The sequence below is a fragment of the Cinclus cinclus genome, chromosome Z, assembly GCF_963662255.1.
Source record: "Cinclus cinclus chromosome Z, bCinCin1.1, whole genome shotgun sequence".
Taxonomy (NCBI): domain Eukaryota; kingdom Metazoa; phylum Chordata; class Aves; order Passeriformes; family Cinclidae; genus Cinclus; species Cinclus cinclus.
In genome coordinates, this window is record NC_085084.1 from 19335271 (window position 1) to 19397466 (window position 62196).

At 43.7% G+C, this 62196-nt stretch overlaps 1 protein-coding gene across 1 annotated transcript; it reads right to left on the bottom strand.

The window, feature by feature from the left end:
* Nucleotides 1-27676: 27676 nt before the first annotated feature.
* MACIR (macrophage immunometabolism regulator) lies at nt 27677-38931 on the bottom strand. Its single transcript, XM_062513397.1, has 2 exons — nt 38846-38931; nt 27677-28950 (listed from the first exon to the last, which is right to left on the bottom strand). The coding sequence occupies exon 2, from the start codon at nt 28927-28929 to the stop codon at nt 28306-28308; it is 624 nt and encodes a 207-aa protein (XP_062369381.1). The 5' UTR covers nt 28930-28950; nt 38846-38931; the 3' UTR covers nt 27677-28305.
* Nucleotides 38932-62196: the final 23265 nt, after the last annotated feature.

A 62196-nucleotide genomic window follows, 5' to 3' on the forward strand; every position in this document is an offset into this window, starting at 1 on the left:
GTTAAGATACCTGTTGACTAGGCCCAGGTGGCAAGGGAGAGGGGAGAAAAAGAGGGAAACCCCATGAGATTCAAACAGCCAGAAGAGGAAACAGAAGGCTCTGGCACTCCCCATTTCCCCCGCGGAGTTTGGACTAGAACGACGATTGCCGCCTGTGGTCCCATCTGTGCCATCCCAATGTCGGGAGCCATCCTCACTACGGTCGGACCCTGCAATGCTGCCTTCTTGCTTTAACCTGCCATCATCCAGCACTCTGCTGAGCATCAGGACCAACACTGTGAGTGGAGGGCTCTCTCCATCTCTCTCTCCCCCTGGGACAGCGCTGCCATCACCCCCAGCCCTCCTGCAGCTCTGCGGGACTTGCCTGCCCCCAGTGCGAGGAACTGCAGCCAGAAAGGACTGGGACTGAGTTACTGTTCTATTTGTAGATAATTTCATAGCTGTTGTTGTTCTTGTTTCTCTTGTTAGTTCTACTAGTAAAGAACTGTTATTCCTACCCCCATATCTTTGCCTGAGAGCTCCCTTAATTTCAAAATCATAAAAATCTGTAGGAAGGAAGGGTCATATTTTTCAGTCCAAAGGGAAGCTTCTGCTTTCCTTAGCAAACACCTGTCTTTCAAACCAGGACAGATTTTGGCAACCAATGTGGGGCTCAAGGGCACTGAGAGGAAAGGGTGAAAAAGGAATAACAGTTCTTGAGTTACCTCAGTTTTGTGTTAGGTGCCATCATGTTGTCCAGCTTACCATGGTTTGGGCTCCATGTGGCCACAGCTTCATCTCTCCCATTTGCAATCCCTTACTTGAACATGGGTCCTATAACTCAGGCTGCTGTAACTATTATCCAGTTCATTTTGTGGGTTGATAAATTGAGAAATTCATGGATTTTTAACTTCCTCTGGAAGGTGAGTACATGGATTCAGGGCTACCACACTCTAACTGTATGTTTTTGGGGTTACTTTAATAATGGTACATACTGTGAGGATATGACACCACGAAAAATTTTGTCCCAACCCCTTACACAATTTTTTGGGTCTGCTCCACCAGTTTTTAAAAGGTTCAAATCTCGTCTAAGTGGTAATGATATCATACAGTGGCTGACATTGCTAATAGGCCTTGTAAACCTGTTCTATTTAACATTCCGAGATGAGGGGAGATTGACTTGGATGACAACCCTGATACATCCCCCAAGAAGTACGGATCCTGCCCCAGAGCCTGACCCTGCCCCAGAGGTTAAAGGGTAATGGGCCAGTTGATAAAGGAGTACCTTTCCCCAGCTCTTGAGAAACACTCCCCCTGCCTAAAAGAGAGAGAACCTGATGGTGCAGCAGTGGAACCCACAAATGTTACATCTCTCCAGGTTCCAGCTGAACTGCAAGGGCACTCACAACCAGCAGCAGTTGCCCCCGTGGAAACTAGAAAGTCTAAGATGAAAACAAAGCACCTAGATAATAAGGATCAGAAAGCAGGGCCCTCACAACCAGTAGTGCAGCCAGAGGTTGAGATCATCACTGAGTCCCTGTTGTACGAGAGTCTCCATAATCTGCGTAAAGATGTTGTACGAAGGGGCCGTGAGGCTTTCACAACTTGGTTACTGTGGGTCTGGGACCTTATGGGTAAAGGTGTGCAGCTGGATAGTACTGAGGAAAGCAATTTGGGACCCCTGACCCAGGACTCAGGCGTGGATCAGGTATTCATAAGGGAGCCAGGTGCTTTTCCCTATGGGAGCGGCTTTTAATGAGTGTAAGAGAGAGGTTTGTCTGTACAGAAAGAATGCAGGAGCACCACCATAGAATGCACTGGAAGACCCTTGAGGAGGGGATCCAACAGCTGAGAGAAGTGGCAGTACTGGAGGTACTCTTTGGGAGGGGTGGACAACATGACAATGACCCCGACAAGGTCAGGTGCACAGGGCAGATGTTGTGGAATCTGGCACACCTGGGGCCATCTCAATACACCACATTCATTGCAGCCATTAATGCTGACAACAACCACGAGACAGTGGGTTCTGTTGCCAAAAAGCTCACAAATTTTGAGAGTATAATGAACCAATGCAGGCTCAGGTCTCTGCTGGGATTAGGGAACTCAAAGAGGAGATGAGAGAGATGAGAGAGGAGATGAGGAAGGTCAGTGCAGCACCAGTGCGAGTCACAGATCCCAGAGTTAGAGCCCAACATCCCCCAGCTAGGGTGAGAGGATACACCCCACGAGCTGACCTGTGGGTCTTTCTGCGTGACCATGGGGAAGACATGAGAAGGTGGGATGGGAAACCCAATTCTACCCTGGCAGCACGGGTGCGTCAACTCAGGGAGGGAAACACTAACCAAGGGAGCTCCACTAAAGTGAAGGTAGCCTCAACTTCCCATAACCAAGATGCAGGGTATTACAAAAGGGCGGATGATTTGTTAAATCCCCTTGAGGGAACCTCCAATATGTATGCCCCGGAAGGAAATAATAACCAGTGCTAGAGGGGCCCTGCCTCTAGCCAGGGAGAGGCATGGAAAAACTGGATCTTTTGGATGGTGTGGATCAGATGGCCTGACACATCAGAGCCAGAAAAACATAGGGCATTAGTTGATACTGCTTCACAGTGCACCCTAATACCATCACAACCTGTGGGGGAAGAGCCTGTTTCTATTGCTGGAGTGACAGGGGGATCACAGGAATTGACTTTGCTGGAGGCTGAGGTGAGCCTGACTGGGAAGGAGGCAGAAGCATCCAATTGTGACTGGCCCAGAGGCACCGTGTATTCTAGGCATAGACTTCCTCAAGAATGGCTGTTACAAAGACCCAAAGGGACTCAGGTGGGCTTTTGGAATAGCTGCTGTAGAGGCAGAAAACATTAAGCAATTGAACACCTTGCTTGGACTGTCAGAGAACCCATCTGCAGTGGGACTCCTGAAGGTGAAGGAGCAGCAGGTGTCATTTGCAACCTCCACAGTGCACCACCGGCAGTACAGGACAAATTGAGATGCCGTGATCCCCATCCACAAGATGATCCGTGAGCTGGACGGACAAGGGGTGGTCAGCAAAACCCACTCACCCTTCAACAGCCCCATCTGGCCTGTGTGCAAGTCTGGTGGAGAATTGAGATTGACTGTGGACTATCGTGCATTGAAAGTAGTGACTCCATTGCTGAGCGCTGCTGTGCCAGACATGCTGGAATTCCAGTACGAGCTGGAGTCCAAGGCAGCAAAGTGGTACGCCACCACCTACATTGCCAATGCATTTTTCTCCATTCCTCTGGCAGCAGAGTGCAGGCCTCAGTTTGCTTTCACGTGGAGCGGCATGCAATACACCTGGAACCAACTGCCCCAGGGGTGGAAACACAGCCCCACCATCTGCAATGGACTGATCTAGGCTGCACTGGAAAAGGGTGAAGCTCCAGAACATCTGCAACACATCGATGACATCATTGTGTGGGGGAACACGGCAATGGAAGTATTTGAGAAAGGAGAGAAGATCATCCAGATTCTGCTGGGAGCCGATTTTGCCATCAAGAGGAGCAAAGTCAAAGGTCCTGCCCGAGAGATCCAGTTCCTGGCAGTAAAGTGGCAAGACAGGCCGTGCCAAATCCCCACTGAGGTCATCAATAAGATCACCGCGATGTCTCCACCAACCAACAAGAAGGAAACACAAGCTTTCCTAGGTGCCATAGGCTATTGGAGAATGCACATTCCTGAGTACAGCCAGATCGTCAGCCCTCTCTACCTGGTCACCCGGAAGAAGAACGAATTCCACTGGGGCCCTGAGCAGCAGCAAGCCTTTGCCCAGATCAAGCAGGAGATCGCTCATGCGGTAGCCCTCGGCCCAGTCAGGATGGGACCAGAGGTGAAGAATGTGCTCTACTCTGCAGCCGGCAACAAGGGCTTGTCCTGGAGCTTTTGGAAGAAGGTACCTGGTGAGACCCGAGGCCGACCTCTGGGATTCTGGAGCCGAAGTTACAGAGGGTCTGAAGCCAACTACACCCCAACAGAGTGATTGGCACAGAAGCACAGCTCCTCCTGGCACCCCGACTACCAGTGCTGGGGTGGATGTTTAAAGGGAAGGTCCCCTCTACCCACCACACCACCGATGCCACATGGAGCAAGTGGATCGCCCTCATCACACAGCGCGTCCGTATCGGAAACCCAAATCGCCCTGGGATTTTGGAAATAATTACAAACTGGCCAGAAGGTGAAAATTTTGGTCTTGCCGATGAAGAGGAGCAAGAACAAGTGACCCAGGCTGATGAAGCCCCACCATACAACCAACTGCCAGCAGATGAAACTCGCTACACTCTTTTCACTGACAGTTCCTGTCGCATCATGGGGATGAACCGGAAGTGGAAAGCAGTCGTATGGAGCCCCACATGAAAGGTTGCACAAGCTACTGAAGGAGAAGGTGGATCAAGTCAACTTGCTGAACTCAAAGCCGTTCAGCTGGCCCTGGATATTGCTGAAAGAGAGAAGTCAAAGCTTTACCTTTACACTGATTCATGGATGGTAGCCAATGCTCTGTGGGGCTGGCTGGAAAGATGGAAAAATGTTAACTGGCAACGTAGGGGAAAACCAGTCTGGGCTGCTGATGAGTGGAAAGACATTGCCAGTCGGGTAGAGAAGCTACCCGTAAAAGTCCGTCATGTAGATGGCCATGTCCCCAAGAGTCGGGCTAATGAGGAGCACCAACACAATGAGCAAGTAGATCAGGCTGCAAGGATAGAGGTGTCACAGATAGACTTAGACTGGCAACACAAGGGAGAGTTGTTTCTGGCTCGATGGGCCCACGATGCCTCAGGTCACCAAGGCAGAGATGCTACCTATAAGTGGGCACGAGACCGAGGGGTGGATCTAACCATGGACAGTATTTCCCAGGTTATCCGTGATTGTGAGACGTGTGCTGCCATCAAGCAAGCCAAGCGAGCGAAGCCCCTCTGGTATGGGGGGCGGTGGTCCAAATATAAGTATGAGGAGTCCTGGCAAATTAACTACATCACACTGCCTCAGCACGTCACGTGCTGACCATGGTGAAAGTCACCACTGGATGGTTGGAGACCTACCCTGTGCCTCATGCCACCACTTGCAACACCATCCTGGGCCTGGAAAAACAAGTCCTTTGGAGACATAGTACCCCTGAGAGAATTGAGTCAGACAATGGGACTCATTTCAAGAACAGCCTCATAAACACCTGGGCCAGAGAACACGGCATCGAGTGGGTGTACCACATTCCTTATCATGCACCAGCGGCTGGGAAAGTGGAACGGTGCAATGGGCTGCTTAAAACCACCTTGAAGGCACTGGGTGGGGGGACTTTCAAAAACTGGGAGATTAATCTACCAAAGGCCACATGGTTAGTGAACACCCGAGGTTCCACTAATCGAGCAGGCCCTGCCCAGTCTGAGCCCTTGAAAACACCAGATGGAGATAAAGTTCCAGTGGTGCACATTGGAGGTATGCTAGGAAAAACTGTTTGGGTGAACTCTGCCTCCAGCAAAGACAATCCAATCTGTGGGGTGGTTTTCGCTCAAGGGCCAGGTTGTACCTAGTGCTTGATGCAAAGGGATGGAAAGACCCGATGCATACCCCAAGGAGACCTTGTTTTAGGGTGAACTACCTATGATACTGTGCCTGTATCTGTAACTACATGTATGTCTGATGTAGCATGATGGGGAAATTCTGGGTGGATAATGTTGGGGGTTGATTCTTTGCCTTTTCCCTCTGTGGAATTTTCCCCATTGTCATGTTAAGATACCTGTTGACTAGGCCCAGGTGGCAAGGGGGAGGAGAGAAAAAGAGGGAAACCCCGTGAGATTCAAACAGCCAGAAGAGGAAACAGAAGGCTCTGGCACTCCCCATTTCCCCGTGGAGTTTGGAGAAGGACGATCGCCGCCTATGGTCCTATCTGTGCCATCCCAGTGTCGAGAGCCATCCTCACTGCTGTCAGACCCTGCACTGCTGTCTTCTCGCCTTAACCTGCCACCATCCAGCACTCTGCTGAGCATTGGGACCCACACCGTGAGTGGAGGGCTCTCTCTCCATCTCTCTCTCCCCCTGGGACAGCACTGCCATCACCCCCAGCCCTCCTGGAGCTCTGCAGGACCTGCCCACCCCCAGCACCGGGAACTGCAGCTCAGGGAAAAGGTGCCTGCTGCCAAAAAACACTGGGACTGAGTTACTGTTCTGTTTGTAGGTAATTTCATAGCTGTTTGTTGTTCTTGTTTGTCTTGTTAGATATACTAGTGAAGAACTGTTATTCCTATCCCCATATCTTTGCCTGAGATCTCCCTTGATTTCAAAATCATAATAATCTGTAGGAAGGAAGGATCATATTTTTCAGTTCAGAGGGAGGCTTCTGCTTTCCTTAGCAAACACCTGTCTTTCGAACTAGGACAGGCTCTGAGTAACTTGGTCTAATGAAATGTGTCCCTGCCCATGGCAGCAGGTTGGAACAAGATGATCTTTAAGCTCCCTTCCAACACATGCCATTCCATGGTTCTATGTTTCTAATGTTCTAAGTACTGTTATTATAATCTCTAAAGGTCACAATATCTACAAGCCTGCAATGAAAGAGATGTTGTACAAAGATATCCAAAGACATATACTCTTTAACCAAAACAGAAGTTGCAACTTAAATTATAAAGAACAAAAAGTTAAAAACAAAAAGGAGCAACAAAGACAGGCATTATGCTGGTAGTTGACAAGAGAAGTGAATTGACTCTGCCCACTTTTGCATGGACTAGATTTGCAAGAAACACTTAACTATGTGTGATCTCACTCACACCCAGAGTGACAGCCTAGCTGTATTGAGTGGCTGTTTTAGGAAGACATGTTATTTCAAGCCCTGAGCTGCAATACTGCAATTAGGTTGTCCCCACACTTAGTGTAGATAATGTAGCAGTCTCTCCACCATGCTTCTATTTCACTACTCTTCTGCAAAGTTTTATAATTTCTGCAAGGCTATATAGGTGACAAGGTCACAGATACAAAAAACATGCAACTTTGCAGTATGCCTCCTAAAATCATTCCTAGTTATTGCTAAAATTCCAAACAGACCCATTCATGTTCAGATCACAATTTTGGGGAACTATTAAAGAAAACTTACAATTACCCTTCTTCATTGGAAGCTTCCTTTTTGTTGTGCTGGCAATGAATCTCTAAGCCCCATTTTAAAAAATTGCTCATCTGCCTCTCACTGAGTAAGGATACATAAAGGGAACATCAGTTAAAAGTAACAGACTTTTTTGTGTGCCTTACTTAATAAGCCTAACAAAAGCTGTTAAATATCTAGACACAGAAAATGGAGCTTTCACAAGATGCATTTTAGCCTGTATTGTTGCAGATGACAGGGAGTGATGATAGCATCTAAAAGAGAAGCAAGGCTCTTACCATTTCCCTTTTTCTTAAAAGAGTGAAGTTATCCAACAATGTTCCAATTAGCAAAGCTTGCATCAACTAAGAGTTTTTGTAGTTATCTCTAGGCATTATTTGACCTTAATATCAAATTACTTTACAAAGTTATTGAAGCAACTTGCATTTTCTAGTTTGTGAATTCAAAAGCGAGGAAAGGAAATGGCATCATAACTCTATGTCTTCTCATAAACTCTACTATACAAAAAGCCCAAGGCACCTTTTATATACATTTCAATTCTGTTTGGTGCTATGACTCCAGGCTTTTTTTTTATTTACAAGATTACCAGTGCCACTTAAATATAGCATTGAGAATCAGGTTCAGCCATGAAGAGTTTGAAATTCAGAGTCTGATCTTGTAAGATAACCTGTGCTTACAAACCCATCAGGAACTTTTTACTGGGTGTAAATAGAAAACTCATCACTCAGTTTTTGTAAGATATCACTTTCAGCAATATCTTTATGGTGACCAGAGACAGGACCCAAGGGGATGGTCTGTAGTTGTATAAGGGGAGATTTAGGTTCAATATTAGAAAAAGGTTCTTCCCCCAGAAAGTGGTAGATCACTGGAACAGGCTCCTCAGGGAAGTACTCACAGCACCAAGTCTAAGTTCAAGAAGTGTTTGGACAATGTCTCAGACACATAGAATTTGATTCTACAATTCATTAAAAACTCCTTAGAAAATTCAGAATGAGCTTGTAAATAGTTTGGAGAATGGCTAAAGGAAATTACCACTTTTTTCAGACTGCAAAAGTTATTTTTTATTGCATTCTAACAAGCATCTACTACCATGCCTAAAAGCAATAGAAAGTATACGTCCAGTGAGTGGGTTTGGGATAATCCTTTCAGCTTAAGTCAATTACCATTTACAGATATGAATTCCTAAAATCCCCAATTTTGCACCAATGCTTTGTATTCAGACCTACCTGTTTCAGTAAGAGAGCAAACATTCATAACTACAATAAAAGATCATCACATTCAAAAGTAATAGTGAAATTCACATATATTTCAAGTGTTGGTACTTAGTTTCACACAGCTGTGTTTCTCCATTAGGATATAGGGAATTTGACTGAAAGCAAAGCAATTTTTCAAATTATTTAAAGAAATCACTGTGACAATTTTCATACAAGTAGTATAAATTGCAATATCTTCTGAAACCAAGTAGGGTTGGTTGCTAAGGTTGCACTAAAAATAGTAGGCTTTTTCAACTTTCCTCCAAGTTTATTTCTATTTAAAAACCACCAAAAAAAAGATGTTTTGGCAATAAAATAATACCAAATGTACTAATTTTTACCAGTTTCAAATAAAAAACCACATTGCTGTTGGGGTTGTTTTTAAAAAATAAAGGCTTTAGAGAGCATATTTTTATGAAAAGGATTGGAAATAGAGGTTTCATTTTAAGTAGAATACACTGGCAAATGTATTTAGAATTAATAGAAACAAGATATCAAATGGAAGAAAAAAATTAAAAATTAATTTATTGCATTGTCTCTCTCCTTTTTGCTGTGAGTAGGCAATATACTGTATTCTTGCCTTAACTGCTAGTGTAAAAAAGAGAAATCCATTAAATGTTTATGTTTTTGTCATGGATTGACACTGGCTAAAAGCCAAGCACCCACAATAAAAACAAACAAACAAACAAACAAACCGTCATTTACTCATTCTTCTCTGATACAGCTGAGCAGAGGAGGCAGAAAGAAAAATTGAAGGGCTTGTGAGTTGAGATAAGGATTAGGAGGAAAATACTAAAGGCAAAACAGGGTCAAACTTAAAAGGTATAAAGAAAAAACATTATTAACAGAATTAAAAGAGGGCAATGAAAGCTAAAATAAATTTTTAGAACACCTTTTCTCCCTTCCAGTCCCTCCCTCCTTTCCACCGACAGTGCAAGGACACAGTGTGTGGGTGTTATGGTCAGTTTTTCACTTTTTTGGTCAGTTTTTCTTAGGGAGAGGAATTTCTTCTGCTATGCTGTGGGGTTCTTCCCACAGGAGACAGGTCCTCCGAGAACTTCTCTGACATGGTTCTAATTTTCAAGAGTAGCAGTCCTGCCCAACCTGCTGTAATGTGGGTCCCTGCTACAGACAAAATAGTCTTCTCAAATTACATGGCATGGGCTATTTTAGTTCATGGGGTGTAGTGGAAGCAAGGATCCTCTATCTCTAGAAGCAAGAGTCTTCTTTCTCTCTTCAAGCTTCCCACTAGATTACAGCTTTTCAGCATCCACGCACTCCAGCATGAACACTTTTTCTCATGGGCTGCAAGTGGACCTCTGCACACCCCCATTCACTTGATGAATTACAGGGAAGCAGTTTGTTGTGCTATAATCCTCACCAAGGCTTGTAGAACCATCTCAGCTCCAACGACCAAAGCACCTCCTGCCCTCCCTCCTTTCACCAGTCTTGGTGTTACTGTGTTGCTCTCCTCACGTCTTCACCTTTTCTCTGACTTGCAGAAGAATTGATGTCCGTAGGTTTGTTTTTTCTCAAGTTCTGTCAAATCAAAAGTTCTCATAGGGTTTATCTGCACGGAAAGGTTGATCCCATCCAGGCTCTGCACTGAAGAATCGCTCATCCTGCCCCTTGCTGTTAGCCATGCAGTCCCTGCCAGCACCACAGGCTCCATCCAGAGACTCTCTTCATGCAGCATGCCAAAAAGGAGAAGCTGCTGCTGGTGCCCCTGCCCTCTGTCCTCAGCATGGCTAGCTGAAAGTGGCCAGGCAGGAGAGGTCCAGCGCTGGCCGTGCCAAGATGGCCACACGTGGTGATGGCATGGTCTCTGCACTCCTTGGGAGGAGACTGTGCACAATCTTTTTTCTTTCTTAAATACATCATCACAAAGGAGCGACCAACTTCTCTAATTGGGCCGGCAGCATGTCCACCTTCAGAGCCATCAGGGATTGGCTCTGCTGGACACAGCAGAAGCTTTGAACAGCTTCTCTCAGCAGCCACTTCTGTGGCTTCCCCCAGCCCCACCAAAAACCCTAAACAGTTTTATTCTCTTTTTGCAAATACTATTCCATCTTTGCTTTGGATTCCTATTAATTCTGACTGTATTTCAATAAGAAGCAAGATGACAACACTCAATATTTCCCAGCTATTTTTATTCCATTTATTTGTGCTGTCAGCAGCAGCAACATTTATTGCCACAGAAAAGTTTGGAAAAGTCAAATGTGATCTTCTAAAATTCTACATATCTTCCAGATATGAGGCCCTATCTGTGAAAGCTTCTCTCTTCCTAGTAGTTAAAGTAGGGTCAAACAACCATCATGTTCTGCTGTTAAAAATGTGTGGAAATGAAATACCACTTCCCATCCCCTTTTAGGCAAGAAGAAGAGAATTTTAAAAAAAGGAGAGGAGGAAAAAGCCCCCTCACAAAGAGAAGTTCTTAAAATAAGCAGTCACAAGTAATTCTTGTTACCCTAGCAACTGCCACATCCCATGGGATTCAGTTTTCCCCAGGTTCTACAGCATACAACAGATATTTATTAGGTTTTGGCCTTGAGGAAGAGCTCATGTTCACACAATACAGACACACATACACCCCAGAGGATTAATATACAAGCAAGGAATGCATTTATGTTTCTGAGTAATGCTTTGCATGTTTTCTAATTTTACTTCTAGTTCTGAAACCCTGTTTGAGAGTCGATTTTTTAACACTGAATTTGAGATGAAGTTAGCTTTGTGATGCAGAGAAAAAACAGCACTAATTGGGACCACTGGGATAAGGAGGAAACAAGAATTCAAAATAAACAATGTGGATAATATGCATAGGGTTATTGCAGAGCACATGCAAATGAGTGTGCTACTTGTTGCAGAAGAATTTATCTGTTTTGTATCATTCTAGCAAGGTAAAACAGCTCACAGATAGTGGCACACTTCAACTGCTAACACAAAAATAAGGAGTGGGAACATAATGACAGGGGGAGTGAATCAAAATCTTAATTCATGAGAAAAACTAAGACAAAATAAATAGCAAAACTGTCCAATTTCATATTTTTGGCAGCATAGAACACAACTCTTGTGTTGTAAAAGGTTTTTTTTTGTTTGTTAATTTTTTTTTTTTTTGGAAGATGTGTGTTAACAGAAAATGCAACTTTTTGAATCACTACAATCAATATATCATATACTTCTAGATATATTATATATAAAATATATAATATAAAATATATATTATATAATATATAATATATATTATATAATTATATATATTAATATATGTAATATATTATATATATATTCATATATAGTTATTCAGTTCAAATTTAGATTAGCACAGAATAGCCTAGGAAACAATTTCACAAAAGTAGTTGTCCTGGTTTGAAGGAGAGGTGTTTGCCAAGGAAAGCAGAAGCTTCCCCTTGGACTGAAAGAAAATGTGATTCTTCCGATTATTATAATTTTGGAATTAAGAGAGCTCTCAGGCAAAGATATGGGGGTAGGAATAACAGTTCTTTACTAGTATATTTAACAAGACAAACAAGAACAACAACAGCTATGAAATTACCCACAAACAGAACAGTAACTCAGTCCCAGTGTTTTTTGGCAGCAGGCACCTTTTCCCTGAGCTGCAGTTCCCAGTGCTGGGGGCGGGCGGGTCCCGCAGAGCTGCAGGAGGGCTGGGGGTGATGGCAGCGCTGTCCCAGGGGGAGAGAGAGATGGAGAGAGAGCCCTCCGCTCACGGTGTCAGTCCCGGTGATCAGTAGAGTGCTGGATGTTGGTAGTTCACAGCGAGAAGACAGCCGGGCAGGGTCCGATGGTGGTTTCCCGACGCTGGGATGGGACACAGACGGCGATCGTCCTTCTCGTCCGAACTCCGCGGGGGAAATGGGCCGAGGCCCAGCCTTCCGCTTCCTCTTCTGGCTGTTTGAATCTCGCGGGGCTTGCTTCTTCCCTCCCGTCTCCTCCCCCTTGTCACCAGGGCCCAGTCAACAGGTATCTTAGCATGACAATGGGGAAAATTCCACAGAGGGAAAAAAAAAGAAAGAACTAACCCTCAACATTATCCACCCCGAATTTTCCCCTACCATCATGCCAAATCAAATTAAAAATCTTCAAATTATAGACATCCATACAGTTACAGATACAGGCACAGTATTGTAGGTAGTTCACCCTAAAACAAGGTCTCCTTGGGGTATGCATCTGGTCTTTCCATCCCTTTGCATGATCCACCAGGTACACCCTGGCCCTTGAACAAAAACCACCCCCCGAATTGGATTGTCTTTGCTGGAGGCAGGGTTCACCCAAACAGTTTTTCCTAGCATACCTCTCATATGCACCACTGGAACCTTGTCCCCATCTGGTGTTCTCAAGGGCTCAGACTGGGCAGGGCCTGCTCGATTAGTGGAACCTCGGGTGTTCACTAACCATGTGGCTTTTGGTAGATTAATCTCCCAGTTCTTGAAAGTCCCCCCACCCAGTGCCTTCAAGGTGGTTTTAAGCAGCCCATTGCACCGTTCCACTTTCCCAGCCGCTGGTGCATGATAAGGAATGTGGTACACCCACTCGATGCCGTGTTCTCTGGCCCAGGTGTTTATGAGGCTGTTCTTGAAATGAGTCCCATTGTCTGACTCAATTCTCTCAGGGGTACCATGTCTCCAAAGGACTTGCTTTTCCAGGCCCAGGATGGTGTTGCGGGCAGTGGCGTGAGGCACAGGGTAGGTCTCCAACCATCCAGTGGTGGCTTCCACCATGGTCAGCATGTAGCGCTTGCCTTGGCATGTCTGAGGCAGTGTGATGTAGTCAATCTGCCAGGCCTCCCCATACTTATATTTATACCACCGCCCCCCATACCAGAGGGGCTTCACTCGCTTGGCTTGCTTGATGGCAGCACACGTCTCACAATCACGGATAACCTGGGAAATACTGTCCATGGTTAGATCCACCCCTCGGTCTCATGCCCACTTATAGGTAGCATCTCTGCCTTGGTGACCTGAGGCATCGTGGGCCCATCGAGCCAGGAACAACTCTCCCTTGTGTTGCCAGTCTAAGTCTATCTGTGACACCTCTATCCTTGCAGCCTGATCTACTTGCTCATTGTGTTGGTGCTCCTCATTAGCCCGACTCTTGGGGACATGGCCATCTACATGACGGACCTTTACGGGTAGCTTCTCTACCCAACTGGCAATGTCTTTCCACTCATCAGCAGCCCAGACTGGTTTTCCCCTACGTTGCCAGTTAGCTTTTTGCCATCTTTCCAGCCAGCCCCACAGAGCATTGGCTACCATCCATGAATCAGTGTAAAGGTAAAGCTTTGGCCACTTCTCTCTTTCAGCTATGTCCAGGGCCAGCTGAACGGCTTTGAGTTCAGCAAGTTGACTTGATCCACCTTCTCCTTCAGTAGCTTGTGCAACCTGTCGTGTGGGGCTCCATACTGCTGCTTTCCACTTCCGGTTCATCCCCATGATGCGACAGGAACTGTCAGTGAAAAGAGCGTAGCGAGTTTCATCTGCTGGCAGTTGGTTGTATGGTGGGGCTTCATCAGCCTGGGTCACTTGTTCTTGCTCCTCTTCATCGGCAAGACCAAAATTTTCACCTTCTGGCCAGTTTGTAATTATTTCCAAAATCCCAGGGCGATTTGGGTTTCCGATACGGGCGCGCTGTGTGATGAGGGCAATCCACTTGCTCCATGTGGCATCGGTGGCGTGGTGGGTAGAGGGGACCTTCCCTTTAAACATCCACCCCAGCACTGGTAGTCGGGGTGCCAGGAGGAGCTGTGCTTCTGTGCCTATCACTTCTGAGGCAGCTTGAACTCCTTCCTAAGCAGCCAAGATCTCCTTCTCTGTTGGGGTGTAGTTGACCCTCTGTAACTTCGGCTACAGAATCCCAGAGGTCGGCCTCGGGTCTCACCAGGTACCTTCTGCCAAAGGCTCCAGGACAAGCCCTTGTTCCCGGCTGCAGAGTAGAGCACATTCTTCACCTCTGGTCCCGTCCTGACTGGGCCGAGGGCTACAGCATGAGCGATCTCCTGCTTGATCTGGGCAAAGGCTTGCTGCTGCTCAGGGCCCCAGTGGAATTCGTTCTTCTTCCGGGTGACCAGGTAGAGAGGGCTGACGATCTGGCTGTACTCAGGAATGTGCATTCTCCAAAAGCCTATGGCACCTAGGAAAGCTTGTGTTTCCTTCTTGTTGGTTGGTGGAGACATCGCGGTGATCTTATTGATGACCTCAGTGGGGATTTGGCACGGCCTGTCTTGCCACTTTACTGCCAGGAACTGGATCTCTCGGGCAGGACCTTTGACTTTGCTCCTCTTGATGGCAAAACCGGCTCCCAGCAGAATCTGGATGATCTTCTCTCCTTTCTCAAATACTTCCATTGCCGTGTTCCCCCACACAATGATGTCATCAATGTATTGCAGATGTTCTGGAGCTTCACCCTTTTCCAGTGCAGCCTGGATCAGTCCATGGCAGATGGTGGGGCTGTGTTTCCACCCCTGGGGCAGTCGGTTCCAGGTGTACTGCACGCCCCTCCAGGTGAAAACAAACTGAGGCCTGCACTCTGCTGCCAGAGGAATGGAGAAAAATGCATTGGCAATGTCAATGGTGGCGTACCACTTTGCTGCCTTGGACTCCAGCTCGTACTGGAGTTCCAGCATGTCCGGCACGGCAGCGCTCAGCAATGGAGTCACTTCATTCAATGCACGATAGTCCACAGTCAATCTCCATTCTCCATCAGACTTGCACACAGGCCAGATGGGGCTGTTGAAGGGTGAGTGGGTTTTGCTGACCACCCCTTGTCCGTCCAGCTCACGGATCATCTTGTGGATGGGGATCACGGCATCTCGATTTGTCCTGTACTGCCGGTGGTGCACTGTGGAGGTGGCAATTGGCACTTGCTGCTCCTTCACCTTCAGGAGTCCCACTGCAGATGGGTTCTCTGACAGTCCAAGCAAGGTGTTCAATTGCTTAATGTTTTCTGCCTCTACAGCAGCTATTCCAAAAGCCCACCTGAGTCCCTTTGGGTCTTTGTAACAGCCATTCTTGAGGAAGTCTATGCCTAGAATACACGGTGCCTCTGGGCCAGTCACAATTGGATGCTTCTGCCACTCCTTCCCAGTCAGGCTCACCTCAGCCTCCAGCAAAGTCAATTCCTGTGATCCCCCTGTCACCCCAGCAATAGAAACAGGCTCCTCCCCCACATGTTCTGATGGTATTAGGGTGACCTATGAACCAGTGTCAACTAATGCCCTATGTTTTTGTGGCTCTGATGTGCCAGGCCATCGGATCCACACCGTCCAAAAGACCCGGTTTTCCCGTGCCTCTCCCTGGCTAGAGGCAGGGCCCCTCTAGCACTGGTTATTATTTCCTTCCTGGGCATACATATTGGAGGTTCCCTCAAGGGGATCTGACAAATCATCCTCCCTTTTGTAATACCCTGCATCTTGGTTATGGGAAGTTGAGGCTACCTTCACTTTAGTGGAGCTCCTTTGGTTAGTGTTTCCCTCCTTGAGTTGACGCACCCGCGCTGCCAGGGTAGAATTGGGTTTCCCATCCCACCTTCTCATGTCTTCCCCATGGTCACGCAGAAAGAACCACAGGTCAGCTCGTGGGGTGTATCCTCTCTCCTTAGCTGGGGGACGTTGGGCTCTAACTCTGGGATCTGTGACTCGCACTGGTGCTGCATTGACCTTCCTCATCTCCTCCCTCACCCCTCTTATCTCCTCCTTGAACTCCTCTCTGAGTTCCCTAATCACGGCAGAGACCTGAGCCTGCATTGGGCCATTCATTATACTCTCAAAATTTCTGAGCTTTTTGGCAACAGAACCCACTGTCTCGTGGTTGGTGTCAGCATTAATGGCTGCAGTGAATGTGGTGTATTGAGATGGCCCCAGGTGTGCCAGATTCCACAACATCTGCCCTGTGCACCTGACCTTGTCGGGGTCATTGTCATGTTGTCCACCCCTCCCAAAGAGTACTTCCAGTATTGCTACTTCTCTCAGCTGTTGGATCCCCTCCTCAGCGGTTTTCCAGCGCATTCTATGGTGGTGCCCCTGCATTCTCTCTCTATGGACAAACCTCTCTCTTACACTCATTAAAAGCCGCTCCCAGAGGGAAAGAGGGCCTCGTTCCCTTACGAATATGTGATCCACACCTGAGTCCTGGGTTAGGGGTCCCAAATTGCTTTCCTCAGCACCATCCAGCTGCACACCTGTACCCATAAGGTCCCAGACCCACAGTAACCACGTTGTAAAAGCCTCACGGCCCCTTCGTAGAACATCTTTACACAGATTACGGAGACTCTCGTATGACAGGGACTCTGTGACGATCTCAACCTCTGGCTCCCCTGCTGGTTGTGAGGGCCCTGCTTTCTGATCCTTATTATCTAGGTGCTTTGTTTTCACCTTAGACTTTCTAGTTTCCACGGGGGCAACTACTGCTGGTTGTGAGTGCCCTTGCAGTTCAGCTGGAACCTGGAGAGATGTAACATCTGTGGGTTCCACTGCTGCACCATCAGGTTCTCCCTCTTTAAGGCAGAGGGAGAGTTTCTCAAGAGCTGGGGAAAGGTACTCCTTCAGCATTTGGCCCATCTCCTTCACTAGAAACCCCACCCACTCTGGATGGTTCCTGTCTGAGGTGAGCTCTGGGGCAGAATCAGGCTCAGGGGCAACATCCTTAACCTCTGGGGCAGAATCCTTAGTCTCTGGGGCAGAATCCTTAGTCTCTGGGGCAGGGGCATTGTCAGGCTCTGGGACAGAATCCTTATTCTCTGGGGGAGAATCCTTAGTCTCTGGGGCAGGGGCAGGGTCAGGCTCTGGGGCAGAGTCCTTAGTCTCTGGGGCAGAGCCAGGCTCTGGGGCAGGGTCAGGCTCTGGGGCAGGATCCCTATTCCTTGGGGGACGTATCAGGGTTGTCATCCAAGTCAATCTCCCCTCATCTCGGAATGTTAAATAGAACAGGTTTACAAGGCCTATTAGCAATGTCAGCCACTGTATGATATCATTACTGCTTAGAAGAGATTTGAACCCCTCAAAAGCTGGTGGAGCAGACCCAAAAGCCTGTGTAAGGGGTTGGGACAAAATTTTTCGTGGTGTCATATCCTCACAGTATGTACCATTATTAAAGTAACCCCAAAAACATACAGTTAGAGTGTGATAGCCCTGAATCCATGTGCCCACCTTCCAGAGGAAGTTAAAAATCCATGAATTTCTCACGTTATCAGCCCACAAAAGGAACTGGATAATAGTTACAGCAGCCTGAGTTATAGGACCCATGTTCAAGTAAGGGATTGCAAATGGGAGAGATAAAGCTGTGGCCACATGGAGCCCAAACCACGGTAAGCTGGACAACATGATGCCACCTAACACAAAACTGAGGTAACTCAAGAACTGTTATTCCTTTTTCACCCTTTTCTCTCAATGCCCTCGGGCCCTACGTTGGGTGGCCAAAATCTGTCCTGGTTTGAAAGACAGGTGTTTGCCAAGGAAAGCAGAAGCTTCCCCTTGCACTGAAAGAAAATGTGATTCTTCCGATTATTATAATTTTGGAATTAAGAGAGCTCTCAGGCAAAGATATGGGGGTAGGAATAACAGTTCTTTACTAGTATATTTAACAAGACAAACAAGAACAACAACAGCTATGAAATTACCCACAAACAGAACAGTAACTCAGTCCCAGTCCTTTCTGGCTGCAGGCACCTTTTCCCTGAGCTGCAGTTCCCGGTGCTGGGGGCGGGCAGGTCCCGCAGAGCCGCAGGAGGGCTGGGGGTGGTGGCAGCGCTGTCCCAGGGGGAGAGAGAGATGGAGAGAGAGCCCTCCGCTCATGGTGTGGGTCCCGGTGATCAGTAGAGTGCTGGATGTTGGTAGTTCACAGCGAGAAGACAGCCGGGCAGGGTCCAATGGTGGTTTCCCGACGCTGGGATGGAGGACAGGCGGCGATCGTCCTTCTCGTCCGAACTCCGCGGGGGAAATGGGCCGAGACCCAGCCTTCCCCTTCCTCTTCTGGCTGTTTGAATCTCGCGGGGCTTGCTTCTTCCCTCCCGTCCCCTCCCCCTTGTCACCAGGGCCCAGTCAACAGGTATTTTAGCATGACAATGGGGAAAATTCCACAGAGGGAAAAAAAAAGAAAGAACTAACCCTCAACAGTAGTGATCATTAAAATATAGCTGCCTCTCAACAATAGGGAAATGTGAGCCTGGAAGTAATTATTAGATGAGAATTGGTCAGAGCCTTTTCCTTAACTATGCTGTGACAGTAGTTTTCACATAATAGGAGCAGAGAGTTTTTGAACATGTGTGATACATAAGCCTGCATCTATCCTTTTAATATTGCAGACTGCACTACCATGTAGCAAACACTTGGCTACATCTTGCTTTTCTACATAAAAACAAGAACAGTAACTCAAAGAAAAGTTTTTAAGTAAAGCAGGCCATGTGCAGCCCTGTTCAGTCTATGGCTGCAGCTTGGGCTTGAAAAAGATTGGAAACTTTTAACATAGGTCAATGCTTTGTTCAGGGAAGTCTAAACTCTCTGCACTGCTGTCTAGGGAAGCTCTGGCAACTGCGAATTTTAGATTTTTCTATTATAAAAAGCAATTAAAATTCGAATTTAAAATAATTTCAAAATGTCTGTTTTAACATGCCTAGTGACAGTGAAATGAAATAAGAAGGTAGAAGGGCATAATGGCTAAAGGTGCAGTTCAGTTGAATGTGCAGCTCCAACCAGAAACTATGGATCTCATGTGGATATACTTGGTGTTATATTAAAAACAGGCTGAACACTATAATGGCCTCTCCCAGTCTTTCAGCCTCAGGAAAGGATGGAAGGAAGAAAGATGGAAGGAAGGAAGGAAAATAATATAGGAATTCAATCTCCAGTAAGACAGTTTCACCAATCCAAGGTTCAGGTTGATAGGAAATACCTTTCAACCCACAAACATTTCTTGAAAGGCAATCAAGAACATAACAAATCACTATGAATTATGGACCAACTTTCAACACAGGTGTTGAAAAATGTTTCATCCACTCTACGTAATAATAATTATTAGCTGCTCTCTCAAGAATATTTCCTGCATCTTCAAGGCAATAACTGCAAATAAAGCCTGAGAATGCTGGAAATTATTTGGGCTCTTAAGTCTCAAGTTAAGACATGAGACAAAAGATAAAGTGTAAGTAGTTCAATTTGTTATGTTCCATCATCTCCAAAGAAGATTACACCTGACATTAATAATATGATAGCAATTTATGAGAAAAAATAATCTTTAAGTTCTTAAAAATTTAAATTTAAAAAGCAGACATCCATGAGGGTAACAATTCTCAGTAAGTGAGAACTGTCAAACTACAGCTCCTCTAGACTACTGATTACTTTCAGGTAATATACCAATATACCAATTATACCAAGTCTATTTTTAGTTTTAAGAAACACTTATGAACAAAAGGGGTTTTCTTTTATAATCCACTGCACAAAGTAAGAATGTTTGCGTTCTGCATTTTGTGCTGAGTGTACTCACCAAAACTCAACCAGCTTCAAATTTTTTTTTTCCCTTTCCAAGGTCCACTTCTACCTCCTGTGCACTGGCCATTTCTCCTCCAACCCCATGGTAGCTTTCATGTTTTAATAATCTCAAGTGTACACCCTCATCAAAGGCTTTCTGAACACTCAGTAGACAGCTTTATCTGTACTCTTTCTGACTCACTCAGGGAACACATATCCAGTATAGACCACTGGAATTTTTCAGAGAGAAGCTGTGCTGCAATACCCCACACTTTCCTTTTTTCTTAAGTGTGCTCGGGTCCCTTGCATGATGCCTTAGCTTTAGCAAAGGCAGCTTATCTACTCTGCATTTCCATGGGGTTCAACACTTGTATCTGTTTCCTTTAAATCAAGCTCACTCTTCTTGCTCTCTTGTTCTCCCTGTTAGCAAGAGGATGCTGGATGACTTAGTCAAGTGAGTCAGAATATGGAGCACAGCACAGACATATCCTACAAGGGTAGTGACTGCAGATGGGTATTTCTGCACTGTCCAGATGTGCTTTAACAGATGTTGCTCCATCTGTAGAATTCTTAAATATGTTCCTAATCAAGAAGTCAAAGGAAAACTGCAAGACAATCAAGCCTGGCATCACCTCAGTTTTAATGGACAGCCTGATGTACCCCTGCTCCAAGAACAGGAACTCATGCATGGTTGGAACACATTTTTTCAGAAGTGATTTTTCCCCTGTCTGAAAATATGACAACTCCCTTAGTAATCTGTTCTTGACACGAATTGATTCATTCAATGTTTAAGGGAAAAAAAGTAAAAATCAATCCAATATCCTTGGGCTGAGATATCATGCAGGTTTTTTTTCCTGCATATTTTTAAATTAAAGATCCATTTGAGCACCCTCTACTTTCAATTAATTATAAATAAATCATTCTTCATTGTTCTGATAACCTGTTGTATGATCCCTCTTGTATGAACAATTTATTGTGTGCATGATTCTTTCCCCAACAATTTCAGCAACTAAAATGAAACAAGAAATTAACCAAGTCTGTCAGTCTCATCACTCAAGCACCTTGATATTTATTTCCTCCCACCATCTCCTCACTTGTTCCCTAAATGACTTCCTGCTTTTGATGCATTTAGAGAACTTTTCACTACCATCTTTTGTTTCCACAGAAAAGTGAGTTTTCCAAATATCACATAATCTTGCTTCCATCTAAGCAGTCCATCATACACTGTCTGCCTTGTCCTGTGCATTTAAGCTTAAGGGTTTTAAATTCTCAACATCAGCCTTTCCCCTGTGATAGGAACCAAAAATCTCCTAATGAGTCAGATATGGTTCAATGGAACAATTTGCTTGGAGGTTTCTTACTTTTTCAACTGCCTGATTTTTACATAATTGAAACACATATAGGATTTCTTTCTATAAATTCTGTGAGTTACCTGACTTCCTCATTCCCATAACAATTATAAAGCTAACTATAATGTAAACGTTACTACAGATGTATCCCAGTAATTCATCCAGAGGTAAGTGTTCAGTGTCATCTGGAACAAAGTGCAGAAAAACTTCTTCCAATAAATTTCCCAATAAAAATTCTTTGAGAAAGCAGCTGTCTGCCAAATTAAAAAAAAAAACCACAAAAAACCTCACTATATATATATATATATATATATATATATATAAATATATAGCACACATTCTAACAAAGATCCTTTTATTCAGCTATAGCATGTAGTTAGGGTTCATATAGACTAATGCTGATCAAAGAATTTAAAAAAGGCTGCCTTTTCCAACTTAAGAATTACTATTGCATTTTGGCAGTGGGCATTTAATCCTTCAAGCAGATTATAGCATCCTGATGATGTCATCTTATCAGGGTGGCTAAAGACAGATTTAGTCTTCCAATCACAGAAAATATTTAGTCTAAAAGGGAGCTTTAATCAGAATAATTACTTGCTGTGTAGAAATTGCCCCAGCAAGCAGCATTACTGACCCTCCCACTGCAAGAAATGTAAAATTCTGCCAGTTGATCAGTCAGGATTACTACCTTTTCATATCACATGGGGATTAAATGGACTTCCCAGATCAAAGATATGAGAAAACTTGTGTGAGTATAGTACTGCAGGTAGCTATTGTTATAGGTTTGTTTTGCTAAGTTGTTTTTAAAAGATACGCTGGGTGATTCCAGTTACTGAACAAAGCCACTGTCATGTCTCCTCTGATTAACACATATAGTTTTGCCTTTTTTTTTCCTGGCAGCATGTATATAAATTAGTATTTAGCATTAGCTGCTCTCATAAGGTTTCTGCCTTCTTCCTTCAACTGTCAAATAAATACAAAAACTAGTGCCACCAAAATGATTTCTTCTGACATAAACAAGTCTCAACTGATAACATTTTTCAAACCGGTAAAACAAGTTAAGATTTTTTCCCCTGGAAAAATGGCCACTTGAGGCAATCTTCTAATTCCAAAAATGTTTTACCTTCTGGCTGATGTTCTAAATTAATCAACAAGAATTCCAGAGGAGATAGGAATGCAGGCAGCTGATTGGAGGTTTTACAGCAAAACAGTGTCACAGCTTTATTTTTCTGAAGTCCAGATCCTCTAATATTAAAAACAATGGCAATCTTCCCATTAACTGGAAGCCTGAATCATGTAAATAGAGAAAATGCCAACATTTACATGTCTGTTTTTGAGGCCAGATAGAAAAGTTACCAATTATTGCAGTAGCAATTTCAACACTGATTAAAATCTTGGATGACTCTGCAGTTAATCAGATAAAGCATCTATTATAGGACAAGAGTATGTAAAAGAAGGATTTTTTTTCTTCCCACATTTCTTAGAACCTAGTTCTAAGAAGACAGAGTTTATTTCAAATGCATCACTGGCCTGCTGAAAATGGAAGGCAGATAAAAACATTGAAATATTCAAAACCAGCTGCACCTCAAATTCAGTGCTCAGTTTTGGCCCTCTCACATGAAGAAAGCCATTGCGGTGGTGGAGTGAGTCCAGAGAAGTGAATGGAGTTGATGAGGAGCAGCTGAGGGAGCTGGGTGGACTCAGAGAGGACCTTGTTGCTCCCTATATTGACCAGAGTGGAGGGTGCAGCCAGGCGGGGGCCAGGCTCCTCTCCTAAAGAGCAAGAAACAGGACAACAGGAAACAGTCTTAGGTTGCAGCATGAGAGGTTTAGTTTGCATATTAGGGGTAATTTCTCCATGTTAAGGGCTGTCAAGCACTGAAAAAGGCTGCGCAGGGCGATGGTGGCATAAGCATCCCTGGAGCGATTTAAAGACCAGTAGATGTGGCAACTGGGGACATGGTACAGTGCAGACTTGGGAGCAGGTTGATGGTTGGAGTCAATGATCTTGGAAGTATTTTCCAACTTAAATGACACTGTGTTTCTAGGACAACTAGATACTCCAGTCTTATAAAAGCCTCTCTGAAAAGTTGAAATTAATATCCATGAAGCACTTCATCATCTCTGAAACGTGGCCGTGTCTCACAAAATGTACAGACTGGAGCAGTCTTTACAGATCATTTTATCCCACCTCTGCCCCTGGGAGTGGTGAATGAATCATTTTTTTCCCCTAGGTTTGCAGTTCTACTTCAAAGTTATTATTAAATCAATAAGAAGGCCACTACTTACATTAAAGTTTATCTATCATTTTTACTGTGACCCCCATGAGTATTTCTTACTTCAATGTTTTTTTCCAACTACATCTTCACCAAGCCCAATTCTGAAAAAAGAAAAAAAAATCAGCTAAATATTGAAAGACTCATAAAAAAATAGTAAATTCTGTGGAAAGCATTATTATAGATGGATAGGTAAAAATCTTGCATACAGTCAGTTGCTTGGAGCTGTAGCTATTCTGGATATCCTCCAATTTTTTCTCCATAAAAATTGGAAGATGTTCACCACAATTAACATTAAAAACTTAAAATATTGAGATAAGGCAGAAACAATTTAATTTGTATTTAATACATTCCTTTTTTTTGCTCTCATCCACTTAGCTTAAAAAGTTGGTGTTCTACCACTCAATATTCCAGTGCACAATTGTCCTGGTTTGAAAGACAGGTATTTGCTAAGAAAAGCAGAAGCCGGTCTTTAAAAGAGAGAGTGTAAACCCCCCTCCCCCCAAATTAGTATAATTTTGGAATTAAGGGAGCTCTCAGGCAAAGATATGGGGGTAGGAATAACAGTTCTTTACTAGTAGAACTAACAAGACAAACAAGAACAACAACAGCTATGAAATTACCCACAAACAGAACAGTAACTCAGTCCCAGTCCTTTCTGGCTGCAGGCACCTTTTCCCTGAGCTGCAGTTCCCAGTGCTGGGGGCGGGCAGGTCCCGCTGAGCTGCAGGAGGGCTGGGGGTGATGGCAGCGCTGTCCCATGGGGGAGAGAGAGATGGAGAGAGCCCTCCGCTCACGGTGTGGGTCCTAGTGCTCAGCAGAGTGCTGGATGATGGCAGGTTAAGGCAAGAAGGCAGCAGTGCAGGGTCCGACAGCAGTGAGGATGGCTCCTGGCACTGGGATGGCGCGGATGGGACCACAGGCAGTGATCGTCCTTCTTGTCCAAACTCCGCGGGGGAAATGGGGAGAGCCAGAGCCTTCCGTCTGCTCTTCTGGATGTTTGGATATCGTGGGATTTCCCTCTTTCCTCCCCTCCCCCCTTTCCCCTGTCATTAGGGCCTAATCAACAGGTATCTTAGCATGACAATGGGGAAAATTCCACAGAGGGAAAAGGGAAAAATCCAACCCCCAACAACGATATTCTCTCTCCCCTTCTGCTTTTATCCATTTGCAGACTTTAGTTCACACCATGCTGCAACATTCCTGGCCTGAAATAGATATCTAAAGGCATCCCAGTACCTCATGCTGTTTTTTAAACATTTTCTGGCTTTCTAAAAAATCAGCTAATGTAAAGCACTACAGCAATTCATGGCTTGTTCCATTTTCTCATAGGGTTCAGGCTGTCAGTACGGCTCTCAATGTTCTTGCATATTTTAGTACTTCTGTCTCATCACAGAACTAATAGTTCAGGGGAAAGTCTAGCAAAATGGAATGCAACAATAGTCGTACCAGACATCTTAGTTGGTATTAACACCATAATACATATTGAAGCTTGCAACTTTCTTAAAGTTGCAGTTTCAGTTTTTTAAACTGAAATTAATAATAAAGCAACTAAGCAGACAAAAGTTTTGCTTTTTCATACAGCTTCTCAGTCTACAAAACTGCACAATCTACCTATTCACCCTGTGTAGGGCTGCTCATCATTATAAAACGCCACTGAAATTAAAGCACTGTGCAAGGTTCTCCTCCTCTTAAAAAGAGGCTCCCCCTCTTTTTACTCCTGGCTAATTCCTTGATAGGTGATACCAGCATAGGCAAGGTGAGAGAACTTGTCTCCTAAAACTGGATGGAATATGGTCATTTAATTTCCTTGCCTTCTCTTTGTTTTCCACACTTGCTAACTGATTCAGTTTCTGCCCCAAAAGTGATAGTCTTCTTTCCCCAGTTCTTCTAATGTGGCCTCTGTAGGTTTGCATCAGTGTAATTCTCTACCACCAAACTACTTAAAAGTAAGATAAGAAGGGTGTTAAGACAGACTGCATATTGAAATATTAGGGTAATGTTCCCTTGCTCCTTTCAAGTAGGAAAGGAAGCTTTCCACATCCTATAGACCTGAAGGTTGTTTGATCTTCCCTGAGTGCTTTTGTGATGAAATAAAGAGGAAAAAAAATTGCCCAGGCAAAATCACTGGGGAAAAAAAACCCATATAATCTGTCAGAAGGTGTTCAAGACTTGGTAAGTTGGCATTACATTCTAGCTAAAAAAATGTACAGTGAGACACAGGAAAAAAAAATCAGTAATTCAAACATTATTTTGTTCTTCTAAAGGTCTATCTGGCATGTGTTTGTTTCACTCTTACAGTGTACACTGTAATTGCCCATCATGGAAACTGATGTCCCAACTAAGCGATTGCAGCAAACCATTCATGCAAAAAGTCATCCTCAGAATCATCAATAAGTCTTCACTTGCCAGCTCCCACAACATGCAAAGATATGTGCATTTTACTGCTGGCTGCCAAGCTTGATGTTGTCTTTAAAACTATTAGCGTAGTAACAAATCTACATTTTTCAGTTTTAGTCTACATTCTTGCTAAAACAGATTAACAACTTATTTATACTTCTGCATGGTAGCTCCACTATAAAATTAGTCTTATTCTTATAGTTATTATAGTTTTTACTGTCTATATTATCAATAAGGATGATCTCTTCCAATTGTTTCCTTTTAGCACATAATGATTTAACGGTGAAACTTAATAACTGGCTTCAACCAGACCACATTATAGAATTTTCAAAAACTGATTATGTTCGAAAATTTGTTTCTGATTCTTTGGTACCATTGAAGCTTAGAAAAAAACATAAGCTATCTATAACAACTCCTTGCTTAGTCTGTATTACAGGTAGTGTAAATAGTATTTCCCATGTTATGAGGGCTGCAAGTGTGTGTGAGTTCAACAATCACCATGACTGTGTCTGAGCACACTGACAAACAAATCACCAAAGATAAAATACCAACACATTTTTTATGTCTGAACTCAGCTAAATAGCCATCAACCAGTCTCTGAGAGTAGCCATACAATTACAGCACTGGACACCAGAAACATGCACATAAGGTAAATGCACTGCCCTTTTCGTGAAATAAAGGAACAGAACTAAGCATTTATTTCACAGAAATCCAGGACCTCAGCTTTCAAGTTGTTTTCAAATGTTTCCTGGTCTAAAGTTGTATTTTTTAAAACATCCTCTTTTTCTCCTACAAAGCAAATTAATCCACAACAGCTGTTTACAATACCCTTTTTACTTTTCAGCCAGAAATACAATTTAATTTGGTATTTCAATTAACAATGGTGCTTATTCTATAAACAAATCCCCTATCTCTTTGGCATCTGAGCATATTCTGTTTTTCAAACTGAAGACTATATAGGAAGACTTTAACTTTCAAGACATTAAATTTACACCAGTATAGTTAACTTCGAAAAATATAATTTTTGTTTCCTAATAAACCTAAAAAATATAACCAAAGCACAAAATGCTCACTTAATAGGCTGCCTTCATTTAGGGAGTGACAGAATAGGAACTCATTTTCCAGAGCACATGCACTAACTAGTCCTTTCCAGTAATTCTGAGCGATAAACAAATAAACAAAAATATCCTAACTCCATCAGAAACAACTGATCAAATAACTTATGCTTAAAAGGAATATGAAATTATTTTTAATTTCTACAGAGGTCATCAGGCAAAATCAAGTTATGTACTGCTTCAGTAAAAGACTGCACCTAAAAAAAAAGACAGTATGAAAACAATTTCCATTTTTAAACTAAAGTTACCAAAATGTTTTAAACACATGTAGGAATACAGCTGTCAAAACTGCATTTGATATCATGTTTGGATAAAAACTTAAGTAACAAAATTAACCCAATGCATTATTCTGCTGAAAAATTCAACATCATCTCTTCAATGCTGACAAGAAATATTTCACTGCATTCTTGTCAAGAAAAGAAAATCTACCCTCCAAATCTCATGTTCAGTGCTTCAAGTAAATAGAATTTCCAAAGCTATGCTGAATTTGACACCCTCTGCTACTGTAGATGAAATGAAAATCACAAATTAAAATCAAAAACATTACCCACATACCAGCACAGACATCCCAGTTTCTGTCTCAAGACAATATAAAAACAGAATGTACTAAAAAACCCCCAGAAACCAAACAACCAAAACAACTTCACTTCCTGGAAGATTTGCTTTAAATAACTTAAATATTTATTCTGAACATGTTTTATAGAATAAAAAGGACAAAGCAATTACTTCCATGCAGTAACTAAAAAAATAATTTAAGAGGATTCAAGTAGCAAAGGCTTCTTTTACGAACAAATCTCACCCACATCACCAGTACAAGCACATTCTCAAGATGTATGAATTGGATTGTTTAAATAGCAAGTGATTCTTCCAGTCAAGTTCACTTTCCTGTCCACGTTGTAAGAAAAAACAATACATTTTACTACAGAAACAAAAAGTAAACCCAAAAAACCTCCTTGAGTACTTATCCAGCAGTTTCTAACATCAACCCAAAATTAGCAACAACCAAGCAGACATCATCAATTTGTCAGTGTTGAATTACTGTAAATAGTAGATGTAGTGGTACAGAAAAAAAAATTCCCGAAATCAAAAGGGTTTTTTTGTTAAAATGTGTCTGAAGAAATATGTACTTGTTGCAGTCAAATCTGCATCAGAAGCTGCTTGATCAGGAAAGATTTCTCTCTCCAAGTATTTGCAGAACACTGCACTGCCAAGACTGTACTCAAATAAATTACTTTCTGGTGACACTGAGCTGATAAAACCACCTACAATGTGGACAGTCACGTACATAGTAAAACAGTGGATTTTTGCAGAAAGAGCGAAAAGATCAGAAACCATTTCTAAATTTGAGACGATAGCTCATGTGCTATTCCTTGAAAATGTACGATCCCCTCTAAGAGTAAGGTGTTGGAGCTGGTATTGTAGCACTTCTGTGTCAGCAGGTTCCTTAATGCTCATTTTGTCTAAATTGAGGTAGTCCAGGGATTTTGAATGAGCCCTTTTACCTTTCAAAAGGCAGAGGGGCAGGGGACCATGAAGTGCCTTATAAGGCTCATATGGTAAAGCTTTATTGTATCTATCCCCTGAGCTGGGCATCCGTCTCCTCCTCCTCCCATTTACTGCTGGGATCTCATATGGCTGGTAGGACCTACTTCTAGTTTTGTACAAACGTGAAGAACGTGGCAGTCCTGAATCAAGATGTTTGGAGCCCAAGTTAGGGCCAGATTCTCCTTTGTTCTCTTCATTTCCCGTACACTTATGGGCTAATTTTAGCAGCTCCTCTCCAGTTGTGAAGCTAACCAGGTAGTTAGAATCCATGTGAAGGATCTGATATCCCGCAACTGTCCGCCGCAATGGTGAGCACGGGGTGCTGGAACAGCGTGGCTTGTCTGCTTCCATCCTGGCTGCAGAACTCACCTCTGCAAGAGGCACAGGCAGGGCAGACAGGGCAGTTCTGGACTCTCCATTCACATCAACTTCCATTTTAAACACAAAGCTTTGATCCTAAAAATAGAACAGAGCTTGGTCAGAAAATGCAACACAAGGTGCTGAGAGAAGACCACAGAAATGGAATTTTGTATCACCCACAAGTTATAACCAGCACTTCCCTATTCAGCCTGGTCTTAGCTGTGCAGTGTCACATAACACAACTATCACCAATATTTGTCTTTCAAAATTATCTTGGGTGGGTTTTTCAAAGAAAGATACCATAAAGATACTGATAATTCTGAATAGCTAAAAATATACTTGAAAAAATGGAGCATCTCTCTGGATCATTTTTTCCATTTGATTCCTTGTAGTCCCTCATCTCTTGAAGCATCTACATCCACTAGCAGATCCATAGCACCTTCCTCCATCTTTACTGTTATTTGTCTACTGACAATATTCTTACTAAACAAAGCTTTTAAAAAACTTGCCTAAAAGGTACTACCTCATTCAGATCTGACCATGGACCAGACCTGATCTGAGTGTATTGCAATGCTTCCATCGTCCAGATGTGCAGCTTGCTTTAAATTCAAAGAATGGCATCCTAGCTGTCCCACACCTGTCTGATTAGGTCATCAGCAATCCTCACCCACTTCCCCAGAAAATACACCTATCATCTTATTCACAATTAATCAAACACACACTCTTATTCTAATAGGATTCCAATGTATTTCTAACAGAGTATACTGTGTTTAATGAATATAGCATTAGATTCGTATAAGCACCTTAAGAATGAGCAATATTTATTTGGTTTTTTTCTTACTTGTCTTGGAAACAGACTACCCTTCCCTCACTATTCCAAACACATTATTTGGTGCCTTTAAAGTGCCCACTGCAAGCTATTATCACCTCTAACATGGAAAGATATGGTCACCATCACAGCAAGTATCCAGCAGTAGATGCCACAACACTGGAAAGCCTTTTTTTCATTTCTATTTTCAGTGTTACCTGAACTGTTTCAGTGACACAGCTACTTCACAAAACAGAAATGTCACATTTGTTTCCAACCCATGCTTTCTTCATTGTCAGACTCACCTTTGCTATAAACTGTAGCTAGTGACTCTGTAGTCAACATACTTCACCAAAAAATTCAGCATAACTATGTCACGTTTAAAGACTTAAAGGAAGGGAAGTTAGCATCTAAGTGTTAAACAGAAACAATTCTGAAATTCATTATAAGTGACCATACACTACATGCAAAAGCTCAGTAATACTTCACAAATAAGACTAACTTAAAACACACTACCAAGAGTTTCAAACTTCTGAAGCTACTACTTGCTGCCATTTTGAGTCTTAGAACATCACAGGCCAAATAGCAATGACTTAACAAATAAGGAAATACTTTATTCCATCTTTTGCACTTAGACACTCCCCAAAATCCCATCAAGACCAATCTCCATTAATTTGTTTTCTTATAAGAGAGAGAGCTGTGTGCAAGTATCACAAAAGAAGTTACTAGCCTTATGCAAAATGTAAGATTATCTTGTTTCTGTTAAGGGACTGGAAAGGAGCAGTTCAAATAATGTTCTGTCAAGAGACTGGGAATCTGTTTGAGACATCTTCGGGGCTTGGAATGTGTGGTAGGGGGTGGGTCAGGCCTTGCTCTGGTGAGGTGATGCCCTGCCCCAGCCCCAGAATGTCTGTCAGTCATGGCACAATGGAGGCAGCCCCCCAGTGTTGCCTAACCCCGCCCCTAAATGGCTGAGCAACCTGAAGTCCCACCTGGAGGGAAGGACCTTTAAGAAGGCTGACCATGAGGCAAACATGTTGTTCTTTAACCCTCCCTTCATCTTGGAGCTTTACATGACTGGAACCTTGGAGTTGGTAGCTATATCTGTTTTTCTGCATCCTTCCTGTCTTTCTCCCTTTCTTCTTCTATCTTTCCTTTCACAGAAGATAGCATCAAATGGGTTTAAAGGTTTTCTATGTTCAGTGGACTACATCTGTGCTGTGGTATTTCATGTTGTACTAAATAATTTGACAAAGTTCCTCATCTTCTACAGTTCACTGGTAAACTTTTGTGTGATTTTTTACCTCGTGAGGATACCTGGTTGGCATTTTTCCTTTGTGTCTACCCATGCCAAAAGATTCTTGCTTTAACCCTGGATTCAAGTGACTGGGGTGTGATGTTCCTACCTCTCCTTCCCGGCTTAGTCCCCAGTCAAACCCGCTGCTCCCTATGCTAATAAACTAGTAGTAAACAAAATGCCCACAGTTCTCCAAAAGAGGATTTTATTTGCCATTAACAGACTTATTATGGATAGACTATTTCTAATGTTCCTTATGGCCTCGTATTCTCACAGTCACAGTGTACTTAGGATTCTTCATTACCAGTTTTGTGTACCATAACTTTTGCAGATAATACTTCAGTGCATTTTTAAGCATTTTGGTGTTCGACTAGATGGTCCGAGTTTGGACTAAATGATCTCCAGAAATCCCTTCCAACCCTAACAATTCTGTGAATCAAACAATACAGGTAAAACAGTTAAATAAAGAATTTAAATACTGAAGCAAAGTAGAGACCAAAGGTTTTCACTGCAGAAAGTCCACACAACTCAATAATGCCTCCCATTATATTTAACTGAATTCAATACATATTTATGGAGTCAATTACCAATTTTAGAATAGCAGCAGCAGTTGTTTCCTATTTTAACACCATATCAAGCAGTGAAACAGTAAATTTGATCAAGCTTCAGCTACTGAGACAAAGATATTAATGACAATTTCTTAAGTTGAAATTATGTACTACCGGGAACCATGGTTGCTGAAGGCACAGCACACAGAAATTCTGTATTACAACTTGCAGCTACCCTGTGAATTTAGGCAAGAAACCTAAGTATCTGCTCATGTTCTTAATCCCCAAGTTTTACCCTACAATTTGGAAATCTCTCCTGGGACCTTCCAAAAAGACTCAATTTGTTCTGTTAAAAGAAACTGAAATGATGCTACAAAATGTATAAATAAAATGGATGTACTGCAAGGTTGGAAATTAATCATATTACCTAGTCATATATAAACAGCAAAACAAGCAAAATAAAAAATAAATTTAAAAAAAGCCACAAAAAAAAGTCGAACAAGTCCAGAACAAACAAATCACTTGCCACAGCAGTGTGTGACCTAAAGAGGAGGAAAGAGGAAGAGATATCTTCATGCACTTTTGGAGTTTAAAATCTGAAAGTAACACAAAGGCTCTTCTCAGAACACAACTTTTAAAATTGATTTACTTTTGTCTGAAACATGGGCGTATTCTCTGGTAACCAATCAACTTGGAAAGGTAAAAATGCAGAAGGGAAGATGTCAGCAGTTCACCACACAGTAATTACCCTCACTGTAAACCAGTACAAAGGAAAATCAGAGCAGAAAGTCTTCAAGCCAGCAAGATCCGGTTTAGGTTCTGAAACTACAGACTCCCATTCTGTGCTGCAGTGTGAAGAACAGTATTAAAACCAAGAATCTTTCAGACATTTGAAAGCAACAGCAGCATCAGAAACTGATGCCACAAACATCAAAAACTGAAGGAAAACAGCACTGCTAGCTGGTGACATGAATGACTGGACAGCTCCATAAGCAAAGGACCAAAAGTTAGCATGCATGCATTCACCTCTTCTTTCCCAAGAATGCCAGTTATTCAAGCTGTCATATGGCTTCAAAATTATTTGTATCCTTCTCTGAGAAAAAAACCAGAAAATCCATAAAGACATGATTAAAAAGACTCATATGAAAGAAAATAGAAAATAATTTGAGATTTGCAGTGAGTGTAGGTACCATCATTTATAAATGGATATTAAAAACTTTTTTTAGTATTTTTAGGACATCTCTATGGTTATAAAGCATTTGATAACTTCTGTTCATTGCTGTTTACAAGTATAAGCTCATCAGTAATGCCCAGCATCAGTTATAACACTGGAAAAAACAATGCTTCCATTTAAAAAGATTACTTCTTCAGATCACAGCTGGCTTGTCTTCTTGCCTCTCAAACAGAATGACAAAGTGATGCCAATTCAGGGCAACTTATAGTGAAAGACTGTTATTGAATCTAAGCAAGGAGACTAATGCAAAGTAGCTGAAAATAGCAGTTATCAAAAGAATTCATCTGATCAGTACCTACTTGAAAGGCCTTCAGAATAGAATTCAATGAGATTTTACAAGATTTTATCAATTTTATTTGTATATTTAAACCAGGTTCTGCATATAAAGTAACCAGACTCAATCCAGATAAATACTGAAAAAATTGTCTAAAACACAGAGCAGAGAAATTAAGATAAATGCTAGATTAACTATTAAAAACCACTCTATGATTTCACATAATCCATTAATACCCTTGAGAGAGTTCTTTCAGTGCAAAACCATCAAAATTTCCACATTTTGCAAATAAAAAAGCTTTCTTGACTCACGAAGTTGTATCAAAACTTACAAAAAGTTTTATCAAAAGTCAGATACCATTCATATCCTTCTCCTGTCACAGGAGAAATGAATAAAAGACATGCAGGACACACTAGGGCCAGATATTACAAGATATGCACTGCAAATAATTTATTGTTGAAGCGACTTCTTGCAGTACACCTTACTGGACTCCGTCTTTTGGCTTTTCCCCCCAACAAAGTGTTAATTCTTCTGTTACATGTATTATTTCCTGTCTTTCTGCAAAAAGAAACATGACTTGCTAAATACAAACTTTGATTACTCAGTACTTAAAGATGAAGAGGGGTTTTCCTTGATACTCTTATGTCAAAATGTTGCAACACTTAATAAGATTTTCAGTTCCTGTTTTTTTCACCTCTTTCCCATGGTCTATTAAAAGTTTTTTAATTGACCATATATGTTCTGTTCTAAGGTGGAAAGTGTTTGTCCCATCTTGGACCCAGAAAAACTGGGGGATTCAGGCAGCAGAACTCACCTGGCTAAAGGGAGGAGTGACAGGGTCTCTCCTCTTCCCTCCACTCACCTGCTTTTCCCGCAGGGGTTCTGAGATGACTGGCTCTGAAGATCGCTCCATGTATCAGGTCCAACTATTTCCACTGCAGAGAGCTCATATTTGGGTTTCCTATAACCCAGCTAAACCAAAAACACTGCAGGTCCCTCTCAATATAAGAAATCCCTTTTCATCAGATGTGTTGCATCTATGGGGGGTTTTCCCCTTGTGACAACCTCACTGGCTTAACTGGGTTATAGTGTGGCTAATAAAACACACAGGAGAGGTACAGTGGTGTGCCAGAGATACCCTTTAATCCACGTGAGAATGCAGCATCCAAAAGCAATGTTGTTCAAGATCAGGCAGCAGCCAGAGATGTAGGGGAGGGGTTGGGTTCACAATACATAGGGATATCCCTGAGGGCAAAGGTCCAACTCTGAACACAGGACAGGGACCTGACCTTATATGTCACGGTCTCTCACAAACACAGAATCAGGGCTAGGAAAAAGATTTACTTTGGAATGAGCTAATAAGCAGTGTTCAGCCTCCCAGGGTCTCAGGTTTATGTCTTCTATCTTGGTTGAATTCCCACACACTTATGCTTTGTAGAAAATCCACATAATTTTGGAACCACTGTAAGTTACTCTTAACAAAATAACTGCTTCTCTGTAATTTGGCATTTCTGTTGCTATTTATCTCCTCAGCTAGAATCTGAACTGATTTGACAACACACCTTTTTCTTTTTCTTTTAGATAAGCATTACACTTCTGCCCATTCAGTAAATGTTTTCTTCTTAAGAACCTATTCTTCCTCTTAGATGCCAAGCCTGTAAGCAATATAATTACTTCAGAACCACTAAGATATGTCACACCGATAAAATTACAGTAATTGCAACCAGAAAAGCAGGATGGAGATGGCAGTGTTGACATCAACTGTAAGAGTCAAACATACTGAATAGAGATATCAAGCCAGTTTTGATACTTTCCCTTCTCTGTGCCACCATTACTTGATATATACAATGCACTTAAAAGACAAAATGTTTTGTCTGTTAAACATCAGGAGTAAGTGAAATCGCCTAGCACATGTGAAGTCAGGACACCTTTAATTATTTCAATTGCCTCTTTGTGAGGAGTGAAAAATAAGGTCTACATCATTCCCCTGGCAGGCTGAAGGAAAAAAAAATGTTTGCTGTTCCTTACAAGAAATTCTATACTCCTCTAAGCTAAAGAGAATAGGGGCAATAGGAAACTGTTGCACCACATAAGAAAACATTCAGATCGCCTAGCAACTAAGAGTAACACAGATCTATTTCCTCAAAATTACATGCAAGAAAATTAAATTATATGTAACACATAGCCCATAATCCTACAGGCCTTAAGAAAACATGAATTGATATTACTGAATTAATAAATCCAGTGCAGTAACTTCAGAATGTAATGTAAAACAGCTTACAAAGTAACTAGTAAAGTGTGTGCCTGTATTAGGGGGGGAAGAGGGGAGAGTTCAGGTCAACAGGTAAAATATTAAGCCATTCAGCTACCCAATATACCAGGCAATAAATACCACATGGCTTACCAGAAAAAACTAGAAATTACAAAATGTTCTTTTTGAAAAGATGAATACATCAAATTCTACCAATATCTACTTAGTTCAAGTAGCAGTAACCAGTTTTTTAATTCTTATCATTTACACAGTTTTAAACAGAAAACTACTATGATCCAGAAAACTACCTTTTAAAATGGAAGATGGTCATTAGTGTACTACTGAGAAACTACAAGCAACACAAGTGACTAGCTCAGACCAGACCCACATGACAGAGCAAAGAGACAGATGGAATGTCAAGAGTCTGACCAGATTAATGAATTTTGTATGAGCAGACTTAGCAAGCAGCAGAAGTGAAAGAAAATGGTGGGAAAGCAGGCAATTTAACATTTCTCTGCCAAGCAATACTAGACAGAACTTTTTAACAGACAATAACTTCTCTGAAATATTTAGTCTTGACATGGACAATGCAACTTCTTTGCTGGATTGAATCACAAACACTTCTCCTTCACTTGGTCAGTAAAACTATGCTCCTGGCCAGCATAAAGGTTGTTGTTTACTATGCTGACTCATCAAAAAATGAAATGGTGAGATACATGCAAAGAAGCTGATGCATATTGTAACACAAATAAGTTTTGTTCTTTATTGGATTAGTAAGTAAAATAATGTTTCCCTTCTTGTTTAATTTTTACTTCTCTGTATTTGTGATCTTCCATCTTTTCATCAACTAAAATCTAAGTTTCATTTTCAAAGTTCTTCTTATTTTCAGGTTAGCCTACTTTGGAAGACACCAAACAACCTAGCTTATCAACCAAAAACTAAACTGCCTTTTAAAAATGAGAGACGAAAACAAACAAACAAAAGGAGAGTGTTTAAAGTATTTCAGTTTTCACCAAATGTATATGGATTTATTTTCTTTAAAAACCAAGGTTCTAACGGGACTATGGGTCTCAACTGTTTTTGCATTAGAAAAGAAATTCAGGTTGGGTAGTATTCTATACGTCCAAGTCAGTGCAGCTCTGGCGACATTATTTTGAAATTATCAGCCTAAACCATGCAATATTCAGCCTCTGACTAGGTACAGCTATTCAAAGAAAGAAACTTTAAAAATTGACCTATTCACAGATATTATGAAAAATATATTTAATCAATGCAACTTAGTTTTTTTTCAGGTTTTCTAATGGAAGCACTTTAAGTAACTAGTTCTTTGTCCTAACTTGCTACAATCTGCAGCAGATATTTAGATATTTGCCTTGAGAGGCTATCGAGAACAGAGGCTAGACAGTATTAAAGGAATAAAGTAGGAATTTATTAAAGGCCTTCAAAGGATACACCTTGGGCAGTACAAGAGTCTGGCTGTGGCTACACCCAAGATGGACAACTGGTCACAAGTTTCCACACTCTTATAAATTGAGGTCCATTTACATATTGGGGTTAATTGTCCAATTACAGCTTCAAAGTTATGAAGTCCCATCCTCCCAGACTGCTCTCAATTTTCTGTTGTTTATACTTTCTGGGCCTGAAGCTGCAATGATGTCCTGGGTTCTCAGGCTGAAAAGGATAGTCTTATCTAACTAAACCATGAAGAGAACTTACTAACACTTTATATAAAGTTTAGAGTTATATACTAATCCAGTACAGAATCTGGAAAATATGAAAGCTAAAACTTAAGGCATCAGTTTCATATTCACTTATACCATCCACATTGATAAAAGTCATTTTCTCAAGCTCACTAATGTCCATAAAATCTTTAAAGTTTTGCTGTTTGCCTGCTTCTCAAATTCTCCTTCCCTTACTTACATGCTGCTTAAAAATAAGTGTTATGCATGTATGGTGTAACGATTAATAAAAGGCCGACAGTACATGCAGTTACAGTAAATTTCTATCAAACTTACAACTCGTGTGAACAGAAATCTTCCTCCCGGAACACTCAGTTCTGACTCATCTATGACTTCACCATACCATACAATATTTGCATACGATTACAAATGCCCAGTGGCCAAGCCAGCAGCATAAGGCTGATCAAAGAAGAGACCATACAGAAAGCCACACTATAATGTCAGTACCCTTGAGCAAGAGCTTAATTTCAGTGATTGCACTGCCACTGCCTCATTTCCCTCTGCTTCAAAGCCAGTGTGAGAACAACACTCCTCTATCTTCATTATCCTAACAAATGCTCTTCCTCAAGGGGAAAAAAACCAAACCAGCAACTGAAGCAAGCACACCCAGCATTGCCAGAATATGGTTCAAAATAGGTTTCAACAGCAAGAGGTAGTGGGAGGAGCAGTTTTCTGACATTGACTCATTTCTGCATGCAGCTATGCAAGCACACATGTATGACGTCCTGGCTTACTCCAGAGAAAACAGTAACAAAGAAATGTTCATAAGAAATATTTGTTAGCATTCATATTTTCCATTTTATTTGTATTGCTAGGCAAAATCCCTATATAAAACAGCATGTAAGTACTGTATACTGAGAATTAAGATCTGAGATTGTTTTCCTACATTCTGCACTCAAAACAGCACCGCAGCTGCTCAAAGACACTCTTCCAGTAAATGTGCAGAGACAGAACTGGAAAAACATGCCTGCTAATGAACCTAAGCAGCTTAGCAAGTTTCATACTCTAAAGAAACTTTAATTCACTTCAGAGTGCACACGAGGAGTCAGTGAGCTCCACAGGCCATAGAGCAAATATTAAGACAAAACTCTGAATCTATGTCTACTCTTCACTAAGCAAAATTTACTACAAAGAAATATAAAGTTACCCACAGAAGGCTGTACACTAGTACATGCTGTTACTGTCAGAATCAACAGTATGGCCATATTCAAGTTTATCACTTGCCTGAGAGTATGAGGTAGCCAGAAGCTTTACACTAAAACTGAGGAAACAGTTATGCATACTAAATACATATATACAGTAATACTAGATACAGCTGCACACAGGTTAAGTTCAGGGCTTTTCCACCGCTTACACTGTCACCCATCGGGCGGCACGGAGACGCACAGGAGCAGCCTCAGAGCAGGCTGCAGGCCCCGCGCGGCAACTCCCTGGCTTCCCTGCCCCCAGATGGATGGCCACCAGCACCCCGCTGTCCAGCCCAGGCAGCTCCTGCCCCGCTCCGTCCGACCGGCTCAGCCCTGGCGCACCGGGGGCAGCAGGCCGGGCTCCGGAGCCTGCTCCCGTAGGAGAGCAGGGCCGCGCTCGCTCCATGCGTCCTGCTGCTCCCCGGGCACGGCCCGCCCGGCCCCGCAGGCCGCGGGCCCCGCCGCCCGCAGCGGGCACAGGAGCTGCCGCCCGCGGGAGACCCGGTCCGCACCGTGCGGCTCCCCGGGCCTCGTCCACCGCCCAAAGCGCACGGCTGCCGCCTTACGGTCCCTCCCTGGGATCACCCAGCTCCGGGAGCCGAGGGCAGGATGAGAGGCCGTGGGGCCGAGGCTCAGTCGCTGCCCGTTCCTACCTGCGGCCCAGCGCGGTGGGGTCCGCGCGGCAGCGGCTGCAGGGGCGGCGTGGGGGCGCTCCGCTTCCCCGCGTCCGCCCGGCGCTGGGCTGAGGGCGGAGCGCGGCGGCGGCTCCGTGCGGTGCATCCCGGCTGTCCCGAGCTCCGCCTCCCTCCCCGGCCTCAGCCTCGGTGCCTTCCTCCTGTCCTGAGCAAGGTTTAATAAGCCTCAGTCCGCCGTGCTATTTTCCGTCGTATAGAGCTGTAAGAATAAATCAAGTAACCATCTCTTGATGACTTTCTCATCACGGGAATACAGCCCGCTTCTGTAGTATTTCCACGCAGCTTGCAAAGTTTTAACGCTAACTAGATAACAAACATTTAGTAATGGTTTTTGCCAACAACCAATCAGATAATTTCCCCGTTGCATTTTGCTGCGTAAGCAAAGATGCTATTAATTTCAGCAAACCTTACAAGCAATTGCTTAACGTGGCTTTGGCAAGTAAAACAAAAAGGAAGAGGAAGAGAAAGTGTGATGTCACAGTCCTGTGTTTCCCCTTTAGTAATAGCTCTTAAACCTCTGGGGCTAGATTTAAGTTAGATTTTGTTTCTGAAACTGAGTCTTTAAAGACTCATTCTTAAACACACAGCTGAAGCTTATTGCTCTGATTTGGAAGGCTGTGTACATGACCCCCATAAAAAGGGCCATGTTCTGTTCTCTCTCTAGTCCCAGTGGTCCTGCCGAGAAAGATACAGGTGCTTCGGTCTTGAATTGCACTGAAGGATATAGATATTCCATATGGACCCAGACTAACCACTGTGCACCCAGATGCTCCTGGAATTTGTGTTTCTTGGAAATTCTTAGCTAGAACAAACAACAGAGAAATTAAACCCAAGGATTTTATAAGGAATTTTAATTAAAGACTCTGCAAGTCCTCAAGAGTCATAGGGTTTGCAAGATCATAAAAGTCTCTAAGAAATTAGTAAATTTAGAACAGAACATGTGAAATGTTTCTGGTCAAGCAGCAGAAAAGGAACCTAGAGTATAATTCAGGGGCATTATGATGCCCCATCCATGTTCCTTACAGTACACAGACTCCTTTGGCTCCTGTTGACACCTGCAATACGGGCCTGAATGGGAAATCCCATCTTCCTACATTGTCCTGAGGTACCAATGAGGTAAGTTCTTGCAAGTTAGTATATCACAGCTTTCTCCCACCAAACTTCTTCCCAACAACTTCCTGGTCTTGCTGTCAGCTGAGTTTTCAGTCAGACTCTGACAAGGAGTTCCAAGGAGGAGAGGGCAGGCAGCAGTAGTGATTGACTTTAGGAGACAACAGGTGCTTGGGGGTGATTTTAATGTGTTCTAACTACTTAACTGTTTAAAAGAAAACATATTTTACAGATTAGCACTCCTGTCCCATCATCTATTCCACTCCTCTCCTGATATTTTAGTATTTAATTAGCTGTAAAGTTTATTGATGTTTATCACACTGACAGAATTAACGTGGTGCAAAACTTTTAAATTCCTAGGCACCAAAAGAAAGGCAAATCCTGAAGACTTCTCCTAAATCTAGTAGTCCAATCCAAAACCAAATATTTGAAAATTAACCTAGTTTCCAAAATCCCCATAATTTTCAAATTTTTTCATTTTCAATGCAATCATGTTATTAAGATTTTCCCAATATATACTACTGTATTTCATTGCTTTTTTTGCAATATTTGTCAAGGCATCCAAGACTTTACATGGAAAATTAAGATATTTTAGAAAACTTCTGCTTTGTTTTCCAACATAAGATCTGATAAACACTTTTTAGTCCTACTGCAACACAGAGAGAAAGAGACCATCACAAGCCATTCTCTCTGCATTATCCTGGCAAGAACATGAAATAGCAACTTCTTAGAGTGTCTGTACTCATCAGTAGCTTACCACATTAATGACAGTCAATTAGACATGACAATTTGTGAGTAAATACAATATTAAAGGTTGTCCTGGTTTGAAGGACAGGTGTTTGCCAAGGAAAGCAGAAGCTTCCCCTTGCACTGAAAGAAAATGTGATTCTTCCGATTATTATAATTTTGGAATTAAGAGAGCTCTCAGGCAAAGATATGGGGGTAGGAATAACAGTTCTTTACTAGTATATCTAACACGACAAACAAGAACAACAACAGCTATGAAATTACCCACAAACAGAACAGTAACTCAGTCCCAGTGTTTTTGGCTGCAGGCACCTTTTCCCTGAGCTGCAGTTCCCGGTGCTGGGGGCGGGCAGGTCCCGCAGAGCCGCAGGAGGGCTGGGGGTGGTGGCAGCACTGTCCCAGGGGGAGAGAGAGATGGAGAGAGCTCTCCGCTCACGGTGTGGGTCCCAGTGGTCAGCAGAGTGCTGGATGGTGGTAGTTCACAGCGAGAAGACAGCAGGGCAGGGTCTGATGGTGGTTTCCTGACGCTGGGATGGCAGGGATGGGATCGTCCTTCTCGTCCAAACTCCGTGGGGTGATAACGGCCGAGACCCAGCCTTCCGCTTCCTCTTCTGGCTGTTTGAATCTCGCGGGGCTTGCTTCTTCCCTCCCGTCTCCTCCCCCTTGTCACCAGGGCCCAGTCAACAGGTATCTTAGCATGACAATGGGGAAAATTCCACAGAGGGGAAAAAAAAGAAAGAACTAACCCTCAACAAAGGTAAAATACAAAGAAAATGGCTCAATTACTATTATTCTCTTCAAGCCCTTCTTGATTTATTATCCCTAGAGTGCTTTTATCAAAAGGTTTATTTTTATTGCTATTCCTGTATTCCATATTTGTGCATTGGAAACTGTTTTGAACATTAGTGAAGTTAATAAATTCAACAGCTGAAATCTGAGCAATATATAGAGTATTTACTAATTATGTTACTTTGGCTCTCTGTACATGGATTTAATTCCAAAGCCTAACAAGACAAACATTTTTATTAAACAATCACTTTCCTTTCCCTTTTGAAAGACTGTAACCATTATTTTGAAAATCTGATTTTTACAGGAAAGCCAGAACCATTCCTAAGATAAAAAACAAGGTGCTAATTTGAGAGGGGGAAGGGAAATGAAAAGCAGCCGTGAGCAGGGTATGGCTTATTTGGCAGAATAATGTTATACTGGGGGGTGGGGAGAGGGAAGGAATAGTTTTGTTTTAAAAGACAAAGAAAGAAATATCATGTATTGCCATATAACTTGCAAATTTTATGATCCAAATTCAAAATTAGTGATTTCTTAAAGGCCTTTTTGGCTAAGTTAAAAATTTAGCAGACCAGTGAAAATTTACTTAGAACCTAAACAAAATTTCTTAAGCATTTATTAAATTTATTTATTAATGATTTATTAAAATACTATCTTATTTTTTATATAACAATTTTTAAAAATAGTTCAGTAAGTTTGAAAAGCATCCTTTGATATATTTATTGGACCAAACTGATTTTTTGCCAAATTAAGCTGATTTTAGCTGGACTAACAGTTATTTAAGCAAGGTGAATTTTGTCTGATGGACACAAGCACAGGAAAGAATATGGAAAAAGTGGTGGGTTTAGATTTTTTGCATATTGCAGATCTTCAGGTAGTACCAGCCCTGATTCAGAACATCTGGAAGCAATAAACAGAACTATTTAGCTTGAAAACTGTCCTACACCATGAGATCTAAAAATTACTGGGAAAGGGAAGTGAAGTTTTGGACCAGTCATTAACAAAATCTGCACTTGTGTGCACATGTATAGGAAGAGGCAACAGAAAATACTTGCCAGTGTTGCTGTAGGTCTTTTAATTGAAAGTAAGTTTATAATAATCAAGCTGCAAACTGTTAAGGTACAAGAGAAGTGATGAAGACATGTCTATGAGTAGACCTGGTTGCTCACAGAGTTGCTGCAGTCTCCATCCTTCAAGGCTGCCAAGCACAAGCTGGATTAAGTGATGTGGTTTGGTGCCACAGACAACCCTGATTTGAGCCACCCTGACATTGAACCACAGTCCTCCTGAAGCCATTTCCATCCTAGTTACTGTGTGTTCTTATGAACCTTGTTTAGCCTTATTGCTTTTGGATTGAATGCATAGCTGTACTGGTTTGAAAAGAAATACCAGTGAGATTTCAAGTCAGTAATACAATTTTTAATAGGGAAAGAAAAAGGGAAAATAAAATCGATGCAATAATACAAAATAAAACCACTGACAGAGTCAGAATACAGCCTGATACCCTGTCATTCAGGGTGTTGGTGCAGTCTGAATAAATGGTGGCTACAGTCCTCCTGGATTACAGATGTGGGTCAGTTGAAGCGATGGTATTGTAGAAGGTGCAATTTTCCTCCATCGCTGGACCTCTGAAGGGTGGAATGATGTGGAAAATGCCTGGTTGTTCCTCTGGAATCCAGTGGAAAAAGGCTGCTTTTGGCATTCTAAACCTCAGTTTTTATCCAGGTAGGAAAGGCTTGGCTCCTCCTCCTGGCTGAAGCATCTCCCAATGTGATGATGTAATCTTATCAGTTATACAGTAGGACTCAATGGGCCATCAACAGAAGTTATTTCCGACAGAGATAAGGATGATCACCCTTCTCAGCCAGTAATAGAATATATATCTTGTATTGTAAACCAGGACAATACCTATGTTGAGCTTAAAATGTATGGCGGATAGGATAGGATAGGATAGGATAGGATAGGATAGGATAGGATAGGATAGGATAGGATAGGATAGGATAGGATAGGATAGGATAGGATAGGATAGGATAGGATAGGATAGGATAGGATAGGATAGGATAGGATAGTTGGAAGGGACATACAATGAACATCACACTTCAGGGCTGACCAAATTTTAAGCCCACTATGAAGGACATTGTCCAGATGCCTGTTTTTAAGGCACCAACAGGCTCAGGTTATCAACCACCTCTCTACAAAGTCTGTGCTAGGATTGACCACCCTCTCAGAAAAACAAAAGCTTCCTAATATCCAGTCAGAACCTCCCCTGATGCAGCTTTGGACCATTCCCACACATGCCGTTGCTGAATTGCAGGGAGAAGAGCTCAGTACCTCCTTCACCAATTCCCTTCCTCTAGGAGCTGAAAACAGCAGTGATATTGCCCCTCAGCCTCCTTCTCCAAACCCCACCATTCCTTGCAGGACAGACTTTCCAGCCCTTCTACCTGCTTGGTTGTCTTCTGCATGGATTCAGGTGTCTTAGCTTTGTTCTTAATTTTTGTGGCCCAGACCTGCACACAGTTCTTGTCCAAGTTTACTTACCCGTAACTAATACTGAAGCTAGAAAAGGCACAAACCTCCAGGTTTTTGCTTTTTCCATTCCATTTTAATTCAAATATAATGTCATTTCAGTCTTTTGAATCCTCTTGGTTGTATTTCCTCCTTTGTTTTCCTTTCTGCTTTTCAGTATTTGTAACTCTACATGTTCTGTGTGAGTGCTCTTTAGAAATGTCTACAGACCTAGTTTAAATTCATAAGCAGCTGAAAGTAGTTTTCAGAGTAGCCTTTTAAAATTATTTATGCAAGTTTTACATATAATATTTTAAGTCTAAATATATTCCAAGCCATCACTCAAAAGATAAATGAAAAAGCTACCAAGAGTCTGAAAACAAATAAGACAGGAAGTCTGAACAGACTTAGATATTAAAAAATTCACATTGTTTTAATACTTGTATTAGTATACAACAAATATTAATGTTATTAAATAAAGGAGCGGTTATTCCTTCTTCTGGTGAGATGAAATAGGAGATTTAGTAAGACAGGTGCACTCAGGTCAAACAAGAGTTATTAGAAACAAAGATACTGTCATTACATTAGAAGTATTCTGGATCTGTTGCAACGCGCATATCAGCCAATTACATTGTTTTCTTTGCCAGTTACTTATCTCTTTGACTGAACAGGATGGAGATCTGTAAATTCTAATTTTAAAAACTCTGCATTTCCTATGCTATAGAAATAGTATTTGTTTCTATATACTATATTCATACATTGTGTGGCACAGTGACAACTTGTCCTGGTTAGGGCAAATTTGGGAGGAAACTTCCGAATGGAGTCCCTCTAGGAAACAGATTCAAATGGTCCCTCCCCCAGCTGGTATGGGAAAATATTTCCTAGGAGAAAAGTGGAAAATATTGTATATTTAACAGGCAAAGCACTCCCCAGCACAAAAATGAACAGAACTGTCCTGGTTTGAAAGACAGCTGTGTGATAAGAAAGGCAGGAGCCTCTCTTTGAAATGGAGAATGTAGACACCCTCCATCCAAATTATAATAATTTTGGAATTAAGGGGCTATAAGACAAAGATATGGGGTAGGAATAACAGTTCTTAACTTTTAGATATAGATATAGATACACCTATACCTATACCTATACCTATACCTATACCTATACCTATACCTATACCTATACCTATACCTATACCTATACCTATACCTATACCTATACCTATCTATACCTATACCTAGGCAAACAAAACAGCAACAACTGTGAAATTAACCCCAACCATTCCAGGACCCCAGGGACAGACAGTTCTTTCGGCTGTAGACACCTTTCCCCTGCGGTGCAGTTCCCGTCACAGCTGGCAGGCAGTGCCAGCAGCTCCCGGGGAGCAGGGACAGATGCGGTGATCCCTCGTGGCTGCAGGGGCGCTGGGGGTGATGGAGGCTGTGTCCGCATGGGAAGGGTGGAGGAGAGGCTCTGCTCACGGATCCTTGGGGCACTGTCGGTCCCGCTGTTCCAGCAGGATGCTTGGAGGTGGCAGGCTGAAGCAGGAGGGAGTCCGAGCAGGGGTGTGCGGGGTCCCACAGCCGAGCAAAGGCAGCGGTGAGGTTTTCCAGCGACCGTCCCCCTCCGAGCCAAACAACTGAGAGCCCGAGCAGCTGCCCACACCTCTCCTTTACCTGCCCCGTGTTCTCACGGTGCTTTCCCTCTCCCCCACCCTGAGAGAGAAACTAGAAGAAAGGGACAGGGAGGCTTCCCCTCTCCCTGTCACTAGTCATTTTAACATGTCAATGCGAAAAAATTCCAGTGAGGAGAGGGGAAAAAAATAAATGAAAAAAACAACCCCCAACAAGTACTAAGCATCAAAACCTCTCGCCGCTCGGAAGAGATGACAGATTCAGAAGAATTCCTTTTGTGGGTTGGAGCCCGGCTCACTCAGGCTCTTCTTAGTCCCTCCAGCACTGGGAAATGCTGGTGGGCCACAGGTGTGAGCTCCTGGTGCTCTTCTGGGTTTTCAGTCCAGACCAGCTTCAAACAATTCCAAAAAAGAGGAAGAAAACTCACAGTCCAGGGAACTTCTCTCCCTCAGCTAGCTAAAAACTAAGATCAAAGGAGAGCTCTCTCCTGCTGTCCGTTGCAGACAACACAGTCCAAGTGAAGGATGTAGGGGAGCAAGTGCAGTCTCTGATAACAAACTGTGTACCTCTTCTCTCCTTCTTCTCTCCTGGAACCAGTCTTAAAAGCCAGTCTTAAAGCTACAGAACTCAACATCCAACTCAAACACAACAGATGATTTGGGATACAAGCATGATAAAATCACCCCAGGACATTCCATCCCTTATTCCCATACTGTCGGCTTATCTAATACATATTTTAACTCTACAAATACATACATTATACATATATATATACACACACATACACAGTATACAATGTCAGTGACATTCAGCAGTGATATTTACATATGATTCTTACCCAACAATCAGATCTCCCTGACTACACATCGTGTTGTCCCATCTTTCTGCATTATCCGCCATGTGCAACCTGGTTCCTAAGCAAAGTCAATCCCACGAATGGGTTTGTCTGTACTCGAGGCAGAATTGATGTAAACTGTCTTCCCTGACATGCACCACTGAGACTTTGTCTCCATCTACTACATGGAGAGGCTCAGACTGGGCAGGGCGTGCTTGGTTGATGGAGCCTCAAGTGTTCACTAACCATGTGGCCTTTGGTAGATTAATCTCCCAGTTCTAGAAAGATCCCCCACCCAATGCTTCCAGAGTGGTTTTTATCAGTGTATTGTACCTCTCCACTTTACCTGCACCTGGTGCATGGTAGGGGGTATGGTACAGCCACTCAATGCCATTTTTCCTAGCCCAAGTGTTCATAAAAATATTCCTGAAATGTGTCTCTTTGTCTGACTCAGTCCTCTCAAGGGTACCATGACTCCAAAGAACTTGCTTTTCCAGGCCCAGGATGGTGTTACAGGTGGTGGCATGAGGCACAGGGTAGGTCTCCAGCCATCCAGTGGTGGCTTCCACCATGGTCAGCACGTAGCACTTGCCTTGGTGGGTCTGAGGCAGTGTGATGTAGTCAATCTGCCAGTTATATTTGGACCACCGCCCCCCATACCAGAGAGGCTTCACTCGCTTGGCTTGCTTGATGGCAGCACATGTCTCACAGTCATGGATAACCTGGGAAATACTGTCCATGGTTAGATCCACCCCTCGGTCTCATGCCCACTTATAGGTAGCATCTCTGCCCTGGTGACCTGAGGCATCGTGGGCCCATCGAGCCAGGAACAATTCTCCCTTGTGTTGTCAATCTAAGTCTATCTGTGACACCTCTATCCTTGCAGCCTGATCTACTTGCTCATTGTGTAGGTGCTCCTCATTAGCTGGACTCTTGGGGACATGGCCATCTACATGATGGACTTTTACGGGTAGCTTCTCTACCCAACTGGCAATGTATTTCCACTCATCAGCTGCCCAGATTAGTTTTTCCTCTACATTGCCAGTTAGCCTTTTCCCACCTTTCCAGCCAACCCCACAGAGCATTGTCTGCCATCCATAAATCAGTGTAAAGGTAAAGCTTTGGCCACTTCTCTCTTTCAGCTATGTCCAGGGCCAGCTGAACGGCTTTGAGTTCAGCAAGTTGACTTGATCCACCTTCTCCTTCAGTAGCTTGTGCAACCTTTCATGTGGGGCTCCATACGGCTGCTTTCCACTTCCGGTTCATCCCCACGATGCGACAGGAACTGTCAGTGAAAAGAGCGTAGCGAGTTTCATCTGCTGGCAGTTGGTTGTATGGTGGGGCTTCATCAGCCTGGGTCACTTGTTCTTGCTCCTCTTCATTGGCAAGACCAAAATTTTCACCTTCTGGCCAGTTTGTAATTATTTCCAAAATCCCAGGGCGATTTGGGTTTCCGATACGGACGCGCTGTGTGATGAGGGCGATCCACTTGCTCCATGTGGCATCGGTGGCGTGGTGGGTAGAGGGGACCTTCCCTTTAAACATCCACCCCAGCACTGGTAGTCTGGGTGCCAGGAGGAGCTGTGCTTCTGTGCCAATCACCTCTGAGGCAGCTTGAACTCCTTCCTAAGCAGCCAAGATCTCCTTCTCTGTTGGGGTGTAATTGGCTTCAGACCCTCTGTAACTTCGGCTCCAGAATCCCAGAGGTCGGCCTCGGGTCTCACCAGGTACCTTCTTCCAAAGGCTCCAGGACAGACTCTTGCTCCTGGCTGCAGAGTAGAGCACATTCTTCACCTCTGGTCCCATCCTGACTGGGCCGAGGGCTACCGCATGAGCGATCTCCTGCTTGATCTGGGCAAAGGCTTGCTGCTGCTCAGGGCCCCAGTGGAATTCGTTCTTCTTCCGGGTGACCAGGTAGAGAGGGCTGACGATCTGGCTGTACTCAGGAATGTGCATTCTCCAAAAGCCTATGGCACCTAGGAAAGCTTGTGTTTCCTTCTTGTTGGTTGGTGGAGAAATTGCTGTGATCTTGTTGATGACAAGTAGAAATCTGTATCTTTCATCAGTAGAAATCTGATGCCGTCCATCTTGCCACTTTCCTCCTTGGAACAGGATATCTCGAGCAGGTCCTTTAACATTGCTTTTCTTGCTATTCCTTGATGGCAAAACCAGCTTTCAGGAGAATCTGGATGATCTTCTCTCCTTTCTCAAATACTTCCATTGCCGTGTTCCCCCACACAATGATGTCATCGATGTATTGCAGATATTCTGGAGCTTCACCCTTTTCCAGTGAAGCCTGGATCAGTCCCTGGCAGATGGTGGGGCTGTGTTTCACCCCTGGGGCAGTTGGTTCCAGGTGTACTGCACGCCCCTCCAGGTGAAAACAAACTGAGGCCTGCACTCTGCTGCCAGAGGCATGGAGAAAAATGCATTGGCAATGTAGGTGGTGGCGTACCACTTTGCTGCCTTGGACTCCAGCTCGTACTGGAGTTCCAGCACGTCTGGCACGGCAGCAATCAGTAGTGGAGTCACTTCATTCAATGCACAATTGTCCACAGTCATCTCAATTCTCCATCAGACTTGTACACAGGCTATATGGGGCTGTTGAAGGGTGAGTGGGTTTTGCTGACCACCCCTTGGCCCTCCAGCTCACGGATCATCTTGTGGATAGGGATCACACCATCTCGAGTTGTTCTTTACTATCAGCAGTGCACTGTCGAGGTGGTACTCATTGCTCTTCCACCTTCAGGAGCTCTACTACAGATGGGTTCTCCGATAGTCCAGACAAGGTGTCCAATTGTTTGATGCCCTCTGTCTCTACTGCTGCCATCCCAAAAGCCCACCTGAGTCAGTTCGGATCGTAAAGATAACCATTTCAGAGGAAGTCTGTGCCCAAAATGCATGGGGCTGAGGAAAATCCCTAGTCTCTCCTGGATCTAATAAGGCCAGCTCAGGCCAGAAAATAGTAGGGACCCCACATGGACAAAAGCAAAAACTCAGAAAAAGCTCTTATTGTCTGGATTGTGTCCAGCACAATTTTATTCTGGGGGGTGAGAGAGGGAGGGAGAGAGAGAGGGGGAGAGAGAGAGGAAATGGCAGGCCATTTTGAACCCAGGGAGAGGGGAGAAACACATCACAGCCAATGGGACGTGCCAAAGGGGAAGGGTTAAGGAGAGGGATGAACCATGCTACAGACCCAGAGGGGGAAATGGGATAAACCATTTTCAGTGCAAACATATAAATAACTGTGTAATATAAAACCATAAATGTGCATTACAACATCTCTCCCTTTTTTTGTTTAATAAAGTTAAATGCAAGGTGTCGGGCTTATTCTGATTCAGAATATGGATTTACCCACAATTTATGATTTGCAGGCAGGTTTGACTGGCTTTGATTTGTCAGCTCTATGTGGTTGACTTCTGAGGTAGCAGAAGTTAGAGTATTAATTGCTTTGAAAATTAAGCAACGTAGAAATCTGAACACCAACATTATATAAAAAAGAACAACATAAAACAACATAATTGTTTTAAAAGGAAAAGCAAACATTTTTAAAACATATTAACAATCAGTGCGTCTGCTGGAATGTGACGAAATTTAAGGAAGATGTTTTTTTCTCATTACGGAGGTGTCTTCTTTTTAAAGCAACTGAAACTTGCTTCTCGTCCCCTTCTGATGGAGCTGGATGTTTGGGGACAAAAGGTTTCACCCACTTTTGAGGAATCCACCGAGGGCATGAGGGGGTGCATACACATGCATAACCATGCCCCCAGGTAACAAGCTCAAAGGCACCTTTGGTTTCCCAAGTTTCTGGGTTCCTAATCAAGACATGTGGACACTGGGATAATTTGAATTGATTACCATTGTTAAAGTGACATACCACAGGTGGACTCATGTTTTCAAAGGAACAATTTAGAAAATGTATAGTAAATATGGCTTTGCAGAGCTTCTGCTGTGGAGACATCCACACAGTTGAACTGCTCTGTCTAGCCAGGACCTGTTTGAGCATCTGGTGGGCACGCTCGATCACACCATGGCCTGTGGGGGAGTGGAGGATGCCAGTTTTATGTTCCACTCCCCACTGCTGGACAAACTCGAGGAACTCCTTGGATGCATATGCTGGGCCATTGTCTGTTTTGATTTTCCTAGGGATCCCCAGCACTGAAAAGGCTTGCACTAGGTGTTGTTTGGCATGCACAGACCTTTCTCCTGCGTGGGCAGAGGCATAAACCACACCCGAATATGTATCAATGCTCACATGTACATATTTGAGGCAACCAAAACTAGGAATGTGTGTGATGTCTGTCTGCCACACTTCACAGCTGCCAAGGCCTCGGGGGTTAACCCCTACACCCAGCGAAGGCACGGCCTGGAGCTGGCAGCTGGGACAGGTGGCCACAATGGCTCGAGCCTGACTCTGTGTTAGCTGGAACTGACAGATCTGACCTGGCACATTTTGATGGTACTGCTGGTGGCTCAGCTTTGCCTGTTGGAAAATGTCAGGGAGGCATGCTTTCACAGCTGGGGCAGCAAGGGAGTCTGCCTTATGATTCCCTTCTGCAATTTCACGTGGCAGATTGGTGTGTGATCTTACATGCATCACATAGAATGGGTGTTCTCTGTGTGAAACTAAATAAATTAGTTTTGAGAGCAACCTGAAGAGCTGCTCATCCTCGATGTCTTTGAGAACTGCCTGCTCCGCTCTGGACACTATTCCTGCCACATAGGCTGAATCAGTTACCAAATTAAATGGCTCTGAGAACTTCTCAAATGCTCCAACGACTATGGCCAGTTCAGCTATCTGGGGCAACCCTTCATAAACTCAACATCAGTTTCCCAATTTTGAGTTTGTGGATTTCTCCAAGTCATCACCGACTTGTGGGCTGATGCTCCAGATGCATCAGTCAACACCGTGAGAACTTTGAGCGGCCTATGGCTACTCTTCTCACAAGGAACAAGGTGGAATTCCTCATTAAACAATTTGTGAGATGGGGCATGGACTGATATTTGTCCACTGTAGTTATCCAGAGACAGCTGCAGGCTGGCATTACTCTGGAGCAGGTGCTCAAACATTTCTTTAGTCAGTTTCTCAGGAGAGTTCTTTACCTGCTTTGAAAGTTTGACCAGAATGTGGATACACACAAAGTCACAACCAGCCAGCTCACGCAGTCTTACCCTTGCCTTTTGAATCAGCTGAGCTATCAGCTCTTGTGACTTGGTGATGGTCTTGGGTCTTTGATGGGAGAGGAAGACCCACTCTATGATTAAGAGTGATTCGTTCTGCCCTTTGGTCCACTGGAATATCAAACCGTGCAGGTGTGGCAGCTTTCCCAGGACAATAAATTTAAAGGGCAGCTTAGGCTGATAAAAGTGAGATTGCGTCTCAGCCAAAACCTTCTCTGCTTTTTCTATGACTGTTTTTGCCTCTGGGGTCAGTTCTCTGGGAGAATCCAGCTCTCTCTCCCCCTTCAATAAATTGAGAGGAGGGCCTATGTCCTCATTTGTGAGGCCTAGCCAAGGCCTGACCCAGTTCAAAAACCCACACAAGGAATGGAGATCTGCTAGGGTTTTGGGATTGTTATTAATTACCAATCTCTGCAGCACAATGGTCTGCGCAGTTATTTCCAAGCCCAGGTACTTCCAAGGCGGCATCCTTTGGACTTTGTCCTCCTGCAATTGAAATCCAGCAAAGGATAAAACCTTTAACCACTAGGTCAAGTGTGTCTTGGAGTATAGAGTCATTGGGGGCACGCACAAGCACATCATCCATGTAGTGTAGGATAATGGCCTCCCTTTTTTGGGCACTCAGTGGGGACAGTAATGAGGCCACATACCACTGGCAGGTGGAGGGACTGCACTTCATTCTCTGCAGAAGGACTTTCCAGTGGTAATACCTCACTGGGGCTTCTCAGTTAATGGTAGGAACCGAGAAGGCAAACCATGGGGCATCCTTTGGGTGGAGGGGAATTTGGAAGAAATAGTCCTTGGACAGCCAGTTGCCAATTTGGGGAAGCATCGTTGGGGAAGGCATCCCAGGTTGGAGTGACCCCATGTCAATTACTTTGTTTATCTCCTGGAGATCATGGAGGAACCACCACTTGTCCTTCCCTGGTTTCTTTATCACAAAGACCGGGGAATTCCAAGGGCTAGTTTTTTCTTCTATGTGGCCCTTTGCCAATTGTTCCTCTACGAGCTCCTTGAGTGCCTTGAGCTTCTCCTTGCTGAGAGGCCACTGGTTTACCCAAATTGGAGTGTCATCCAGCCATGTTAGCTTTTGGGCAGGGCGCTCCACAGTGGCTGCCATTAAAAATCTGATGGAGTTTTAGGGATAACTAATTTGACCCCCCCGGGGACATGGTATCCCTCCCCCATAGGGGGCACTTATAGGCTGTAGCAAATGGATGGACACTGGCCAATTTTCCATCCGGTCCCTTGATTTGCACAATGGCTTTTGAGATCTTTGCCAATTTAATTCCTCCTATACCTTGGATTTTGCCAGCCAGGGGTTGCAGGTCCCAATGTGACGGCCACATCTTTTTGGGTATGATTGTCACATCTGCCCCTGTGTCAAGCACCCCTTCCACATGGAGATAGTCTGATTCACAGATCAGGTTGCATGCCATAGAGGGTTTGTCCTCACCCACCACTTCTGCCCAGTAGACTTCAGGTGATGTTCCATCTACTGGGATCTCTGTTGGAATGGGAATTGCCTGGATGAGGATTTGCCCCTCAGCCAGGTAGAATGGTGGCTGAGGGCATTTTGCCAGGAGAATGAGGCTACTTATGTCTCCCTTGATGGTCATGGGAGCCACCTCAATCTCCAAGGGTGTGTGTGCTGTGTCCCCAGTGACAAAATACTCATTGTCCAGTTCCCTGTGGTTTAGCGTCATGTCCCCTAAGCTGTCTGGCAGGTCCACTGCAATGACTGTCCAGTCAGTAGACCTGAAATGAAAACCTTTGGTAGTCACAAGCCTAAAGCAGCCTTGCAGCTGCCCAACCTTGTTAAACAAACGTTTACCCTACACCCCCACACCCTGTTTGGTAAAGAGAGAGGCTTCTGCCAGTGTGGAGTCCGGTGCATTTATATCTTTGCAAGCAATTATATCAGTGGTGGGTATGTGATTTAATTTTAGTTTTTTTGTTTGTTGATTTTGTTTTGTTGCTGGCTTTGTGGACAGTCTCTGACGAAGTGTCCTGGCTTTTTGCAGTGGAAGCAGATGATGTGCTGAAGCTGCTCTGGTGTCATGGGCTGCTTCTTTACTCCTGATGTTACAGCTGCTGCAGTCCTTGGGTTTGGCAGTCCAGGCTTTCTTCTGGTCCACTGAACAGCTCTGTTTTCTTGGTGCAGGCCTTCATCATCTGTGCTAGAGTTGGTGAAGGATCTAGAGGCAGGCCCAGGATCACCCTGCAACAAGCTTCATTAGCATTTCTCAGCCATCTCCTTAATAAGTTCTGCCTGTGCTGTTGGGTCTTCCACTTGTCTCTGTATCTTTTCCCAAAGGCAATTAATAAACTGCAAAAAGGGCTCAGAGGCAAACTGTTTAATTGTTGGGGGTTGGTTCTCTCGCTTTTCCCTCTGTGGAATTTTCCCCACTGTCATGTTAAGATACCTGTTGACTGGGCCCTGGTGACAAGGTAGGGGGGGAGAGAGAGAGAGGGAAACCCCGCGAGATTCAAACAGCCAGAAGAGGAAGTGGAAGGCTGGGCCTGGGCCCATTTTTCCCCCGCAGAGGTCGGAGGAGAAGGGACCAGCGTCAGGGACCATCCTCACTGCTGTCGGATCCTGCCCTGCTGTCTTCTTGCTGTGAACTACCACCATCCAGCACTCTGCTGACCACTGGGACCCACACCGTGAGCGGAGAGTTCTCTCCAGCTCTCTCTCTCCCCCTGGGACAGCGCTGCCATCACCCCCAGCCCTCCTGCAGCTCTGCGGGACCTGCCCAACCCTGGCACCGGGAACTGCAGCTCAGGGAAAAGGTGCCTGAAGCCAAAAAACACTGGGACTGAGTTACTGTTCTGTTTGTGGGTAATTTCATAGCTGTTGTTGTTCTTGTTTGTCGTGTTAGATATACTAGTAAAGAACTGTTATTCCTACCCCCATATCTTTGCCTGAGAGCTCTCTTAATTCCAAAATTATAATACTCAGCAGGAAGGAAGGATTACATTTTTTTTCAGTCCAAAGGGAAGCTTCTGCTTTCCTTAGCAAACACCTGTCTCTCAAACTAGGACATTAATATTGATATAACTACCATGGTTTCTGATGTTGTCAGCTAGTTAAAAGTTTTTCTGCTACTTCACAGATTTTAACTACAACAACTTTGGTTAACACCTGAGCTTGGTCCTCGGTGTTGGCCCACTCCCCTTCACCACATAGATATTCACGGGTAATGTCATTACCATCTGCATCAGTTGTTCCCTGGGTGTTTTGTTGAAGTTCTTATAAGAGTCCCTTAAGAGATCTCTTCCAAGTGTTCTCCCACAGATCAAACTCTGAGGGGCTCAGGAGACACTCGAAAAGATATCAAAGGTCAGCCAGGACTAATTCATTGGATGTTACAGTAGCTTTTAACATTCCCTCAAAGATTCCATTATTTAGGCCTAATTCTTTTTGTATTTTGCAAACCTCTCTTTTGTTCTGAGAAGGGCTGGAAATTTCTAATTCCATTTCTCCTTCCTGTATATATAACAGGAGTAACTGATGGTATGGCTTCTAGTTCCTGGTTCTGACCCCTGGGTTCCTGATTCCCTGGGTTCCCCCCACCCCCCCAACCCCGTGGGGACTGAGAGGTTGGCCACCTTCTCCCCTGCAGGGGCCAGTAGGGGGGACATGCCTCCCACTGGCACCTCCGAGGCAGCCTGGAGCAGGACCACCCCCTGCCCTGCACCTGCAGCAACCTGGGGAGGAGACACTTATCCCCCTTGGAAACTGGGAAGGGTTTCACCCCTCCCCACATGGGAGCTGGGGGACAGGATGCCCCCTCACCTGTCCCCACACTTGCTGCAACTCAGAGGAGGACCCCCTTTCCCCCCCACCCCCACTGTGGCTGGAAAGCACCCTGTTCTCCTTATTGCTTTCAGCCCTCTGGAGGCCGGGAGGTGCCGACCCCTGCCACCACATGGGAGCTAGGAGGCAGGTCACCACCCCAACCCGTGTGGGGTCCTCGAGGTGCTGGCCATCCCCCGCCTGCTCCGGGGACAGGTGAGGGCCTTATCCCCCCCCAACTCTGGAATATGGAGGAAGAATTCTTCCTCCCCCACAGGGTCTGTGAAGGGAGGTGGCCCCACCCCGCTCCCCGCTCCCGTGGCAGCTGGGAAGGCAGAGTCCCTCTTCCCCCCCCCCATTCCTGTAGCAGCCCTGAGGGCAGGCATAGGAAACCTGAGCAGGGGAGGGGCCAGAGCTACCCGGGAGGGCAGGGGGACCATGGGAACCGGGATTGTGACACGTGGGAGTGGGGCCACAGGGTGATGCCATGCAGGGCAGGTACCTGGAGGAGGGAGGGAGTGGGTCTGAGGGATGGAAAGGGTTATGGGAGGAGAAAGGGTTAGGGGCTGGTACGAGCGAGTAAAAGGGATTGTGGGAAGAAGGAAGGTAATCTGGAAGACGAAACCCGTGGCTGCCACCATTTGGACCCCCACCATGCGGCCAGCTACCCGCAGAAGACATGCCATGTGGCTGGCACCATCTTGGACCTTCAACATGCAGTCACTGCCAGAAATGGGATAAACCATTTTCAGTGCAAACATATAAATAACTGTACAATACAAAACCATGAATGTGCATTACAACATGGAGCTTCTGGCAGTCAGAATAGAGTGTTCCTTCCACTCATTCCTGGTCAGGCTCACAAGAGCTTCCACCAAAATAAAATCCTGTGATCTCACTGTCACGCCAGCAATAGAAAAAGATTCTGCCCCTACATGTTTCTCCACTAGTCTGCACTGCGCACCACTTGACCAAAGCCTTGTATTTTCATGGCTCTTGGCTCTGATGTGTCAGGCTAAAAAATCCACACAGTTGAACAACACAATTTTTCCTAGCCTCTTCCTGGCTAGAGGCAGGGCCCCTCTAAGCCTGGTTATTCTTCTTTCCCTGGGCATATGTCTTGGAGGTTTCTTCAAGGGGATTGAACATGTCATCATCATCATCATCATCATCATCATCATCATCATCATCATCATCATACCTGGCAGTTTGGCTACAGGCTACTACTTTTTGGTGGAACTTCCTCTCTGAGTCTTGCTGTCCTGCAGCTCAATTACCTGTTTTGCCAGAACAGCAGTAGATTTTCCCTCGTCTGGGTTCTGAATTTGTTCACATGAAAATTCCCAGGCTGGGGGATTGTCGCGGTGGGTGTTAGTAGGAGTGCAGCGACCTTCCCTGAGAAGCATCCTTAGAAGGACATCCTGGGGGCACAGACATGTCTGTGCTCTCACTGGGTGACTAGCTCTTTTGTGAATCCGGGCAAGGCAGAAGTGGATGGGGTCCTTGCACGGACTTCCAAGAAGAACCTTTATTGCTTCAGTCTCGAAGGGATCCAGGGACAAAAAGCCAAAGAGGAAGGGAAAATGGGTTTATATGAAAATAGTGAGGGGTGGGGCAGAACACTGGGACTAAGGGGATGAGGGCACAGGGGCAGAACAAAGGGGAAAGACCAGTGGGGAGAAAGGAATCAACATAAAACAGCAAAGGATTCCAGGAGCAATGTTTTTGTTCTCCATAGTGAAAGGGTTATGGCTTAGGGTTTGGTCTTCCAGGGGGAGTGAAATAGGTTTTCCCTTGGCCAGTTCTCTGGCCCCCACAGGGGATCAGAAAATTCCTTCAGGAATTGGCCCATTCTCTCCCATTCTCCACACCACTCAGAATTTTCCGTGCCTGGGCCTACTCCTGCGTCAGGGATCTCATCAGCCCCTCTGGACATCTCAGCTCTCATTCTAGAGAGGCAGTAGACCTTATATAGGAAGCCTACCAGATGAAGTACCAGGAAGGTGGTATCCTTGGCATTCAGGGGAAATTAAACATTCTCAAAAAGTGACTTAACAGATTCAAAGGAGAAGAAGGAAAGGAAAGGAAAGGAAAGGCTGAAAAGCCTCATCCCCTACTCTTCCTCTAACAAACTGTGTGCAATTACTAATAAACCCCCAAAACATGCTACTGGAACTGGGATGCAGGGTAGGACAAAGAAACTATAAAACTACATACCTGGAACAAACTCCAACACCTTTATAAACTTTTTATAAATCATTACCATCAAGCCCAGCACAATAGGTATTCTAATTTGTGGTCTTCTGCTTTAAAAACTGCGTGTTAGAGACACTACTGAAGCTATCTCCTGATAAGAAAATAAATCTAGGGACCAGAAAGGTATTCAAACATCAAAAAAGCCTAGGGACCAGAGATGCATGAAGGCCTCCACCCTGAGAGACATTATGGATTCAAGCAACATGGCTACTGACTGCTTTATCCCAGTACAGAGCAAGTACAACCAAAATGAAGTCAGGACAGGTTTTTTTCCATCTTCTCAAGCCATGCATTGGGTGCCAATTAATGTATTTGCCCTGGTTTAGGGCAAATTTGGGAGGAAACCTCCAAATGGGATCACTCTAGGTAACAGATTCAAGTGATCCCTCCCCCAGCTGGTTCAGGAAAATACTTCCTCTGAGAGAAGTGGAAAAAAACTGTTTATTTAACAGGCAAAGCACTTTCCAGAACAAAAATGAACAACGCTAAGCAACAAAACCTCTCTCCACTCTGATGAGATGACAAATTCAGCAGAGTCCCTTTTGTGGGTTGCAGCCTGGCTCACTCAGGCTGTTCTCAGTCCCTCTGGCACTGGGAAATGGCACAGCCCAGGCCAGGCTCCAGTGGGCCACAGGTGTGAGCTCCTGGTGCTCTTCCGGGTTTTCAGTCCAGAGCAGCTTCAAACAATTCCAAGAAAAAGGAAAAATATCCACAGTCCAAGGATCTTCTCTGCCTCAGCTAGCCAAAAAGTAACGAAGAGCAAAGGAGAGCCCTCTCCTGCTGTCCACTGCAGACAACACAGTCTGTGTGTAGGAATATGGAGGAGCAAGTGCAGTCCCTGATAACAAACTGTGCACCTCTTCTCTCCCTCTTCACTCTTGGAACCAGTCTTATAGCTACAGTACTCAATATTCAACACAAACATAATAGATGATTTGGGATACAAGCATCATAAAGTCAGAACACAATTTTTTCATCCAGTCTATTTGTAAAAGCAAGTCCACTTTAGAACTGGTTTTGTATCAATGCAGAATTTAAGCTTCATGTAAGGTCTTTTCTACACTAGCTTCTACTTTTTATAATATGGATGTTCTCTGTATTTAGTAAATTTTCCTCCTTCTAGGTCCACATTTGATGCCATTCACACACTCACACATTCTCTTTTTTATAGATAAAATATTTGGCCTGTTTTTCTATTCATGTTTTTCACAGTAGTGCACTCTGGACTGCTTTGGTGTTACACCAGTTTCTGTATTTTGGAGCATAGGATGGTTGTTTTTAAGGCTAAGTGAGGGAATAAAAAAATTAGCATTTAAAAATACTCAATGAAATAGCATTAAAAATACTCAATGAAATTTGTCTTTCTCACAAAAGCAAGCAAAATGAAAACCATCATTTAGAAAGAAAAATAAAAAAAAAATATTAACTATTGCTAGGAAGTACACTTCTTTGCTTACACTGCTTCTTGCAGAATTGACATTTTGGAAAAGCTTTTCCTATTTTTTCTTTAGCAAGTTACTTATGGCACTGTCAAGAATACAGTTGCTGTAAACTGATTTAAGAAAAAATGCAGGAAAAATAAAAATTGTCTGTGTTAGATGACAGAAAGTAGTCTTAAATCCTTATGTTCTGCCACTTGTCTCCTACACTGAAATGGGTTTTAAAAATCTTTGTTACATCTCTTCTACCATTAATTATCCTTTGAACGGTTTTTGATGCTTGTTCAATGAATGATCATTATTTTTTATATAATAATACGTTGTCTAAGGTTGTGTGCTGGTTGTACCTTGAAGGCATCTGGGGGGAGGGCATACTAGGAAGTTTTCCTCCATGAGAACTTCCTCTGTGAATTGATGGAACCAATTGGAGGCTGGTTTCGTTGCTAACAGCCTGAGGAACCAATTGGAGAAGTTAGTTTGCTCCGTGAATCACATTTGAAGCAAGTAAAGCATGGGAAAAGCTCTCTTTCATTTCCAGCCTCTCACAAGGTAACACCAACCTGGCCCAGGCCCACTTCCAATGCAGCCTGAGTCAGGCAGGGGTGGGCTCGGGAGACAGCTGGGCCCCATTTTCAGCCAGGGGCCCCAGTAGCCAAAAAGAAGCAAAAGCCCATTGTTGAGATCCTAGCCCTCCCCCGGTGCAGCCCTTCCCTACCACCGGCTCGGAGCAGCCCTGGGGTGGCCGAGCCTGCCCAGCCGCCCTCACGGCCTGGGGGGAGGCAGCTGGGCCCGGTTTGGGGAGAGCCCCCCACGGCTTTGTGTGCTGGGCAAGGCAGAGGGAGAACTCCCGGCCTGCGGCTGGAGCTGGGTGCGGCTGGCACCGGAGGGCAGCCATGGAGACACAGCCTTGTCACCCATTTCTCCTCTGGGTGGACTTTGCAGTTTTCGTCAAGCTCCCCCCAGCACGGCCTGGGTGGCCTGAGATCTTGACCCAGCTCCAGCATGGCCTGGCCCAGCCCCAGCAACTTTTGTGTGAGATTTTAACTTTCCCAATGCTCAGATAAGACTTCCAGACCTTCCATCCTTCCTTGGGTGAGAGGAAAAAAAACCAGAAAGGATACACCAAAGTCAATGAAGCAAAAGCTAAGTTTCTAAATGGAAGGAGAATGAGGAGATGCCATGAAGGTTGGCTGAAATATCTTTTTGTAAGTTATAGGGGTGAACTGTACTACACTAAAAGATTCCTTTAAACCATGGAGAAAGACATAGGGGGGTAGGGTGAGGTGTAAAGTGTTTGGAAGATCCTTTGCCCCAAGGGAAAAAGGGGGATCTCTGTTCCTGGGAATGAAGCATGAATAGAGAGAAGTGAGCTGAAGAGAACTTTTGCCTTTAGCAGCTCATCCTTAAAAGTAATACCCCATGAGTTAGACATGGCCCACAAGCACAGCTCTGGGATGGCTGTGAAGTGGGAGGAATTTCATGATTGTGGATTCCTGGACAGCTGCTTTTCATGAAAAAAAGTGAAGTCAGCAGAGAACTAGTTTTTTTTATCCTCTCTTGAAAAAGATCTTTATAGCTAAACAAAAAGAAACTCCTCTCCCTAAAGTGAACTGAAAATGATTATTTAAGTAAGGAATTGACTGAAGTGTCTCTGTATGTTGTTAGAGTGTGAAAAGGGGAAGGAGAGAGTAGTTTGAAGATCTGTTCTGAAATTATTATTATTTTTCTTTGTGTTGTTAATAAAGTTTTTCTTTATCCCGTTAAGTTTTAAGCTGGCTTTGCTTTTACTGCTAATTCTATGTCACAACAAAAGGCAGATATATTAAAATTGGCAAACCCAAACTATAACATTTTTGGTGTGTTGGCTGGGAAATGAAAACCTAAACCAAGACAGGTTGCAATACAGGATGTGACCAAAAGCATGTATTCTATCACCATCTGCTGAAACCAGGTGGGACAGTATTCTTTCTCTTTTCCACAGCCCATCTTTCCTCCTGGAGATATCTTCTGTTAATGGGCCATTGAGTCCCACTGCATGACTGATAAAATTACATCATCTCATTGGGAGATGCTCCACCAAGGGGAGGAGCCAAGTCTTTCCTACCTAAATAAAAACTAAAATGTAAAACACCAAAGCAGCCCTTTTTTCCACTGGATTCCAGAGGAAAACTGGACCTTTCCACATCATCACTGGACCTTTGAAGGAGAACTGCACCCTTCTATAGAACTGCTTCAACTGAACCACATCTGTCATTCCAGAAGGACTGCAACCCCCATTTAATCAGACTGCTACCAAAACCCTGACTGATGGGGTGTCAGCTTGTATTCTGACTCTGTCAGTGTTTGGGGTTTGTTCTTGGTAGTACTGTATTTCTATTTTAATTTTCCTTGTAAAGAACTGTTATTCCTATTCCCATGTCTTTGCCTGAGATCCCCTTAATTTCAAAATTATAATTTGGAGGGAGGGGGTTTACATTCTCCATTTTAAAGAGAGGCTCCTGCCTTTCTTAGCAGACACCTGTCTTTCACACCAAGACATATGTATATTTATTGTATGCATACCTCCCTATGCTGTTTTTATATGGATTTCTACAAAACTGAACTTTGGAAGCACATCTGCTTTCCTTTAACAGCTTCTGTCTTCTTGGGTAATTACATAACTGAAATTTATCTATTAAAATAAAGAAATATAAAACAGGATTTAAATTAATTATAGGAGTTTTCACACACATTTTTGTAGTTTGGACTATTTCATAATTATGCTTCATTTTTGAAGAAATGCTAAGTTAAATAATTACTTAAACTACATTGCAGGGTGACATTTTGGGAGTTACAGTCATATTTTGACCACTGAATTTCTGTAACCATAGTCTTATACCTCTGTCAAATCTCATTGGAATAGGATGCATAGTTCAAAAACTTCAATGTGAGAGAGACTGCTACTGCATAAAGAAACTGAATTAAAAAGTTTCAAATCTGTGCAGTCCACATTGTATTCCTATTGTCAGTCTCAATAGCAA

What these genes read in the sequence shown, in the direction of transcription:
- MACIR (XM_062513397.1), bottom strand. Translation starts at nt 28,929, where the DNA reads ATGGAAGTTGATGTGAATGGAGAGTCCAGAACTGCCCTGTCTGCCCTG.